Source organism: Dermacentor variabilis, chromosome 9 (assembly GCF_050947875.1).
Source record: "Dermacentor variabilis isolate Ectoservices chromosome 9, ASM5094787v1, whole genome shotgun sequence".
NCBI lineage: Eukaryota > Metazoa > Arthropoda > Arachnida > Ixodida > Ixodidae > Dermacentor > Dermacentor variabilis.
In genome coordinates, this window is record NC_134576.1 from 14,901,660 (window position 1) to 14,973,748 (window position 72,089).

The window sequence follows — 72,089 nt, forward strand, 5'->3', positions numbered from 1 at the left end:
ATTCACCTGCCTGCCCCCACACCTGTTTGTTGTGGTGGTTTCTTAGCTTCCCTAGCCCAGCGTCCCTGTCCTTAATATATTTTGCCATGTGCAAATCAGCATTACGTCTTTTGCACTGTTTTCATTCTTAACAGCATATACAAAATTGCCTAACGGCAACCTCTTAAGTTTATTAACATGGTGAAAGTTGGAGATAAGGGAAAGAAGAAAGAAAAGTGCATGCTTATTATGCATTTCCTAGACAGGCAAGTCGCAATATTTTCGGAATGCTCCCATGCAGCACGGTCAACGATTTGTTCAAGTACCAGAAATGAGAAGCTCTTTGACGACACAAAGGCCTGGTGGGGAGCAACAATGCCTCCAAGTTTCGTGCTCGTGCCATCTTCATCTGTGTGTGGAATATTTAGTGGTGATCTCCCCCTCAGCAGTCATGGTTAACACAATCTGGAATGAGGTAGAGGTAGAGTGGGGCTGCAATGTTCTGTGCATGAGAGCGGGGATTGCCCTCCCTTCGGACCACCACTAGCCCTTGTCATGCTTTCGCATTCAAGCTTTCGCTTTCATCCATGTCTCTCTTTCAGAGCCCACCTCCTGAAACTTTCTGTTCCATTGGAAAGGGGGCAATGGGAAGGAGGCTTCAACTTCCGTCCCCGGGCTATGCCAATACACATTATGTAGTCCGGTGCTGTAGCATTGTACGCAGTGAATTGAATGAAAAAAGGCAAAGAACACACATATGCAGAACAAAGCACATATTGAACAATCAAAGAGTACCCATGCCAACAAACAAGGTTCATGAATTGCTCACAGCATACAAACATGCATCAAGAAAAAAGTAAAAAAAGAATATAGCATTGCTGAGGCCAAGTTCTGAAGTGAACATTGATTGTTCTGGAGGTGTCGAATGAAATTACACAGTTCAAGTTTGCTGGATTGCTCTGTTGCAAACAGCCCTGTATCTGTGTGTACTTTTTTCTCTTCTTTTTTGCACTGAATTGGGATCAAAACAAGAAACTTTCCAGTTGGCTTAGCCTTCACACTGAACCTCAAAATTTAAGGGACCACGGCGTCTAAGAAAAATGCTGCACGTCTCCACAGCCTGGTATTTGCAGCCTGCACTGTAGCCATGCAAATGACACAATCTGCTGGCTACAGTTGCAGACTTTCAGGCAGTTTGGAATTTTCCTAGATCCCGCAGTCTGTAGAAGCTTTTGTTGAGGATAGCTTGGGCATGGCCGAGCAGAATGAAAAGGCCGCATACGGAATGTCTTCTCAGTGTGCCCTACCGCCATAGTTGCGTGCACTGCACTTCACGAACCCTTCTTCCACAAATGCGTGCAAGAAGGAATTGCTTGCAAAACTCCGTCACTCCTCTGTATATTTAACTAAGCTCCGGGACCACCTGCTTAAAAAAAATTTTCTTGTGTCATTGTGGAATGTCCTTGAAATGCAGCAATTGCATAAGCATTAATTTCTTGAATTCAAGATGGAGTGTTGATTGGAGGAATGTTCTGGAAGTGTTTATGTGCACAAAATTACCATAAAAGAATAATATAAGTCTAGTATTGATTCAGCATTTAACCTTAGTGTCCATCTAAGTGAACATAAAAAAGGGTTAGATAAGGTTGAATGGCTAAATCGTTTTTAAATTTTCGTGGCGTATGTTCAAACGTTTAACAAAATATAGGGTATAAGGAACTGGTGGATATACCTGATTAGTATTCTTCAAATTTCATCATGAACAATAATTGCAAATCAAATTTTAGTAAATGAAAATTTTCTGAAAATAGGTACAAGAAAAAAAGTCGCGGCCAGTCTGCTCCCGTGAAGTTCACCGAAGCTGTGTTCGGCCCGCAGTGCGGGGCAGCCGGCGAAACACCGATCCCTGGACGTGCGCCCATGGTGTCGTGTTTTCAAGCTGATACACGACACAAATACATGTTTCAATGCAGTTTACAAAACCTTCATTTGTTACTTTAAAATGACTGCTATAACTGCTTTGTGGTCACTATGATACACATTGGTGTTTTCTGTTCTTATTTGAGAAATGTTTGTGGCCAAAGTCAACTTGATGCATGACCCATTGGTTGACTTGGATTGTTAAAGTAACCAAGGCTGAGGCCTTCCACAAAGCTGGTGAATACCATATTTACTCGCATAATCATTTCACTTTTTTGTCAGAAAAGTGGACACAAAATCACGGGTCCAATCATTCAGCGGGTTAAATTTCCCGCGAAAAGAAAAAAAAGTTTTTTTTTCCTCCCGCATTTGCTGTGGGAAACCAAAACAAAAAATGGCGGCTGGCGGAGCCAGCCAAACGCACTGAACGCGATCTTTTTTATCTTCTCGTGAGTACATTACGTGCATTGAAACAGTTTCTTCCATATCAGTAATGAATAATATCGTTAATATTGGCAAGTTTGTGGCAATTACTTAGCCATGTTCACTTTGAGGGGACAGAAGCAGATGGGTGCGCTTAGCTGCCAGTGACATTGAAACACATGGCCGACATGCTACGGAAACTGCGGCATCTGTCTTCACTACTATCCTAACACGGCACGTTTCCGCTAAGGGTGGGTGAATATCTTGGCTGTGTTACAAGCGTCGGCGAGCGTATGAATAGGGTACACTTTTAGCGTATCAGTGTAAACGTGGCTACTATCGTTGCCGCTCGCGATTTGTTGCGTGCCCACAAGTGCAGATGAGAAGAATCAAAAGGCACCTTTTTCTGTCGTTGTTGACCACAACCATTATAAAGCCTACACAGAATAAAGGCACTTTTTAGTCATGGAAGTGCAGAAAGTGATGAAGGTAATGAAATGAGGCATCTACTTAAGAACGTTTGGTGCGTGCAGAGCGCTTGGTTTGTCTTAGAGTCGTTCGTGTAGCATTTGACAGATGGTAAGCGCGATCATTATTAGCTAGACTTGGCACACGACATATCGCTGTGGCAAGTTCGGGGTGCGATCATCACACGAGAAATAAAAAATTGAATTTTGACGACAAAATTCAGGGGTGCGATCATTACGCGGGTGCGATCATTATGAGAGTAAATATGGTAATATAAGTCTAGCATTGATTCAGCTTTTGTTCCCAGTTTTCAGATGTCTAGGTTAAAGTCTGCAACGACTGCTGGCAGAGGATTGGCGGCAACGCACGTTGATCAACATGGAAGTGCGTGCACCTCGTCAGTCGTGTGGTTTGGCGGCGTTATTTATTTATGTCTGTTTCGTATTGACACAAAAGCTGTGCTGTAGACGTGCACTTCCTCTGCCTTACCGGGCTGCTGGGATTATTGGCCCACCTGGGTTTTCTGTCGACGCAATGGATGTGGAAATACCTCGGGATTCTAGTCATAAACAGCTTCGCTGTAAAATGTTTAGTTCAAAGATTTATAACTATACTGTGGCAATTAGCTAGCCAAGATCTGGCAGCGCTCGGTGATCCAAGTAGCTTGCATCAGTTGAAAACCTCCCGTCAATTTTTGGTGCAGCTGAAAGGGGATATAATTGAAGCTGAAGGCTTAACTTGCACACTTTCTTATTGGGGCTGTCATTGATGCAGAGTAATGCAGAATTTTCAGCCTTGCCCCCCCCCCCCCCTTCGTGTAACATACTGAGAGGCCAAGCTCAGTGTGTGCCTCTGCGAAAGCATACAGGTGTTGCCATCGTGACACCCAGCTCTTTTTAGTTCGGACACGCTATTTCGTCTGTCACTGTCTGTCGTGTCAGTGGACACCTGGCATAGCACACGTCTGCTTTTGGTTTTCACTGACATGTATGTACGAAGGGTGTCCACTGGATTCCGGTTAATTCTTAATGAGATGCAAGCACAAGAACAACATTGTCTGCACAGTGCAGATGTGGACAGGCGTCCTCTAGGAATTTGTCGTAGCACAGCATTGACGCTGGTGTCATGCCACCTGAAACCAGGTTTCCACCAGAACTGCAGCATTGACAACAAAAGTAGCCCTGCCTATATAAACCACAATAGCAGGGAGCTCCTAATATCTAGAAGCTGAGAGGAAATTTCGGAAATTGTGAAGCATTGCAAATTTTAAAAACTGCTTGCTGCATACTTCTCATCAGTTTACTCTCACGAGTGCCGGCCAGCAAGTGTGGTCTTCATCAAACACGTTGCTTGTGTCATCAAATGACTTCACTGTGGGCAAGACTGTGTGGTCCATAAACATTGCACAACTGCCTCTGCTGAAATCAGCTGCTTAACACGCAAAACCTTTGGCTTTGCGTCCAGTGGCAGCTGTGTCTCATTTTGTATCGTGCACTGAAAACCTCTTGCACGAATTTGTACCTGTGTGAGCGTGTGCTGACCAGATAACTAGCACCATCATGTGGCTATCTCGAAAACTGGAACAGTTCTTGCGTCTTGTCAGTGATGCTGTAGCTCGGGCAGAGGCCTTGTTTTAGTCCCTGGTAGTGAACAACTACGATATGCAGCAGTGACAAAGAAGAACTATAGGAACCGAGGAGTAAGATTTACTACTATATCAATTTTTACTACTTGCTACTAGGTCAATCTCTTGCCTCGAAGTGAAAAATAAAATAATTGAAATGCGTTTATTTTCGTAATGGCTTTGCAGTGAATTGACTGCGCTGTCCCGAGTGGCGAGCACACAAAGTGTACACTCACAACGCCCACGAAAATACATGTCACGCGAGTTGCACGCTGGTGCAGTTTTTCTTGCCGATATTGCACGCCTTCTTCAGAAACTCCAAACTGGTGCTGAGCGGCCATGTCGGCAAAGTCTCCACGACTATCTTGAGCCCCGCCGAGCACTGTCCCCGTATGTTGCTACTCGTTGCTCACCAGACAAAAAGCAAACGAGCGTGGTGCGGGGACAACAGAGGAGCACCAACACTGCACTGACTCGGTCCGATCCAGGATGGACAAGCATCGCCTGCCGTGTGTTACACAAGGTACACGTGCAGTGTTTGTGGCATTTTGGTTGATGGAAAACTATCAGATGGCATCAAATCATGAGCTATCAAATTTTCTAATGTAGCCCACTTCTATGATTTTGCTCACGAGCTGTGCTTTGCCAGGACTTCACAGCTCAAAACAAAGGCAGGCAGCCGCTTTCACGATGCATTGTGCACCTTATTGCTGTGCTCTTGTAGACGAACATTGAGGCAGCTGCCGGTTTGTCTTACGTGTGTCTTCTCACAGGACAGTGGTATTAAGTATACTACGGCTGTGACACGGGACACAAAGCGCGTTTTGTGTTTCACAGCACATCCACCACAGCTGGCTGCAATAGCATTCACAAGCTTGCAAAGCCTGGGTAGTGTTTCTGGAGAGGAAAAAAATGTGCTAGCCAATCCTTTTCAGCTGGTGTTGTGTAGATGCGGAAGCACAGCAACCAAGTCATTTTGAACAGACCAGGCTTAGCTTGTTCACCACCACATTTGATCTGCTTCGGAAGCTTTTCTGATACAGCAACTACTAATGCGTTTGGGTAATCTGTGCTTAATAGCAATCGACCTGAGCTTCGAAACTTGGTTGCATAAAGTGCGAGTGTGACCTTCCAAGAGTGCTGACAAGGCTCACATTTATAATGGTCCTTTTCACAAATTGAGTGTACCAATTGGAAGGGGCTTTTCACTTCGCTTAACGTGCTAGCACAAATCTCTGCTCGAAAGGCACAGCTCCAAAAAATGTTAAGGAATTGGTAGAAAGTTCGTGTGAGAAACCAGTTTGAGCTGGTTGCCTCTGAGCACGCTTGAGGAACATGTGCAGCTGTTGGAATTCATGCACAAGCTTTCTGCCAGTCATGCTGACACCAAGTGAGATAACCTACCTAAGCCAGTTGAAACGTGCGTTTGCGTTGTGAACTGTTAACGCGTGGCAAGTGATACGTTCATTATTAGGTGTGGGATAAGATGCATTGCTTGCTTCTGTTCCTTCTCTCTGCTCATGTTTCTGTACTATGCGTCATCAACAAGCTTGTTGGAAATCGGCGCCATGTGTGTCTTTGTCTTGTCCCCGTCTTTTGCACTGCGCTTGTGTTGCAATGAATTGATTACATGCCAAAGGCTCTACCTTTGCCAAAATAAACAAATCACGCACGAGGTTAGTCAGAAGAGTGCACAGAAAAAAGCCAGCAATTACATTTGCATAGGGATGCAGCTTGAGCTATGCGTCTGCTATCATGCACACTGTATTTCTCCAGACAACTACTATATACACTGCTATATAGGACAAAGGGTCATTTCAGCCTGCTTTTTTTTTTTCTTTGAAGTTTCTTGCCTTATATTCCAGTTTATTGAGTACATAAAACTAGGGGTGTGCAAATGCGGAGTAGTAGATATTGAATTGAATGTTGAATAAAATCAAGAAAGAAAAGCTGAATATTGAATATCTGAAAATTTCGTGCAGGAAACACAGTGCTGCCCATGCTCGGGAGGCTGATCACATTGCTTGACTGCAATTTCACCAGTTACAGGGCGCTCCACTCTTATTCATCTAAACGCCAAATTAGTACGCCTGCACTGATAACTCTGTATACGAAGGTCTGGAAAATATTTTTTGTTGATGGAACGGCTGTCTGGTAGCTTTAAGTGCGTTTTCCCTCTGAAGCTGAAGAAATGGCCAAGTTGTCCTAAACACCAATGTGGTTTTCAGTTTAACAATGGGCCATACTGTGCTTAATGGCAATCTTCTATTGATTAGAAAGTTTTGCTGTACAGTTTTCTTCTGAAGAGCGGGAGGGCTTTTCCATCTTTCTGGCAGGAGGCTTTTGTGGTTCATCGTGAGCTCGTTAATAAAGGCCAATTTGCGCGACAGACAAAAGTGTGGAATGTGTCTTGTCACTCTGCACCGCTACGTGTGGCCATCGGTGCCAATGGTAGAGATGTCGCAAATCGGAAGGCCCGTGGCAAGTTTGCACGTGCTGTGTGCCACCCCCTTGCTGTTTCATCTTTGTCCATCTGCCATCCGTGTACATGCATCTACAGTGGGGGATCAGTGTGTTGTTACATGATACTGTAGAGCCCGCCATGCAAGTCCAAAGCTAGCCTTGCGACTAGCTGCTAGAAGCTAAGAAAAAGAGGCCACTGTGTGCCTGCGAACGGCGTTTAGAACTAGGGGCCACCACATGTTATTTTGCAATGATGGCAGCTCTGAATGTGCAATAGTCGTCCCGATCGCTTGCTTTAGTTAGCGAAGCAATTTGTCAGCTTTCTGACGATCATGCGACCACTGGGAATATGACTTAAGATTCGGAAGCCGTCACTTTAGTTGCGGACACCTGATGGCATCAGGCCCAACAGGCTAGACACTGTAGCCAATGGTGTGACCGTGATGAAAATTTGCCATCGGCCTATGTGAGACCGGGCTGCAAACTGTCGTGGAAAGCTTGTCACTAGTATGTTCCCATGGGTGGCTCATCAGTGGTTGGTCACGCGTACGGGTTAGACTGACGGCTGTTGAAGTGGCATTCGGGTCTGTGGTTGACCAGCCAGCAACTACTGCGAGCAAGTGTCCCATGTTCATCTGGGTGCTCGTATGTGGGTAGAAAGATCGGTACCGCGCAAATATGCATGTGTGAGCACTGAACTTGCCTGTGCGATTTGATTAGTGTGCCTAATGCCTAATTTCATAATAATAATCAGTGTGCCTAGTGCCTAATTTGATCATTGTGGTGGCTAATGGACCTGATCTTTGCACATGCTTCCGTGCTTTTCACATGTGCTGCTTTTTGTTCCTCCTGTTTGTGTTTAAATATTCCAATTGGTCCAGTTTGCCTGGTTGAATCTTGTACCACTAGAAAGTGGGCGCCATGGCAACGCTGGGCTTGCCCCCGCATACCACGGCTCGGTCATGTACCGAAAGTAACGATATTCAAAAAATCGAATATTAGATATTAGATTTGCTAATCAAATTACGCGAACATTCACTGTTCAATTTGAAATAGAATAATCGAGTATTCATATACCCCACATAAAACCAATAGACAACGAAGCCAGGAAAAACATTAGAAAAATTAATGTTTTAATTAAAAGTGTAGACAAGGTTGTGCTATGACATATTTCAAGGATGGTTCACATATTGAGAAGTAGCATATGCGTCATCACTCCATGTGACAATACGCAGGCATCTTTTTCCACGTTAGTGCCTCATTTAGAAATTATTTGGAACTTTGTCACTGGTTCTAGTACCTGCTATTTTTATTTAAAGTGGGCCTTCCAGTGTGGCTAGACCTGTTCTATAATTCCATGCGAGCAATATTTTTTGCTTTTGTTGCTGTGTGTTGGTGCCTTTATTTACTATTGTTTCCGTCTGGCTAAGCTGCATGGTGTGTGTTTTTTGCATGCATTGTTAAGCGTTTCTCACATGGCTGTCAAGGCGGCTAGCTTCTGAGGTGTTGTTGAGGTAGCGTTTCACGCCACTTGGCGATCCAGCGGAAGTTATTAAGTTAAACTAGACTTGTGTATTACGCCTCTGGAATGCCAAATTATCAATGTTACCATCACCAGAACCCTGGTAATAAAGAAAAAAAAGCCCTGTACTCTGGAACAGCCTTGCAGCAGGTAAGTTTCATTTGGCTTTAGCACAAGGAGTATCTTGCGAGAGGAAATATTGTCATCCACCTGAACGAAGCCACCAAAGAAACCCATATGGGTTTCCGGACCTTTATGGGTCCCAGACCGGTCCTCAACTGCAAAGCTTTCTTTCTGATGAAGCTGTGTTTATTTCCTTTGTGGCATCGATACATGTTTGAGTATATGACAGTTTTTCCTTTCGTCAACCTTCCTCCACCTTGTGGGGTTCTGCGAAACTGCTTTGCCAATGAGTGCTTTAATATTGCTCAAGTCAAACACTACTAACCATAATGCCAGAAGGTGATTGACATAGTTACGATGTGAAAATCAATCTAGAAAAGTGCCCTGAATAGCTTGAAGCACGGGTTCAACTCAGTGGCTTGTTAGCTGCAGGAAATTGTAGCCGAGCAGAAGGAGATTTCAGTGTACAAATAGGATTTGTTTCCTCTTCCTTGAATTTTGAGTCAAGCATGCTGTGCGATCCCTGGAAAGCTCTGGTCTTAAAGTTCTTTTATGACACAAGGGCTGGTGATTGCATAGAAAAATGATTCATGATGATGACCGTGTTGTTCTAGATGTGACTGTGTATTGATGATAGCTGTGGTGCTGTCCAGAAGGTTGTCCCCACTTGGTTACTGTATTAGAAAAGAGGATGAACGACTGATAGTACAGGCAGTAGAGCGAGCAATGCTGAGGGATGTGGGAAGGGACGTGTTGGCGGGGATGTGCGAGGCACGTAGTCAAACATATTGGCTAGTAATGAACCTCTTTCTGGCTAAGTGAACGTGATGTCAGTAAGACACCAATCCAAACTAACTTACTGTTGTGTGTTCTTTTAAAGTTCACAACTAAATGAAGCACAGCTTCTTTTGCATGCAGCTGCAACTCAGAGGGAGCGGATGTACATATCATTGAAATCTATCTTTCAAATTACCACTATTCAGTTGTGAGCGAATGTGTGTACTGTATTTGCTTGCATAATTTTCGTATTACCACATTGGCCATCAAAATTAGAATTTTTTTTTCTTTTCTCGTAATATTTTAACCCTCGAATTGCTGCCGCGACTATCGTCTGCTTGTTGCAGCCGGTGATGGCACGTTGCAGCCAAGTACGTTGTCACTGTGCGCAACCGTAATTGAACCGCAAGTCGCAAGGTTTTCACTATTTCTTGAAGTTTCTGAGTTCCGTGTAAACAGCTAATGCCACAATTGTTTGTGTTACTTTTCCATAGGTTCCTATGGAAGCTGCGTGGCTGGCTTCAAGCTGAAGGCTGCTGTTGACATTGGCGACGCGACCATAACAACACAGTGGAAGAACACATGAACATGTCTGAGTGAGGTTGCTGCACCTACAATTTTTTGTGGGTCATGGTTTGGCAAATAGCACGGATCATTATGTTAATGTCTGAATGATGCATGCAATAGCTAGAATAATGTTCTAATGATTGTTTGGGACCAAAATATTGTTTAACCCTTTGAGGGTCGAATTATTTTGAAAAAAACTTTCTCAGGTGGTCAAATTACTTTATTGCGGGTCTTGCATGTACAAAATGTATAAGGTTGGGAATAAAGGGTAAAAAATAATTAAGAACAGTATTTTGGTGTTGGCATCACTCAGAACTGCAACATGTTCAATAGTATTTCTGAGCGTGGTACTCCTTGAAACACGGGTCTACGCACAGCGCCTTATCGCAGTCTGCACACCTAAAATGCGTGTCTGTTCTCTTGGAGCGGGGAATTGTGTTTGTGCACACATGACGTGTCTGTGTGCGGCTGCCTTGGGCAGAGGTCTGAGGCACCCTCTCGCGTAAGCGCGTTGCCGCGGCAAGCGAGAATACCTCGTGAGCGGTGGTGATAAACAAGCTAAAGAGCTGTGCCAATCAAGATAGAAATCAACTTTCGCCGCCCCTGCGAGAGCGTGGCGACAAAGAGAAAAACCACGTTTCGCGCGCCTCCGTTGCGACGACGCGGTGGAACTGAAACCGTGAAAGCGCGTTGCCACTGAGAGCGAGAATACCTCGCAAACGGCGCTGATAAGCAAGTTAAGAGCAGCGTCAATCAAGATAGAAATCAACTTCCACCGCCCTGCAAGAGAGTGCCGACAAAGAAAAAAATGACGTTTCGCGCGCCTCCGTTGCGATCACGCGGCGAAACCGAAACCGCCAAAGGGGCGTTGCCGCAGTTTGAGCAATGCGCTGAAGCTAGCAATCAGCTCTATTTATCTCCCCAAGAAGGTAGCACCAATTTCAAACGCATCTTGTAAGTGCTAAGAGGTGGAAGCACCTCCCGGTGAGCACGCATCGTCATTGTGGCCCGAAATTTCAAACGGAGGGTCGGAACCGTACCTGTACGGCAAAAGACCTTGCGGGACAGAAAACTGCCGCTGTGCATGTACGGCAAAAACCTTCAGAGGGCTAAAAGTATGCAGAAACTCCACTGGAGTTGTCTAAGTATGCGTGAGCATACCACAAAATTTCGAGTTTCCCATCCCCAAATTTAGGTTGGCCCACTCAACAATTTCAAGTTGACCCACCTCCCAAATTTCAGGTTGGCCCACTTCCAAATTTCAAGTTGGCCCATCCCTACTATAAACTTCCCCAGGCATTTTCTGTGTAGCCCTAGTGTACCTATGGGTATTATCGCTGATCAATTTTTTTTTTTTTTGCATTCAATTGTTCCTTACTGCTGTAAAGCTACCAAACATCTACATGTACATTTTAATAGTTATTAAATATCTTTGCAAATTGCGCATTTTTGCCCGGATACAAGGCATGACACTGTTCGTGTGATGGGCTACAGTAGCAGACGACGGGACTCCCCCAAGCAGTGCAGCGCTCCTTCTGCCATCCGAGGGAGGAAGCCCCATCTGGGTTTACACGGTCGGCTCGCTCGGCAGACGGGCGGTGCTGTTCAGACTGTTCTTCCTCTGTGCCTAGCAGTACTGGCTGCAAATAGGTGCTTTTGCAATTCCTGCTACTAGTATACGCTCTCTGCTCTTATAGCAAATATAAATGTTGCTGGCTAGTAATACTTTGTGTGAGCTTTCCTGGGTGGGCACGAAAGTGGTTAATTTAGCCGCTTCACTTTTCTTCTTTAGCACCTGGTATCTTGTGTTAGAATATGTTTCCCACATATTTCTTGCACCCTCCCTCACCCCCCCCTCCCCCCGCCTTTGCGGCTTTGCAGCAATTTTCTGTGAAAAAAGTGCGAGACTTATGCAAATAAACACTTGGATTGCTGTTTGCTGGGTAACTTTATGCTGGCCATACTTTTTAAGTGCAAACTCATCTTTAGAAACATGCTTTGCTATGCTAAGAATTTCGTTTATCTGCTGTGCGAAACAAGGACTCCTTTTTTTTGGGGGGGGGGGAACCTTGTGGACATGGTATTTGCCCCCCCCCCTCCCTGCCCCGGGGATCTGTGGTTCTTTATTAACATCCCGCTTCAATGGTTCTGATAGTCGACTGACCATAAGGCCTTCTTTTATGAAACTTGCTGCATTCGCTGCAGTCGCGTGTTGTTCTATAAATATCTTTTTTGCTTTTCTGAATATCGGCCATGCAAAAGTAACACGGTGGATAGGTGGGCGAGGTGGTGCAGCATTGTCGAAAAGTTGGCACGAGGGCTACACACGTTCTGCGCTTTCACTCTGCACGCGTGTGCGCAGTGCGTGTTCCTTTTCCTAATCTGCTGTCTTTCCTGTGCTCTTAAGGTTTTCTAATAATAATGATACGCAAGTAGCTTAATGTTTGCAGTTGAATGAGTGCATTTAGTTCTGTTAGCAACTCTTCCTTATTTCTTTTTTTCTTTTGTTGACATTTGTAGTACAAAACTCCTGCAGATGATCAGTATTGCCAGAAATGGAGGCGATGCAGTGACAAAAAAAGAAATGGGTGAGAAATGTTGAGGCTTTGTCTGTTGCCCAATTCATTCATAATTTGTTTAGCGCATAACGACAGACACAAGAAAGGCGACCCAGGACAAGGCGCTACTCTCAACTGGCATCATTTTATTTCGTCACTCTCTTATAGAACAGCAGAAGCTAGAGGAGCATGCGCAGTGAGTGCCCATGTGCAGGAACCACCAACACCCGATCACCAGGGCACACTCGTACGACAGAATCTTTGAATTCTGTCTATAAAGCTGTCTATAAAGGAGTGACACAATAAAATGATGCCAGTTGAGAGTAGCGCCTTTCTTGGGGGGGGTCGTCTTTCTTGTGTCCGTCGTTTTGCGCTAAACAAAGTATTTATGGATTCGCACCAGCCAGCCTGCCAGCGCATTGTGCTGAACCCAATTCATCCACACAAGCACTTGCTCCTTACTTGTTTACCCACCTTGTATGTGAAATGTTGATGCTTAAAGTGCTCTGAAATGTGAATTTGCTGCTACAAAGTTAAGTTTTAATTCAAGAAAGGTGCTGTAATATATGTCTCTGTGAATGCTGCCGGCATTTATATAATTCAGACACTAATTGAAAGCATCACTTTGTGTAAACGTAGCAAAAAGATCTTAAAAGGGTTCAAGCATCATTTCTCGATCTGTGTGACCAAGGGGGTAAAGTGCAGATGTCTAGATGTGGACACATTTATAGTGGACAAAGTTCTTTCACACTTTATTTAGGGTACCTTCAGTACCAATAAGTATCAGAGCGGGTAGTGGGTTACAAATCATCAGAAAAGTTAGAAGAAACAAAAAGCAAGAAAATTTTAAACCTATAACGATAGTCGGTATATGTAAGCCAAGGCATTTTCGAAAAGGTGATGCTTCTCTAATGTTTATTTGTGTAGGAAGGCAATTATGCTGTTAATTCAAATGACCGTGGTAAGCATGACTAAATATAGTTATTTACAGAAAATTCCTTTGTCTTTTTATTCATAGTACAAGTGAAATAAACATAACCCGGAGGTCAAAAGCGTGGCAGTTTGGGCGAGCTGGTATGTCATAACTGTTTAATTTAAGGCTAGTAGCGCCGCTCAGGACGAGCGAAAAAGGAAAGAGGTAGGGGTAATCAAAGGGAGCGGAAACAGGCGCCCTGAGCGGCGCTACTAGCCTTAAACAGTTATAACCCGGAAGCAATACTATAAACTGACTGAAGAGGTGAGGAGAATGGAATATTGCATTGAAAATGCTGAAACCAAACCATGGGATGCAAGGGAGGATTCGGGTTGATTTCATGGCAGATATACTCTCAGTTCTATCATTTGAATGAACAGTTATTTTCAAACATTTATGGTCCGGCCACTTCTAGCCATTTTCACTATTATCAGTCACTCAGTCAATCTTTAGTTTATTTCTGCTCCTATCAGCAATCATGACTTGGATATTAAGCTGAGGCAGCATACCCTAGCGTAAAACAAATAAGCATTTTGAAATATATTGGAAGTTGACTTGGAAGATTATGCAGGAGCTTGATATTTGATTAGTTGGCAATACATCATGAAAAAGATTAACGCCCACAAACTGAATAATGTGCTCGACTGTCTTGCCCCCACCAATGTTTGTGAAGGACTTAGTTCTGTCTAGAGAAGGACCTAATGCTTGTGATGCACATTTTTGAGAGTTTTTTTCTACCATTTTTTACACTTGGCTTACAATAACTGCAGCGTGCAAAAATGCTAAGCCTACCTCATTTACAGTGCAGTGTGACTGGGACGAAGTCGTCAAACACAAAAACACAGGACAAGCTTGCTGTGTTTTTGTGTTCACGTGACTTTGTCCTAGCCTTGCTGCGCTCTACTAAGCAAGTAATGGGAGCCAACTTGGCTAAATCTCAAGTGTTGGTTATCTGGCACCATTCGCACTGCTGTCCCAGAGTTGCAGAGCATCGGGGGTTTGGGGTTTTTGGGCGATCGTTCAGGTGAGCCTTGGTATGCTCCTAATTAATAGAATAATTGTGCCTGTGTTCGCCATGTCTTTTTGCTTCAGCTCGTTCTATTCCTCTCACCCTGTCATCCAACATCACTTTCCAGGCCTCTCCCGTCGGTCACTCCTGTGCTGCACCAGCTGACCCCAGCTTTGCGGCACCTGTGATGGCCTCATTTCATTGCATCGTGTAGTCTGCTCTGCTACCCTCCTCCTCTTGTTTCTGTGGCTCTAATGGCTAGCGTAGGGCAGCTCTGTTTTGTGCCTGTGAAAGGAAAGCAGCTGAAAGGTGCCCACCAGGAAGACTGCCAAGGATGGGCGTGCAGTACTCGCTGGTTGATTTGTTCAAAGGAAACGTGGCAGACCACACGGGCTGGCTGCGCCTGTTACCTTTTTGAAAAGAATATAAGGTGACCAACACCATCGTTGTCATTCAGGTGTTATTCAGGCGCGATATCGTAGCTGAGAAAAAAATTACATTTGCTGGATAATTAAACTGTTCCATTTTCTTGTTGATTTGTGGGTAAAGGATTCGTAGAAGAAAGTGTTTCTCCTGCATTTTATATCATTATATTCAAGTGATGTGTGCTTATTTTCTTTTTATTTTCTTGTTTTTTGGGCAGATGGACATAATGTGTGTGAATACACAAAGCTTGTTTACTCTGAAAGTGTGAAAATGTGTTTTGTTAGATCTTATGTCACAAGAAAGCTGCAAGGTTGTTTGAACAGTACAAGCCCTGTCAAGCCTTCGTGGCTTTTTTTTCTTTGCCTCCAGCATGTGTATTTTTTCTTTCTGTATTTATGCTGAAAAAAGAAATGTGATGATGCCTGTGCTGCCCTCTTGTGGTAGGTGGTCGAGGTGCGGCATACCAGAAGGGAACGGTCGAGTTTATGATGACAGGATCCTGTACTAGGTCTAATCGGCTGCAGTTCAGTTGTAGAAAAAGTAGCTGTGATCTAAATATAGTGTGGTTGGTCCCTGTTCCAAGTTTGCTTGTGTGCGGAGCCTAAGATAATTGCTAACAAAGTACATAGATATATCCCACAAGAAGTGTGTGTTCAGTAACAAAAATTGTGTAGCATGCCTCGCCCTTTGTGTCCGTAGAAGTTTTATGAACTTTAAAAGTTCACAGGCTGGCAGGTATGCCGAAACAAGTGCGTAAAGATTGAAAGATTGCTTGTATAGTTGGGAAGATGGAACCATAGCTGCACCTGCTGAGTGACAAGGTGCGCTGTGCGGCAGAGTGCTGGCATGTGGCTATCCCGTGTGTTGCGCCTGTCCATGTGAATGCGTTTGCCATCAAACGTGCCAACATAACTCGTTCACCATTTCGGGTGTTTTACAGGTGATGTCCTCATTGATTTCACGAAGCCGTGGCACATGGAAGCACAGAGGAAGATGTGCTTTAACCATGGACTTACGAATGTGGTGTTGTGTTTACGACAGTCGCATCGTTCTTTATTTTTGTGGACTCCTCCGAGAGGAACAGTCTCATATTTCGTGCCTGTCGGTAGTTGCTGGCTTTGAAACGCAAGTGTCTCGGGTGGGAAAGTAAGCGAGCATTCATCTCCGCCTGCCAGTTGTTTCGGTTATTTTGTTGCCCAGATGTCTGTCGTTACTACGAACGAGAGTTGTGCTTTTTCTTCTTGGGACAAGGCTCTGTCAAACCAAGACATCGCCTCCATTGCAAATGGGAGTCGTACTGGATCGGTCACTATCGGGGAAGCCACCTTTGGGGGATTGGCAAAGCCAGCGTGCATCACACAAACGAAACGGTGTGCTGCACGATATGTTTGGCAAAAGTGACCGATCGATAATGTGGCTCGTGTTTGCCAGTTGGATCTTGCCAAAATGTGTGCATGTTGTTTTGATCGAGCTAGCTTCGTTATCTGTGGGTGCAATAATTGCTGGTTGGCAGTAATTTATTCCGATGGTTCAATATTGCGGAGTTGCTGCTTAAGTCCTCCGAGTTTCGATTCTTGATATGCTACCGTGTTCTGTGTTGAAATTTTTAATTTTCTATTTTTCATGCTTGCTCCCAATTTGGGGGGCTTTTATCTGTTTATGAAAGTGGTGATAATCAGCTGCTGAAAACAAGGCATTGTTGTATGCACTTCCATAACTTTAAGTGCAAGCTTTACTTGTGCAGAGCTCGCACGTAGTGAGCTGCCTGCATTAGCTGCCTTGTAGCTGTGCATGTAGGGCTGCAGTAAGATCAAATTGTGACATGGTGCTTTTGATTGTCTCTGTTGCGTAATCAGATGCCCAACCTCGAAATTAATTAGTGCGAGATAAGGTGCTGCGAGTGCCACGGTGAATCGGTCGTGCTTGCCCTCGATGCATGTAGGGGCCGCAGAGGATGTGCCGCCGGACGACTTCCCGTGGCAAAAGGTGTCGGTGAGCCTGCAGGGTGTGGCCGACTTGGGGGAGCCTTTCGCCGGAGAGCCTCCTTGCGCTGTGCCACGTGCGGGCGAGCCCGTCTGCCCGGTCTGCTACCGTGAATTCAAGATGCGCTGCCACATGGTGGTCCACATGCGCAGTGTCCACAACATGAACCCGACCACCATCCTGCACATGCCCTACCGCCGAAATCAGCAGGTACCTGTGCTCTGCTTCCTGCGTGCGGTACCGTCGATCCGGGACAGATGAAACTCCAAGGACGTCGCAAAGTAGATAGTACGAATGATAAAACATTCCTATCTGAAGCTTACCTGAAAGCTTCGCACAACTCTGACAGTTTCCTAAAATTGCGAAAAGCGGGAATTTACCGATTTGCTTCTTCAAGCCCGTGTCGACCGCACAAAAGTGTATGTACTTCTTTGTACACTGATGACGCAAGTCATTCGCAACGTGGAGTCGCCTTTGACACGGTGACTGCAGCATTAATGCCAAAAGCCTGCATTGCCAAGACACGAAACCACAGTGTGCCTCACGTGCGCTTCGGAAATACTTGTTCTGCTTTCTTATTTGCGACGGGGTCAAATCAGCCTGTATGAATATGCATTTCGTTGGTGCTCTGCGATGTGCCGTTAAATGGCCGATCGGCAGGATGGCAATGACGTCCCGTAACCGTTCGTCCTCGTTTCTCGGCCATTCTAAGTCTACCAATTCCTTTTTGCATGTCGCTCGGGGCCCCGATGCCTCTCGGTCCCTCCGACCGCTGCATTAGTTTGCCGACACGTGCCATTAGTTTTGGAAGTGACCTTCGGCTTGCAGAACACTCATCCATTCCCACTCGCGTGTGACTGTGCAAGCACGAGTGAAACTGTGTTCGGTGCAGGCATGCAAATTGCGCAGTGACGAGTCTTGCGCGCCACAACGGTCTTTCCGTGAAGAGGGCTGATGTGGGGCACATGCACTGGTTTTGTTAAAACCCAGGTACGATCTGAAAGCCCGTGCCGAGGGGAAGACGCACCTGGCAGCCACACATCTCTGGTTTGGCATCGCATGCCCAGAGGAGCTCAGTGACCACGCCAACTGTGGTCCACTCATTCCTGTGAAATTCATATCGGACTGGGATGTCCTTTGCGCTCTTGAAGCATAGTGGTGTGCTGCTCTGGCCGATTGTAAACTGTTTGCACGAGCCACGTGCCTTGTAAACGAAACTGAGACACACCCTTTTCATTTTTCTTCAATGGCATGTCAGTACTGCCTTTCAGATTAAATGTCTCGTATGATAACATCTGCCAGACGGGATCGCATCCCCGTTAGGAGAAGCACACTTGCAGGGCAACGGTACTGGATTCATTACATCTACTGTGGTGGTGATGCAGGCATAGTGCAGTGCTATGGGGTGCTTGGGATTTCCAAGGCGATTGTACAGCTGTTTGATACAGACAGCAATTCGGTTTGTCGGGGATCGACTGTATCTGTTTAACTTTGTGGTGACGTCCGTCCCGTGACAATGAAATGAGCCTCCGCCGGCTCAAGCGTTGTAGTGGCAGCGAAGACTCAAAACAGAAGCCCCTTTATTGGGCACGCTTTTGGCCAGAAAGGCAAGCAACTCTCAATTAAGTCGCAGTGATAGGGGTCGTCACTTGTTGAATATTATTTAATGGGTCCACCTGCTATTCAAACATTGCAGAGTGCTTGCATTAATTCGAGAAGCAATGGCATACTCTTTGGGATGCGGGCTCAGTCTTCTTAGACAGGCAGTAGAACTGGCAACAGCAATCGCAGTACATAAGCTAACTCTGCCGTGCACCTTGATGGCAGTGATACTTTTGTGAACACTGGCATTTAGTAAAAGGACAACATGGAGCAGTATTCCTGACCAAAACACATTGCATTGTTTCCAGCAAAGTAGAAATGTTCAATTAAAGTTGCATTCTAAAACTGGTACAGCGCAACATAGAAAGAAACGGGCAGCTGGCCAGATGAAAAAACAGGGCGCTGTTCCTTCATCTGGCCGGCTTGGCCCGTTCCTTCCTTTCTGTGTTGCGCTGCACCAGTTTTAGAATGCAATACCAGCTCACCCAATCCTCAACCCTAATCAATTAAACTTGAGTGCTAAAAGAAATTTCATCACCTCTAACTGTTTCGTTGAAAACAGTGATGTTGAAGCATAAGTGTACTGCCATTGCACTGAGATGGCTCGGAGTGTCTACCGACCTGGAAAAGCAATGGAATTCAGAAGGAGTTTTTCATTCTAGGGAGTAAAGTTGTGGAACATAACTGAATAAACTGCCCAGGGTGCAAATTCATGTCAGTTGGTTTCCTGCAAAGTTCTTAGGCTCCTTGAAGCACTGCAAGTCAGCTTTCCTACGCAATACCAATTTCCATCACTACAATGGCGGAATTGATTCATAAATTTATTTATGACATACTGCCAATCCCAATGGGGAGGGAAAAACAAAACGAGAAAGAAAAACAATTGCAAATAAAGTGTCAATACGCAGTTAGATTTTATAGAATATTGTTTGGGGTTGAGGGAGCAAAAATCATGTAGTAAAAACATTACGGACAGACATACAGCACATAAGGATCACATTCAAGAATTGTGCTGGCACAGAAGAAAAGTAGACAACATTTTAACTGTGGGTGGTACGTAAGTGATTTTCAAGTAATGTTCAGAATTTACTCAAATCGTTACTAGTTATACATTCGGGTAATCTATTCCATTCTCTAATTGCCTCTGGAAAGAAAGAATATCTGAGGCAGCTTGTGTTGAAACGGTATTCTTGTAATGTTAGTAGATGTTTGTGGCGCGATAGTCTAATTTCGCATTTAGATATAAATCTTGAGCTGTCGATCTCCAGCTGCTTATCAAGGAGTAGGAACAGCTTGTGAATTTAGCATGATTACTTAATGTAAGAGTCCAGATCTTTCAGTTAATTCTGAGGGTGAATTGAATAGACTGAATTGAATTTGTTGTAGACAAACCTAACGACTTTTCTTTGTACACCTTCCAACTTGTTAATTAAGTTGTTTGTGGTCGGGAAACAAAGTATGTTTGCATATTCTAGGATAGGTTGAATAAAGGTGCTGTAGGCTAAGAGCTTTGCTTTAGGTGGTGCAGATCGGAGTCACCTTTTAATCTAAGGCGGATGTGCAACGCAGTTCACGGGTGCCTCCCATCTAAACTCACTTGAAGTCACTAATCCAAGGTACTTGTGTTGCTTGGCTGTAGTTGCGGGTCACCAGTAGGAAAAATGTTTTGTATTTTGTTTATTTATTTACATTTATTTACATTACCCCTAAGGGCCCTCACATGAGGGTATTACATAGGGGGGGGGGGGGGGGTACAAACATGAAATATACACAAGAAGTAAAACTACATAAAATAAACATACACACAAGGAACATAAAATATATAGATATGAACAAGGGGTAAATGCACTTAGTCATGAAAACACAAGAACATTTTTACATAATATGTTAATATGTGCATATAGGCATAAGTAATATCTAATCTGCTACCACTAACCGTTTTCTTGCAACAAAGTTTGGAAAGATGGTAGGCTAACTTCAGTAGCTATGCGTGATGGTAGGTTATTCCATTCTATTATTGTGCGAGGAATAAAGGATTTTGCGTAGAGCAACGAGCGGCACATTATGCGTTTTACTTTGTTAGCGTGGTCACGGCACGGGAAAACTGCAGGGGGTGGTGAAAAGAAGTCTTCGTGAAGCGTGGAATGGTGATAAAGTTTATGAAATAAGGTTAGGCGAGCAAACTGGCGTCGACGTGATAGTGATTCCAACTTGGCACATTGTTTTAACGATGTGACGCTGGTGAAGCGTGAATAATCGGAAAAGATGAAGCGAACAGCACGGTTTTGCAAAGATTCAATATTGTTGATTATGTATGCTTGATCGGGATCCCATATGGCAGAAGCGTATTCAACTTTTGGGCGGATCAGCGTGATATAAGCAAGTTTTTTTTAAGTGAGAAGGTGCGTGCTTGAGGTTACGTTTAAGAAGACCGAGTGCTCGGTTAGCTGATGCTAAGACGGTGTTAATATGGTAATGCCAAGTTAAGTCAGACTGAAGATGAAGGCCAAGATACTTGTAAGTTGGCGCAAGTTCTACTCTAGCATTATTGAGAAAGTAGATGGTAGGAAGTCGAGTGGAATGGTTGGTAAATGACATTAGCTTGGTTTTAGATGTATTTAAAGACATTAACCACGAAGAGCACCAAGCGGTCACAGCATCAAGATCAGTTTGTAAGGAAAGTCGGTCAGCGTCATTACTAATATTACGATATATAACACAATCATCTGTGAATAATCGAATTCGAGATGAGACACATTTGGGTAGATCATTAATGAAAATTAAGAAAAGTAGGGGACCGAGGACGCTGCCCTGGGGGACTCCAGATGTTAAAGGAACAGAAGAAGAGTTACAGCCATTAGCACAGGTAAACTGTTGTCTGTTGGAGAGAAAATCTTTAATCCATGCAAGAACGTTTGGGTGAATATTTAAGTGTGTTAATTTGATTAGAAGCCTGTGATGAGGAACGCAATCAAAAGCTTTAGAGAAGTCAAGAAACACTGCGTCAACTTGGAATCCTTCGTTAAATGCGGAAAATATATCGTTAGTAAATCCGGCGAGCTGAGTGTTGCATGAATAAACCCTGCGAAAACCGTGCTGGTACTTGAAGATGATATCATGGTCTTCTAGGTAGTTGATGACTTGTGTGTGTATGACGTGCTCGAGAAGTTTACATATGTTGCTAGTTAATGAGATAGGACGATAGTTAAGTGGGACAGAGCGATCACCTGGTTTAAATATTGGTATTACTTTAGCTATTCGCCAGTCATGAGGAATAATGCCAGATGATAATGATTGGGAAAACATGGCTGATAACACCTGAAAAATGTTTAAAGAAGCGTTTTTAAGTACCTTGTTATTGAAACCAAGATGATCAGAGCTAGTAGTAGTTTTGAGGTTATTCAACAGGGCAAGAATACCCGAATCACTGATGACAATTTCTGGCATGGGAATGTTAGGCAATGGCTCTAATATAGGCGAAGAAGTTATATCTTCATTGGTGAATACTGATGAAAATGCATCGTTTAAAAGCTGCGAACACTCAGTTTCAGTGACTGGTTGTCCGTCAGCATTAATTAGTACTATATCAGGATAGAAACTCGGATTCATAATGCGCCAGAACCTATGAGAATTATTGGTTAACATAGTAGACAGGTCGTGAGTGAAGAAATTACGACGGGTTGTTTTAAGCAGGGACTGATACTCTTTATCACAATTTTTGTACTTGTTCCATGATGACAGGAGACGTGTGGTCATTGCTTGGCGGTACAAACGTTTTTTCTTATTATTAAGACGACGAAGACGATGTGTGAACCAAGGTGAATTTTTATGATGTTGGATGGTGATGATTGGCACATACTTATCAACAAGGTGAGTCAAGGTGGTTTTGAATGCCAGCCAGTTTGATTCGATTGAGCGTGATGAATACTGAGCCAGGAAGCTTTGTTTACATGTTATTCTTGGCAAAATAGATTTTCTTAAATTAAAAGTCATCTGCCATTCTGCATACCACGCTGATACTGCTATTAAGCCATTGTTGAGGACACTATGATCGGAAGGAGAGTTACTTTCTTTATAAATGATGCAGTCATCAGCAAAAAGCTTTACGTTCTGATGGATGAGTGTAAATCGTTAATAAATATGGGAGCCGGGACACTGCCCTGTGGTACTCCTGATGTAACTTCTGTTACTTCGGATTTCTGCTGATTTATTTTTACAAACTGTGTCCGGTTGGTTAAGTACAAGCCTGTAATTGGTCCTTTACATAGTGTTACATGTAATTTTTTTATTAGTCTTTGATGTGATACCCGGTCAAATGCTTTAGAAAAGTCAGTTGAGATAAGGTTTGTGTGCTTTTGTTTGTCGGTGGCCAAAGAGATATCGTGTTTTAATTCAATTAATTGCGTAACTGAGGAAAGACCTTTACGAAACCCGTGTTGAGATAGTGTCAAAATGGCGTTCCTTTTCAAAGCAAGTAGTGATATATTTAAGAATAATGTGCTCCAGTAATTTGGATATTGTGCTTGTTAATGATATTGGGCAATTGTTGGCGACATCAGCTTCACTGCCCGACTTGTAAATTGGTGTCATCTGTGCCATCTTCCACTCACAGGGCAAGGTACGTGAAGTTGATGACATGTTACAGATTATAGGCAGATATTTGGCTACCCATTCGGCGTAGTGGGCGAGAAAATCATTAGGTAGGTTATCTGGCCCTGGTTGCTTTTTGATGTTTATCTTTAGCAAAAGGTTAAAAATACCTGCTTCGTCGATCTGAAGAGGTTCTATGTAGTTGGCACTATGAATCTCAACATGCGGTGGGATGTCGTCTGTAGTGAAAACTGAGTTAAAGTAATTGTTAAATAAGTTAGCTCTGTCTCTGCTTTCTCTGCAGGGCGTTGTACTGTCTTTGCAATTTTCAGGATTTAAGTGGTTCCAAAATTTTTGTGGTGCATCACTTAGAAAATTAGGTAATGTCAAGGAAATTTTTAGCGGCGATTATTTTAGACCTCATTGAACTGATAGCTTCCACAAGGTTACATTTAGTTATAAGGTTTGTTGTTCGTTTAGAAGGTTTTGTGAGGCACTTTAAAAAATACCTTTTTATACCTTCCCACATGCATAGTAGACACGTAGGGCTATCTAATGATGTAATGCATATAGATTTAGGCCGACCACCAAGGCACCTTGTTTTACCTTGCATATGGAGCTTTTTGCAAACAAATGGAACTTTACAGTTTTCTTCGACGCGAACTGCTAAACCTTTGATAGTTTAAATATTTCTCAGCTGTACTATGTTGACTAGGCTACCAGTATATATTTTATATGTGACTTCCAGGTTTTTTACGTTCCGAGAAAAACTTACTTTGCAATTTTACACGCTTTTGTTAGTGCCAGAACCAATTGAAGTATTGAAATATTTATAAAATTGGGAATTTTTGCAGTCACATTGCATCTTTTAGTTGCCATAAACGCAATTTGAAGGAGTGGATAATGCAATGTGTCTTAGAGAAAAAATGTTGCTTGATGCCGTCTAGCTCAGCTTTGCAGGAAAAACAAATTGTCTTCAAAATTCTACAAAATTTTTGGCAAGGAAAAATAAACATGGAGGATGAGTTTTGAACTCTAACAAACATGTGGAAATTTTTGCAGCTGTATCTGTGATGGTCGAAAAAACGCTGGTTGATTTGGCGTGGAATGACCCTCAATGTGATGAAGTGTAGCTCCATCACACCCGCCGTGGTTGCTCAGTGGCTATGGTGTTGGGCTGCTGAGCACGAGGTCGCGGGATCGAATCCCGGCCACAGCGGCCGCATTTCGATGGGGGCGAAATGCGAAAACGCCCGTGTACTTAGATTTAGGTGCACGTTAAAGAACCCCAGGTGGTCAAAATTTCCGGAGTCCTCCACTACGGCGTGCCTCATAATCAGAAAGTGGTTTTGGCACGTAAAACCCCAAATATTAGAATTATTATTAGCTCCATCACAGCCCCCTTCTACAGTTTATGTGGCGCAAGGCTCTCAACCTGAGCTGCAGAAGCGATGCAGGGATTGTTAAATCGCTCAGCGCCATTGATTGTGGCTTTAGTCTAAATAGAGTTCAAATGAGCTCGCTTGCATTTTGAACTAGGCATGTGATGGTAACTCAACGGCCTCCCAAGAAGCATTTATCTGCTGAATAACGCAGGAGCGTGAGGGCCAGTCTTTTTTACGTCAGTGTTGTTTTGCGCCAATTTAAATGCCTGCCATTCGAGGCAACGTGTTTGCGAACGCACACTTGCAGAGGAAGCACGCCATAAGTGTGCTTATGTTGCGTTGGGCAGATTGACACACACTAGTATTTCACAGGCGCATGCGCGCAACATTGGGCACAACAAACACTGCACGGCACTGTTTCCAAGTCGACTGTTGGAGGCCAAAGGGGCCAACGCAAACTGGCAAGCACTTCGCATTACAGGATGATAATTTTTTAATTTTTATAATATTTTTAAAAATTGCCTCTTAAAGATACCGTAATTCTAGTCCTTGAGCTGGACCCTTCACAGAGGCGGAGATTACTTGCACGAAAAATCGGAACACATATTTAACTAATTGTAAAAAATGAAATAACTGCCTAATTTATTACACGTTACGGCACATATCGCCATCCGTGAATTGTAGCCAGTGAGATTGCCAGGCGTATCCCCTTGGACTTCCAGTTGGAGGCATGCGTCATCACTCACCATAAATGTGCACTGTTGATCTACTTGCTTTTTATCAAAAGCGCTCTTTTATGCATTGGAGCGCAAAAGTAACTGGAACGCCCATTTATTTCATCTCTCACTTTAGAAAATATCTCGAAACTGGTGCAATTCTAGAAATTCATTTAAAGTGGATGCATTTTGCAAACTGACAGACTACAATTCGTTAATTGCAATATGTGCAGCAAGGTAATCAGTTAAGAAGTTAATTTGTGAATTTTTGATAATTACTTGAAGATGTGTTTTGATTTCGCGTGCTAATAATATCCACGTGTTCGAATAATTCAGCTCGGCGGCAAGAATGATGCTAGCTGCCACAGGTGAATTCTACAAATTCCATGAAACATGAAGATGATCATCCTGTACACGAACATCACGTACGGCACGGACCTATGATATCATGCTCGAGTGTGCCAACATTCAGGATGAAAATAAACATTAATTACGTTCCAACCATAAACAAGTGAAATAATTACCTCGAAATGGTAGAATCAGGGCTGGAGGACACGGTGCTGTTCGATCCGCACAGGTGAATCCAGAACACCACAAATTACAGCAATAAAAACCGTTGACACGCACTTGCCTGTACTTGTAACGACATCCAGAGAATAAACTGTCCAAAAATAATTACTTCATGCGTAAGATCATGCAGGTTCCTCGTAAAAACTTGTTGATCAATCACTAACGCACACCCGAGACTCTCACGTTGTCTCACTGCCTTGCCGTGACAGTTGCCGCCATGTGCTGTACGAAACTGGGGCCACTGTGGCGTCGTCATATTTTATATATTCGGCCTGCATCTGTAATGCTGCTGTTTGCTGTGAATAAAAATCAGAGCTTTTCTGCAAACTACTGATATTGTAATACCAGCCTAATATTATTAGTCTCAAAAGAGCATATCAAGACAAGATACAAGACTAAAGCTACTAAGCATTCAACAAAAATGATGGCGATTGTAGCGGTGTCGTGCAGGAAGGAAAAGATAGGAGCAGCGGTTATTGCAGCCTGATAGCTGCTGAAGGTGCCACATGTTAGGGCTCTTTTTTGCTAGGGAAGGAATTGCTATGCTGTAAACACTAGCCGTTTGCGCAACGGCTCATCATGACCGATCGGGCAAGCTCCTCGCTAGACGACGTCGGCAGTGTAGCAAGATGATAACACAGTGTCGATGAGGAGCGCATTGCTTTTGTCTACTACAAGTAAGGTTCAATAAAAGTGGCGGTTTTTCCTGGCGATATGGGTTTTTTTTTTTTGGCAACTCGATCACACAGGGCACTTTCAATTATTGCAATCGATCCCGATCGGGGCCTGATCGCAATCAGAGGCACCCTGAGGGATGAGAATTTCCATGCAGTTCATGTAATTAATTACGATTGCTGTCGCAACACCAACGAAGAAAAATAAAATTTTTTTGCTGCTGCAAGAGTAAAAGCTCTTCGTTCCGATACAAACACCACCTAGGACTAAATATGGGCATGTTGCAGATATAAAAAATGTCTTAGTGCAAGTGGCAAGCTCTTGCTCTTATATGCCTACGACTTTGCAGTGGGTAGATTCTACTTCTAGCTGGAAAATGCTCTATCCAGTTGTTTCCAGCTGGAGCTGGAAAACTTCCAGCTGGAAGCGCTGTTTCCAGCTGAAAAATACTGTATCCAGTTGTTTCCAGCTGTAGCTTGAAAACTTCCAGCTGGAAGACCAGCTGAGGTGGATTCCACTTCCAGCTGGAAAGTGCTATTTCCAGCTATTTTCAGCTGGCTCTGAAAAATTTCCAGCTGGAAGGGCTAATTCCAGTTGAAAACCTGGCTGGGAAGACCATTTCCAGCTGGAAATTCAGAGCCCATTTTCATGTGGGATATTTACTCGCACAGCTGTCATTCGTTCTTGGAAAGCTTGTTTGAAACTAGGCTCTGAAGATGTGGAGAGGCTATTCGTGCCATTCTTTTATGGACATTGTGTCATCTTGTGTTTAAGGGGCCCCTGCAACGGTTCGGACAGATTTTGTAGGCGCGTAGGGTTTAGCTTAGGTAGAACATTCGCACCACAATTTAAGTGAAGCGTTACGTATTGAGGGAGCTGCAAGCGGTTAGAAGTTACCCCCCACCCTAGCCATGCTTTTCCTCCTCAACTCGTTCGCCAAGCGATCGAGGCTAAGCTCCGCCTTCACTGGTTCTGCGTCACAATGCGACGTCACGTCGTCCGCTTTCAGTGGTTTTGGAGCCCGCCCGCACGAAACCTCTCCGCTAGCCACTTGGCTGTTGATCACCAGCGATAGCTATCCAAGCAGCGTGCATTGCAGTCGTTCTGTTGGTGGTCATTTGCGTCATGGACCCAGAGCTTGAGGAGCTGTTGCGCCTGATGAGCGAGGAGATGGGTTTTGACCCATATAGTGACACACCTTTTTGCAATCCGCTCCACGCTGATGACAGCAGCAACAATTCGCCACCACCAGACTCGCCAAATTCCCCTGACGGCCCCGACGATGACAACGATCACCGGTAACTGTAAATACGGAAATTGACTTTATCTATTTGATACGTGTCTGTCTTCTTGGAGCTGTCTAGCTTGTAACAGGAGAAACAAAAAAACATTTCAAGTTGTACAGTATGCTCTTTTTAGTAAAATTCTGGTGCTGATCGGATACCGATAGTCCGATGCGCTGCAGCCACTCCGCTCCTCTGCTGCCTTGCAGAGGGACACAATGTCGCCACTTCACATATTTTCAGTCGCTACATCTGCAGCCCATAACGCAACAATGGTGACTCATCGTGCTCGCGAAAAGACAGACCAACACTGACGGCGGAGCTCTCGTCAAAGACGGAGCACGTTGTAACACAAGCAGACGACACTCGCTGTGTGCCGGAAGTGCTCAAGTATACTGAAAAATTGTTGTGCATTCTCTTTATGTTACTTTCTTTTTATAAAAACAAATTAACTAACATTCCAACTATTATGAACATCAATTGTTTACCACAAAGTTGGAAAAATGATCGATCACGCGCCCTGGGCAGCCAATAGGATAGCTCGCCCCACTGACATCACTTGGGTGATTTACATCATTATGGGTAGGGGCAAGTTAAAATTCTGCCGATCAGTGTGCTGCGATCGGCAGCGACTTGCATTTTTAAAACCTTATAATAAGTTGCATGTTTTATGCACAGCACTTAGATGCATCAATTAATGATCAGAAGGACCTACTCTAATGACTCAGCACGTTTGTAGAAAATCGTGAAAATGCTTTCAGGGTCCCTTTAAAACTGATCTTTTTTCCCTGATAATTAGGGTTCCTTGCTCTAGTCAGCACAGGTGTGGTACCTAATTATACCAGAGTAAATACTGTGAATATGTGTCTGCATTTGATTGTTTGATATTTGTTATTTACTATTTGTACATCTATTCACGCTCAAAAGTGTTGAATTTGCTGTCTGTCAAGAAAAAGGATGGAGGCATATTGCTGCGGTTTTCTGGAAACACATCAATCGCACTTTGCCCTTCCTGTGTCCGTAGGATGTTTTTTGTATCAACTGGGCTGTATGTACAGCATAACCTCGTTCATGCATTTTGGCAAAAAACAAGAGAATAAACGTATCACCTGAAGTCACTAAAAAATTTGGCGCTTGGTTGTAGTTGACATGCACGTAATGTGAAGCGTTGAGCAAATCGTAGCACACTGACATGAGGCTGAGCTGCCCAAGAGTCGCATTGTAATTTTTGTCGGTTTGGTCAGCAGTAGCTTCGGGCAGGCACAAGAAGAAGTAGGTTATTTACGTGCTACATTGATGATTTCTCGACGTCCTCCACAGTTTTGCATTGCCGCCTTATCGAATAGGTAAGTTAATATATATCCGCTAAGTAAACTTAAATATTAACTGTTTGTGCACAATGACAAAAAAGAAAGAACAAAAATTGGAGGACATCTAAGCTTCGCCTTTGAGCGGAATGCGATAGCATTCACAGATCCCCGACTGCTTCTCATGCCTCCCGGCAACTGCAGCTTATGTAACTGTAATGCTTACCAGGAAATGCTGGCGACAAACGCTATGCACGAAGGCGAGCTTTCTGGTGGAAATGTGACCCCTTGCGTGGGCCGCGGATGCGTGGGGATTAGCGCCCTCTGGATGGTATTACAAGGAAACCGGGCTCTGTAGCCTCCAAGATTTGTGCGCATTGGTGTGCGCAACTGGCAGACGCTGTGGCCGGTCTTTGTGTGGTAGAAACATTGGAAAAGGGGTTTGTTTGAGCTTCTGCGTAACAGAATTGTGGTTTCGCATATATTCAAATTACTATCGAATGCTATCATGTCTGTGGGTTGTGTGTAAGTCATACTTTGATTTTTGTGATGTACTTTGAGGAATTGAATCAGTAATTTCTTGTGCCACATGGAGGGTCTTGATTATGCGGGGTTTGGCTTGTGTCATTCGGTACGATTTCTTTCCAAAATGACGCTGGACGCCGACGTCAGATTTTCTGCAAGACGGGACCCTTAATGCTATCGTGTTGAAGCTACTAGCATCAACAAAAGTAGATCAACATACAGCGGATTCTGCTTGCGTAAAGCCTTCGATTATTTTATTTTGTTCGCTGTATTTAACTGGTGCATCCGGCATGTAACTAAATAGTGCTTTCTTAGAAAGCCTCTCCTTTGTAGCTTGATGCTACAGTCGAGCGAATTATAACTTTTTCCCTTTTGTGAACTTTCCTCCACCTTGCGGACTTCCATAGAACTGATTTGCCATATCTTAATAGTGTTCTGCAAAGTGAAATAAAGGAGCACCTTTTCTTGCATGTATTTAACTCGCATTGAGCTTGACAAGCTGCTTCAGAATGCGTATCTGCAGTTATAAAGTGGACAGTTTGTGCTTCAGTGTGCCAGATGTTCTGCTTCCAGAGCTGCTCCAAAATTCACTTGGCCAGTTCTATCTTGGCTGCAGGAAAGTTTAGCACATTTTGCACATTTAGCGAGCTGGCGCAGTGTGATGGCCTAATTAAAATATATGGAGAAACGCAAAGCTTTCATTGTGGCGACTAGTTCTGTAGTGGGATGTGATGGCAGAAGATTCAGTGCGCACTCTCGTAGGATAAAGTGAAGGTGCACTCGACGTGTGGTGGTCGACAGATCTGTCCCGTTTACCGTTCACCAAGGTGCTGCAGAAAGGTCACACAAAGCGCAAGACCTCCACGGTGCAGAAGCGGCACCAGCCCAAGGCTTCAGTGGCACCTGCCGGCACCGTCTCGAAGGCGCCGACACCGAAGGCAGAACAGAAGCCCCAGCCAGGCGACGCAGCACAGCAGCCACCATCCAGCTCCCGTTTCACGTGAGTGTGGTGTGCAAGAGTAACGCGGCAACGGTAGCACGGGCACCGTGAAGTTGAATAGAAAAATGCTACTACTTCGCAAAACAAGTAGAGCCGCCGACCGACGATGCTTGCACGGAAGGGTCCATAAGAAATTTGTCGATTATTGGCCAACCAGAAAAAATAAATTTCAACTGTAAAAAAAAAAAAAGTTCCTCGATTTTATTTTCATACGTTCCGTACAATATCAGTGACAGCTTCACGTCACCGGCACTTGGGGAAGCCCACGAAACTTTGGCGCCCGCTCTGCCACTGCAACCGATGGTGTCACCTGCAGTGGGACAGGATCGGCGGGCCCGTCTCCACACGGTCTGGCCACTGCAGCATCAAAACCTGTCGGCACCACATGAAAAAAGTTTAGCTTTAAACGTGGCTTTGAAAATCAGCTTCCTTATTTCTTTGTGGATTTTGATGAAAATTCGCACAAATATTTAGAACGCCTCCCTGATGCTTCCATAAAAGTTTCAGAGCGATATCTTGCGAACATTTTATTGAATTTTATTGAGCAGAATTTTTTTCCCTCAAACTTTCTGGAGATCCTGGAGACCTTAAAAAATGTGATAGAAGGCTTGTTAAGTATCGACTGCATAGCTAAATGTGTGCTGGAGGTCGTGACATTGCTTTATTTTTTTTTCTTTTGCAACAAAATTTTTTGGATTGCCATTGCTTATGATACCTTTGCGTTAAGCCCACTTTCAGGGCAGACAAATTGCCATATCGTAAACTTGCAAAGGGTCAAAATAAGAAAGTGAGAATGTCACGACCTGCGCTGTAGTCCAAGTAAGATGACAAAAACAAAGAAAACGCAGTCAAAGTATGTTAAACACTTAACAAAAAAATCAGCTCCTAAAACTGAGCAGAAAGGCAAAAAAAAAGAAGACAGTTTTGACGAAACAGCTCTCAAAGTTTCACCTTCTCTTCAGTTCTTTAAAAGGCACCAAATTTGTAGTTTTTCAGGTGTTTTGGAATGTAGGGATTCTGGTACATGTGGCCTCTAGTCTGGTGTGCCTTCACATCCCCCCTCCCCCACCTTTTTTTGTATGGCATTCTTTGCTGCTACTCTACAAAGAGCATGGTGCCTGGGTTTCAAACCGAGGTGCAGAACTCTGTGTGGCCATGAATATAGTTCCTGTGTTATGCCTGCAGGCTGCCTGATTGATAGCTGTCTCCAGTACAATCAGTGAAGCATTTTTTCTTTTGGTAGATTTGGCCATGTTACTGAATGGAGGCTCTGAGTGTCAGCAGCCCTCCAAGTCATCTTCACCTGACAATGGCTGTGGAACTTAGGATCAGATAGCCAGTGATAGATAAGTAGCTGCTAGATGCTTTGCAGAATTTTACTTTTGTATGATGCCTCAATCACTTCTGCAGCCAGGTGTCTGTGCCAGCCCAAGGGGCCTAGTGAAGAGAGCTCATGATGAGGTTCTCTTTATGAAGGGGTGGTAGGATATATATTAAGAGCTATCGTGACGATATGATAATAGAGTGAACGCGCAATAATGCTTGGCTATGGGTCCGAGGTGCTGACGCGTGAAATACCTAGCCGCGCAAGCCGAGGTGCCAATGCGCGAAATGCCTAAACCACGGAGTAAGACTTATAGGAGGTGAAACTCCCATCAGCGCAAGCGAGCGCGGGCGACCAGATAAAGTCACAATTGTTGTATGCGCCGACGGGGCCATATACGGTGGCGGCGCCATGCGGCGCGTCGTGGAAGCCGCGGCGAAAAAAAAAAATGCAGCGCCCGGGCACCGGCGCGCTCTCAACGGCGGTAATTTCTTTCCAGGCCGCCAGCGCGATAACGGCTCCGCGGGCTTGTGACCTTTTCTGGACGCTGCAAACAGCAGAGTTTCCTCTCCCAAATGTTTCTTGCTCCGTGGCCTAAACCCAGGCTCGACGAATCGACACTCGATGTACTTAGTCGCGCAGTTGGAGGCGCCGCTGCACAAAATGCTTAGCCGCGGGTCTGAGACGTCCACAAGCGTAGGGATCGGCCATGCGACTGCAATGTCGACATCGAGATTGCGGCGAGTGGAGACTTCCAGGTTCGCGAGGTGCAAAGAGCGAAGCAGACGACGCGAGCGCCAAACCAATGGCGAACCACGCTGGAGTCAAGTGGCGGCCATGGCCAATCGCAGACTCCGGCACGACCTTAAATCATTTGCTTTTTGTGTGCTTGTTTCTGTATGGAGGAGACAGCTTAAATTGCAAATTTGAAGACGGAGAAATGCGCTTTCCAACGAGACCAAGATGGCGGCGCTCAGTTGCGCCGTATGAGATATTGTGGCTTGAAAAACACTGTTCTTTCTTGATTTCCACAAAATTTGTTGCCACCTTGGCTGATAAAACAAATTTTTAGAGCCCTTCTATGTGGTTTATAGGGATTATGTTTCAGAATCGGATAGAAAAAGAGTTATAGAAACTTAAAATGTGATTTTCAAAAAAAATGATTCTTTGGCCATTTTTCGTGATGTGGAAGCCACGTCCCCCCTTAAGTTGCACGAATTCGAGGGTGGCAACGCATCGTTCTCATCTGCTATGTTTTTTGTACGTTTGCTACATTGCGTGCGTGTCGTGTCCCAGAAATTAAGCAAGGTCCCATATGGCGACGGAAATTTCAATATCGTTTCTAGTATTGTTCTATGAATCAAATATTTGCCATTTTCGTGATTCAAAGTTCCCCAAGTGACAAGTGTTTCCGTGCTGATGGCAAAATTAATTAGAATGTTTCTCTCACAAAACAAATGAAGCAAAAATATAATTTTTTGTTGCTGCAAGAGTGAAAGCTCTTTGTTCGTATACAAACACTACTTATGGCTAAATTGGGCATGTCGCAGATATAAAAAATTTCTTAGTGCAAGTGTAAAGTACCACTAAGATATATGCTTTCCACTTTCCGGATGCTGGATTCCACTTGCGGCTATTTCCAGCTGGCTCTGTAAGATTGCCAGCTGGAGTGGCTTAGTCCGGTTGAAAACCTGGCTGGAAAGACAATCCCTAGCTGTATATTCACACCCCATTTTCATGGGGGATCCTACAGTCAAATTTCCAATCTCCTGGAGATAAAAAATATATACCGCATTTTCCTGTCTGCAAGTCGCACCTTTGTATAAGTTGCACCCCCGTTAAAATGACAGTTTGTCAAAAAAAAAAAAAAAAAACATATCGAAGTTCTGCTGGGGTATAAGATGCACTCATTCATTCGGTAAGGGGTTTAAGAAAAACAGTCGCAGTTATGCCTGAAAGGCAAAGCATCGATTACAATAGCAAATTAGTGGGCAACTATAGGAAGTTAGGATGGTAGTTTTATGGGCCATATAAACACACAACATTCCCTTGCTAACTGAATTAGGAAGCACGGCGTCAGCATGCACAAGCAAACATGAACGCATCGCACATGCTGGCAGCCTGGCAGCAGCAGCGAGCGAAGTGACCTTCGTGCTGTCTACTGCGTGAACGCAACAGCGGCCAGAACACAGCGTGCACCCAGGTGTGAGCTGTCTGCAGATCCCTTTCAACATGCGGCGCACGTGAGTCGAAGCCTTTCGCGCTGCCTCCCTGCTTTCCTCCCTCTTGCACACGAGATTGAGCCACGATCGTCAATTCCCCTTGCATCCAGTCATGAAATACGCAGCTGTTGCCAGAGCACGATCCTGTCCCACGAAGTGTAGTTGCTGTGCATGTCAGAAGGTGACTCGAGGTGGAGCGTCATTTGATGCCTGCTCAATACAAAGGGTGTGGCCATAGCATCCAATATGACTTTGACTGTACATAAGGTCACACTGTCCTATACACCGACAAAAAAATGAAGCAAAACCGCAACTTAAACACTGAAAAATATGGTAGTCATATCTCGTTCACCTGTTTGACACACTCCAACCAACAGGTTTAAATTTTTTAAAGGGAGTTCTTGAATTCGTTTGTTATACTAATCGCACTGATATGAACTTCAGTATTATTTTTCTTTATTCCACACATCTTATGTGAAGGGCCTTGCAAGACATGACCCAAGGAAAAGTGGCAAAAGAAGATGGAATAACAGCCGATTTAATCAAAAATGGAGGAGATGTCATGCTTGAAAAGCTTGCGGCCCTTTATACGAAATGTCTCCCGACATCAAGTGTTTCAGAGAACTGGAAGAATGACAACATAATGCGAATCCACAAAAACGGAGACGTTAAAGAATTGAAAAATTATAGGCCCATTAACTTACTTTCAGTACTGTATTTGTTTGTATGTTTATTTATTTATTTATTTATTTCACTACTCTCAGAGGCCAGAGAGGAGGGGCATACAAGATCGGCGGCAGTTTTCTTAAATTTGTTGACGTCGGTGATGGCAGCCATGAAGGCAGGGAGGTGGTTCCAGTCATTTCCAGTTCGAGGAATAAATGAACTTATATAAAGGCTAGTTCGGCATTGCGGTATTCCTACCTTGAAGTTGTGGTCAGTGCGTGAAGATATATAAGATGGAGAGAGGAGTAACTTATCTTTGAGAATAGGGTTGGTATAGGGTAACTCTGTGAAAAAGACATAAGCGAAAATATTTACGGCGCAAAGAAAGAACGGGAAGACCAAGTGCAGACTTCATTGCAGATACGGTTGCTGTTCGGGAATAATTTGAAACAATAAAACGGGCGGTGCGGTTTTGAACGGACTCTAAAGCGTTAATTAAGGTTATCTGATTAGGATCCCAAATGGAGCAAGCATATTCTAGTTTAGGTCTGATTAACGTCCTATATAGATGAAGCTTAACGGTGCTGTTAGCAGCTATGAAATGGCGCCGTAAGAATCCCAGCGTTGGGTTAGGCTGGTTAGATATGTAGTTGATGTGCATTTTCCAGGACAGATTGCGTGTTAAGTGAATACCCAGGTATTTGTACGATGAGACAGATGATAACAGAGTGTTATTAAGAAGATAGCGAGGGGTGTATTCAGGAGGACGGCTGGAGATACGAAGGTGTTTGCACTTAGTAGTGTTAAGTGTCATGAGCCATTCGCTGCACGATGATGAAATTGAGTTCAAGTCCGATTGCGAGCATGCTTCATCAGAGGGATTAGTAATTGAACGATAAAGGACACAGTCATCTGCGAAAAGATTTATACGGGAGATAACGTTATCAGGAAGATCATTATTGTAGATTAAAAACAGTAGAGGACTTAACACGAACCTTCAGGTACTCCAGAAGTTACAGAAACAAGAGGCGAGTCATAATCATTAACTGAGGCATATTGACTACGGTTGGAAAGAAAACATTTAATCCAGCCTAATACCTGATGGTTAATGTTAAGAGCACTGAGTTTAATTAATAATAGATAATGAGAAACAGTTTCAAACGCTTTAACAAAGTCTAAAAAAACGCAATCCACAATAACGTTAGCATCCATAGCGCGAAATAAATCATTTGTGAAACATAGGAGCTGTGTCTCACACGAAAAAAATTCTCTGATGAAGCCGTGTTGACATGAATTGAAAAAGTTGTTAGATTCAAGGAAGGTAATAAGATGGGAATAGATAATGTGCTCGAGAAGTTTACAGGGAACGCTGGTTAATGAAATAGGTTGATAGTGAATTATTGAAGCTTTACCACCTGATTTATGCAATGGAACCACCTTCCCCACCTTCCAATCAGGAGGGATGGTACAACTCTGTAAAAACTGTTCAAAGATTTCACAAAGAATCAATGATGAGCAGATAGATGTACTTTTCAAGGGCTTCGTTGTAATGCCGTCGACACCTGAACAAGATGAAGTGTTCTGTTTTTCAATTAAACATCTCAAACCAACCGAATCAACGAGTATTGGATCCATGGGTAAAATGTCAGATGTACAAGGATGAGGGAAAACATTCGGCCAGGTAGAAGAAAAACACGAAGCAAAAAAATCATTTGACACTTTGCAGCAATCGCTCTGGTGTATTGGAGTGTTGTGATCATCGCAAAGATCTATTGTATTCGACTTATTCCCGCTGACCACATTCCAAAATTTCCTCGGATTATCTCTAAGAAGGAGCGGGAGCGTGTGCTGGTAGAAATTTTGTTTTGCTTCATACGAAGTTTGTTTATAATCTGTGTTAGCAGTGGCGCAAGCGTGCCAGCGTTCGGCCGTTTGAGTTGCCTTGGCCCGCTGGAATAGTCGTTGTTTCTTGTTCAGTAGGCGCCGCAAACGCTCGTTAAACCACTGAACATGAGAGTTGGATATAATGCGTTTTTGAGGGATGAATTCATTAATTAGAAAATTGACTTTATCTTTGAATAAGGTCCAATTTTCATCAATGTTGCGCGTGTGGACACTTGGAATGAAGTCAGTGACAAAACCACTTAGTTCGCGGTTTATAGATTCAAAGTCAGCGTTTTTATAGTCTCGGATAACTTTTGGCGTTTTGGTAGCGGGAACAGATATGTGCAGTTCAAAATAAAGCAGGCAATGATCACTCAAACCAGGTAAATATCTTAAACATGAAACAAGCTGTGGTGTAGTAGTGAGAAGGAGGTCAAGAATGTTAGCAGATTGCTGAGTAGATCATGTAGGCTGAAGGACAAGTTGCTTAAAATTAAAATCCATGCAGGGGTTGATGAAGAGAGAGCACTCAGATGAACAGTCAGATGAGGGAGGAGAGTCAAGCCAGTTAATTGCTGGAAAATTGAAATCACCAAGAAGGAAGAGTGGACATGAGGGGAACCGGACAATTAACTTGTTTAATACGTCATGTAAATCTGGATTAAATGTTAAGGGCGAACTGGGCGGGCGATAGCACACAGAAAAAATAAAATCACGATATCCGAGAGTGACATGCATACACACAATTTCCAAACGAGTAGCAATATCCATAACACAACAACTCAAACCGTCACGTACGGCGATCAACACTCCGCCACCAGTACGCGAAATACGATCACAGCGAAAAAATTTGAAAACTCTTTCACATTCAAAGATTTCATAGTCTGCAATATCACTCGAGAGCCAAGTTTCAGTCAAGATAACAACGTCAGCTGAACATGAGTCGAAGGCTGAAGACAGGTCATCACGTTTATTACGCACACTGCGCACATTGGAAAAAAGGAAGGAAATTGGTTTAGCCACTGGGCGAGCAGATAACTACAGCGATGAACTACTAGCGGCGAACAAGGCATTCCCGATAGTATTCGTGGAAGCCGAAACAGATGTGCCTCTATTCTCGCTGGAAAGACTTTCGGCAATATCTACTTCACTAACACGATCGGTGGGTGAACAATAGACGTAGCACTTTTTCTTGAATATAATATTCACGAAGATAATTAGCAACAGAATAAGGGTAACACTTCACTCAACCGAGGGAACAGGCTGGCTTTAGGAAGGGATTCTCTACAATGGATCACATCCACATTATCTAGCAGGTAATCGAGAAATCTGCAGAGTATAATCAACCTCTCTGTATGGCTTTCACAGATTAGGAAAAGGCATGTGATTCAGTAGAGATACCAGCAGTCGTAGAGGCATTGCGTAGTCAAGGAGTACAGACCACTTACGTAAATACCCTGGAAAATATCTACAGAGGTTCTACAGAGAAAAGTAGTAAGATACCTATAAAGAAAGGGGTCAGACAAGGAGACACAATCTCTCCAATGCTATTCACTGCATGCTTGGGAGAAGTATTCAAGCTATTAAACTGGGTAGGCTTAGGAGCGAGACTCAATGGCGAATATTTCAGCAACCCTCGGTTTGCAGATGACATTGTTCTGTTCAGCAACACTGCAGACTAGTTACAGCAAATGATTGAGGACCTGAACAGGGAGTATAGGAGTGGGGCTGAAGATTAACCCTTTCGCTGTCGGACCTTTCTGTCCGTGACGCACCCCCAGTGTCGGCTTGGTTTCAGGGAATGAGCATAACAGGGAATGAACACAGCAATTTATTTTTGATTATGATTGGAATACAAATAACATAGTCAATGCAATATGCACATTTCAGTGCTCTGCAGATGTTAGTAATCATCAGCCTGACTATAACATCCGTTCAACATCCGAATCTGACGATGCGGAACTCATCTCTTCCTCGCGTGAGACGCTGTCCAAGTCCAAGTCCGAGCTCGGCTCGCATTCTGAATTTGAAGAGCCACCGCTCCAAAGAGCAGACGAAGGTCCCGCGCGCGCAGGGAGGATGTGCTTTCATTCGCCCACACAACAGAGAGAAATGGGAGGTTGTGTGATCAAGAAGACAGAGGGGGATGAAAAAAGGCTAAGACAAAGTTCGAAGGGCTTTACGTTTACTGCTGCAAGTCGGAAGCGAGGGTAGGGCGAGAGAGCGAAAGCAGCAATCGAGTCCCCTCTTTTCGGAGAGGCACGTGCGCCTGAACTTGACGCGCTTAGCAGACACAAGACAAATAAAAACCTTCAAACCAGCAGAACCACCCTTGAACCCATAACCACACGCGCGCGACGCATGATCCAGCGAACGCGGAGCCACCGCGCCACTCAGCAAAGAGAAAGTGGGGAGTGGCAGTCACACCGCACTCTTCAATACATGGATTAACACAGGTCGGGGCGAAAATACGAACTTGTAGAAAGAGTCAACAGATGGTGTGGCCAGTTTAGAGCGCCAGCTTTGCGCTCAGACGCGAAATTTTGAATGCACGGTAGAGAACATACTGGTACGTCAGTGACACTGTGGGGGGGAAGCGCGATGACGTACCGGTATGTCCGTGACAGCGAAAGGGTTAATATGGCTGAAGACTAAGGTAATGATGAATAGCCGGGTAAGGGAACAAGAGCTCAGGATTGCCAGCCAGCCTCTAGAGTCTTTGAAGGAGTACGTTTACCTAGGTCAATTACTCAAAGGGGACTCTGATCATGAGACGGAAATTCGCAGAATAATAAAAATGGGTTGGAGCGCATACGGCAGACATTGTCTTCTCCTGACTGGAAGCTTACCGTTATCTCCAAAAGGAAAAGTATACAATCATTGCATTTTACCGGTACCAATATATCTCCTTCAGTCATGAATTACAGTTGACTGTCAATAAATGTGTGAAATTTACATAATTTTATGCCAAGGTGCTGGAGACTCCATAGGGAGTCAAGGTGGGATGATAATGACTCTGTTCATCTTTTACAGACCCATCATAACTACATAGAAATGAAATGTTCATTTATTTTACACTACCTTTCTTCAGTACCAGGCAGGCTAGAGCACTTTAGCTCAGGCCGACCTCTCTGCCTTCTTTCAATTAAATTATCTCCTCTCTCTCTCTCTCTTCTTCAGTACTGTATTTACTCGCGTAATGATCGCACTTTTTTGTAAAACAAAAAAAATTCGACGCAAATTCAGGGCTGCGATCATTGCGCGGGTTAAATTTCCCCCGAAAAGAAACATTTTCTTTTTGCATCCCACATTTGCTGCAGGATGATAAGCAGGCGACTGCCGCTGTCAGTACGGGACACCAAAACAGAAATGGTGGCTGGCGGAGCAAACCAAACGCGCTGAAGTCGATTATTTTTCTTCTTGTGAGTACATTACGCGCATTGAAACAGTTTCTTCCGTATCAATAATGAATAATATAGTTAACATCGGCAAGTTTGCGACAATAACTTAGCCACGTCCACTTTGAGGGGACAGAAACAGAGATGGGCGCACTTAGCTGCCAGTGACATTGAAACACATGGCCGACATGCTACGGAAACTGCGGCATCTGTCTTCACTACTATCCTAACACGGCACGTTTCCGCTAAGGGTGGGCAAATATCTTGGCTGTGTTGCAACCGTCGGCATATGAACAGGGCACACTTCTAACGTGTCAGTGTAAACGTGGCCACTACCGTTGCCGCTCGCAATTTGTTACGTGCCCACGATTCAGACGAGAAGAATCGACAGGTGGCCTTTATGTTGTTTTTGGCCAAAATCATTATAAAGCCTACAAATAATAAAGCCAAGGCAAGTTTGGTTGTAGCATTTTTTTTTTTTAATGGAAGTGCGGAAAGTGATGAAAGGAATGAAATGGGGCATCTTAAGAATGTTGGGTGTGTGCAGATCGCTTAGTTTGTCTTCAAGAGTCGTTCGCGTAGCATTCGACAGGTGGTAAGCGCGGTCATCATTGGCTAGACTTGGCACACGACATATCGCTGCGGTAAGTTCAGGGTGTGATCATTACACGGGAAAGAAAAAAAATTGAATTTTGACGATAAAATTCAGGAGTGCGATCATTATGCGAGTAAATGCGGTATATATATTGAAATACCCGCTCGAATTATAAGTACGGGTTCACTATTGGGTGTAAGTATTACAACAATTGAAAATAAATCTTGCACAATTACTATTGAAATGCCTCGCATCAAATGTCCTATCAAACAGAGTAGTGCCCTCACCAAAGCGGTCGTCTAAAACAGTCGTAAAGCAATACATTTCACTGAGAAGTAAAATGGGTGCACTATAGGGAAGCAGAAGGTTCAATTTACTCAAACCTTAATGTTCTTTGTTCATTTCTTGCAACCACTACACAATAATAGTAAAAATAAGTTGCGTCCACAAATGTGTACGCCGTGACTCAAGGGAGTATAGGGCAGAGACTTGGAGACTAACAAAGAAGCTTGAGAACAAGTTGAGGGACTGTGCAAGGAGGAACGGAATGAAAAATGTTACGCGTAGTGTTAAGAGACAGGGCAAGGGTGGTGTTTATCAGTGCAAACGGGTCTAGCCGATATTCAAGTAGATATTAAGAGTAAAACATGGAGGTGGGCAGGCATTGTAATGCATAGGATGAATAACTAGTGGGCCATTAGGGTTAAAGAATGGGTGCGAAGATAAGGGAAACGTAGTCAAGGACAACAGAAGAGTAGGTGGAGCGATGAAGTTAAGAAATCAGCAGGTGCAAGTTGGAATTAATTGGCACAGGACAGGGGTAATTGGAAATCGCAGGCCTTCTTCCTGCAGTGGACAGAAAAATTGGCTGCTACGATCGCGTGTGTGCGCGCCTGCGTGCGCGTGCTCTGAGTTTTCATTTGTGCCCTTAATAGAACCAGAGTCCCCAATACATTTTTCTATTGAGGATGTTGAAAACTCGGAATGAACACAAGTTGCTATCAGGCATCAATCGTCACTTATGGTGCATACATAGACGAGGGACAAAAAAGAATGCTGAAGACAAGCGCTGACTTCCAACTGATTTTTATTTTGAGAAACAAACGTATATATACTGAGACACCGAGACAAAAGCGCCACCTACAAAGCGTCAACCCGACATGAGTATGTATTCAAAATTCATGACCTAAGATGAACGAGAGCGCATGCGTGACCTCAGAAAAACCAGAAGAAAACGGGTTAACCGAGGGGCCCGATTTTTATTAGTCATATCATAAGAAGCCAACAAACACTGACACCAAGGACAACATAGGGGAAATTACTTGTGCTGAATAAATGAAATAAAGAAACGATACATTAGTGGAAATTAAAGTGGATGAAAAAACAACTTGCCGCAGGTGGGAACCGAACCCACAACCTTCGCATTTCGCGTGCGATGCTCTACCAATTGAGCTACAGCGGCGCTGTTTCCCCATCCACTTTCTTGGGTATTTATGTGTATTTTGGTATTTATGTATGGTATTTATTCTTCTTGTTCATTACATAACGAGGGTCTCGAATCCGGCTACATTGACGCCTTCAGGTAGCATATGTGGGTTTATTGACCAGTTGCCTTCACCCAAAAAAAAAAGATCACGTTCTCGTGACGCCTGCGGCAAGAAGGACGTTCCACGTCCGCCGCCAAGGTCTGTGAGTGGTGGCGCTGGCTAACACTCCCAGGGTTCTACTAGGACACATAAATACCCAAGAAAGTGGATGGGGAAACAGTGCCGCTGTAGCTCAATTGGTAGAGCATCGCACGCGAAATGCGAAGGTTGTGGGTTCGGTTCCCACCTGCGGCAAGTTGTTTTTTCATCCACTTTAATTTCCACTAATGTATCGTTTCTTTATTTCATTTATTCAGCACAAGTAATTTCCCCTATGTTGTCCTTGGTGTCAGTGTTTGTTGGCTTCTTATGATATGACTCAGAAAAACCAGTTCTTTGTTTGTTAACGCAATTGATGGCTTGCTGAGTCACCATCGGCAATCGCTGCTGCTTCAATGATAAGTCGGGTGCATTCATTAGAATGCCTAGCTAAGATAGTGGTTTCTTCAAAAGCGGGATACGATTGATACCATGGAATACCAACTAGCCCGTACCCAAACCTTGCTTCTGCTATCAGGCGTTCTCCTTTCTCCCTCCCCACCTCTTTCTAATTGCAGAGAGATTAATTGAGTAGTTCCTGGTTCTGAAACCGAACAACTGGATTGGTTGCACCTACTTAAGTTGGCAGAGTATTTCCTGGTTCAGGCTGTTATCTCCACTTCTCAACAGAACCACAAGACACGCACTGTTTGCCTTTGCTGGCATTACCCCAGACTTGAGTACCTGGCGTTTCTCATGCTTTCTAGTTTCCTGCTGTGCTGTTTAGCAATTCGAAGGGGCGATGTAAAAAAAAAAAAAAAAAAGGCTTCCGAACAATGAAAGGGACTATACACTGTTGGGAAAATGGCTCTATTTCCACCTTCCCACCTGTATCGGCAGACTTGGAGCCTTGTCAAGCTTGCCATGCTTGATTGCATAGTGTAAATAAATCGTACGTAGCCACAGCTTTCCCACAGGCAGTGGCACGACGCACTGGATGCTTGGTGTGCACGTGACCAGTTGGTTTGCCCATGCAGCGGTGGCATTGGGGCGTCGTTCCCGTGCAAGTGGTGCGGCCGGTCGTTCGACTCCCTGCGGGGCTTGCTGAAGCACGAGCAGGTGCACCAGTGGAAGCGGACGGCTGCCAACCAGCCGCTCTTCAAGTGCTCCAGGTGCGGCAGCATCTACAAGTACCTGGGCGGGCTGGTGCGCCACAGGCTCGCCTGCGCCAAGGGAGCAGGCACCAGGCAGCCGCCAAGGGAGAAGGCAGCCGCCAGAGGAGGAGAAGGCGGCGACGGCACCAAGACGTTCGGGTACGTTCGCTGCCGGTGCACTGCGTACGATACTGCTTCAATGCAAAAGTGGGGGAAAAGCAGGCTGGTGAACAAGCAATTGGCAACTACGGCATGGACTACGTTGCTAGACTAGCTTCAGTTTTAAAACTCGGCGCCGTTGCGCGGAACCGCCACCTGCCCACGCCTTCGTGGCACTGCAGTCGCGCCCAGCTTCACCTCCTCACTAACCGGCTACGCAGGCGGGCAGGACTAAGCACGCGGTGCAGCGTTGGTGTATTCTGTGGTTCGTTGTTGACGGCGAATTTCAGCAAGCATGTCGTTCGTGGAACTGTAGCCTTCGCCGAGTTTCTTAAGAATATCAGCAGACGATGCCGACGTGCTGCGTACCTGGCTGCAGAGGCCGCTATCGGAACGATGTCGACAGTTCGGCGCACCACTTTTTCTGTGCTCCTAGTAATGCGACGCTTCACTTGGCGTGAAACAGAGCAATTCCTCGTGCTGACCGGGAACTCTGCGAAATCCACGGCACGCGCTCGTGCCACTGCTGCCGTGTTCGTCGTCGTCTCCCACAGCTGGCTGCGTTGCCATTCATTTTTCCACTGTAGAATTTCACTTCACTTCTGTCGTCGTAATGGGGAGGCCGTGTTTACGGGGGTATGAGTCATTGCTTAAGGGAGTATGAGCCACCCATTGTCTTACGTAACTGACCGATTTAATTTTGAAGAAATTTAATTTCGTAGAATCACAAGCGGCAAATCACGGGCGAAGGCTGCTAATCACGCCGCCGACCAAACTCGAGACATCAAACGCAAGCAACAACTGTGGACTGCGGGCATACCGTCTGTGACATTGTTCTCTCCGTCGCAGCCGATTGCGTGTGTAACCTCATAATTGAGAAATACTTTAATGAACCCTCGGGATTGACCCAGTGATAAACACAGGGGCCGCACATTTTAGCTTCGCTGATTAACCTTCACAGAATGAAAAACCCGACTTCTTTCTTTTTGTGTGTGTGTGTGTGGCTTGTATGTACAAAGACCGACCTCATCTTTCTTTTTGTAACGCTTCTTTGGCATGGTGAGAAGCTTCGGTGGGGATGAAGATCATCCTGCAATCTTGCACTTCGGCCAGATCTTCAGGCTCCTGAGCTAAACTGCGCGAAACGTTAAGACAGGAAGAAACACACAACATTTAGAAACGCAGCTTCTGCGCTTCGCTGTATGCGTTTCTTCCTTTCGTGCAGTTTGCCCCTTTTTTCAGTATGAACCAACTGGCCCGACAAATCTTATTGCTTTAAGTGGATACCACTTTCTCATGGTATCACCAATTCGGACAGGGGAGAATGCCAGTGAGCGTGAAACACGCGCAAACTGCCTGTCCGCACGAGCTCAAGGCCGCGGCGAGGCGTCTGCAGTGGAGCTCGAGGGAACGGCGCTGCCATCTGGCGGCTGTCACAGAAGTGGCGACAGCGGCTGCAAGTGTGCGGGCGGAGAGTTTTACAAATGAAGCTAGTCTAGTAACGTTGGGCGTGGATACTGGGAACACTCAAGGAAAGATGTTGGTAAAATTCATGGAAACGAATAAGCTGCGAATAATGAACACCTTCTTCAGGAAGCGTTGGAACAAAAAGTGGACCTGGAAAAGCCGTAATGGTGAAACAAGAAATGAAACAGATATCATAGTTTTTGCTGATCCCAGCATAGTGCAAGATGTACAAGTGTTATGTAGGGTAAAGTGCAGTGTTCGTAGTTTGGTGAGGGTTTGGTTACAACTGAGGCATTTACCTCAATTGTAAGAGAGAAAGAGTAAAACTGGTCAAGGAGAACCTGGCCAACCTAGATGCATAAGGGTAAAAGCAGACCAATTCAGGTTGGTACTTCTTAACAAATATGCAGCTCTAGAACAGAGAGATGAAGATGACACAGAGGTAATGAATGAAACCGTAATGAGGCTGGCTTCAGAGGTAGCAATTGAAGTGGGAGGTAAGGCACCAAGGCAACCAGTAGGTAAGCTCTCCCAAGTAACAAAGGACCTAAGAAAGGAACGACAAAGCATGAGTGTCCAGCCCAAGAGATCAGATATAATTCGCCAACTGTCAAAACTGATCAACAAGGCGAAAATAAGTGATATTCGAAACTATTACATGAGAAAGACTGAGGAAGCTGTGAAAAATGGATGCAGCATGAAATCAGTGAGAAGGAAACTTGGCATCAGACAAACCAAGGTGTATGCACTAAAAGATAACTAGGGTAATATCATCAGCAATCTCGAATGTAGAGTAAAAGCACCGGGAAGAATTTTATACTGACCTGTACAGTACCCAGAGGAGCCACGATACCTCCATTCAAAGCAGTAATGAACAGGCTGCAGAGGCTCCTACTATAACTAGCGATGAGGTCAGAAGGGCCTTGCAAGACGTGAAACGGGAAAAAGCGGCAGGAGAAGATGGAGTAACCGTCGATTTAATCAAAGATGGAGGAGACATAATGCTTGGAAAACTGGCGGCTCTTTATACGAAGTGTCTATCGACTGCAAGGGTCCCAGAAAACTGGAAGAATGCAAACATTATAGTAATCCACAAAAAGGAAGACGTTAAAGAACTGAAAAATTATAGGCCCATTAGCTTACTCCCAGTATTTTATAAAATATTTACCAAAATAATACCCAATAGGTAAGCGCAACACTGGACCTTAGTCAGCCAAGGGAACAGGCTGGCTTCAGAAAGGGATACTCAACAATGGATCACACCCATGTCATTAATCAGGTTATCGAGAAATCCTCAGAGTACAATAAGCCTCTCCATATGGCTTTCATGGATTACGAAAGAGCATTTGATTCAGTAGAGATACCAGCAGTCATGGAGGCATTACATAAAGAAGGTGTACAGGCCCTTACGTATAGCTTCGAAAATATCTGCAGAGGTTCTACAGCTACCTTAATCTCCACAAGAAAAGTAATAAGATACCTATAAAGAAAGGGGTCAGACAAGGAGAGACAATCTCTCCAATGCTATTCACTGCGTACTTGGGAGCAGTATTCAAGCTATTAAACTGGGTAGGCTTAGGATTGAGACTCAATGGCGAATATTTCAGCAACCTTCGATTTGCAGATTACATTGTCCTGTTCAGCAATGCTGGGGATAAGTTGCAACAAATGATTGAGCACGTTAACAAAGAGAGTGTAAGAGTGGGATTGAAGATTAATATGCAGAAGACAAAGATAATGATGAATAACTGGGCAAGGGAACAAGAGTTCGGGATTTCCAGTCAGCCTCTAGAGTCTGTGAAGAAGTACGTTTGCCTAGGTCAATTGCACACAGGGGACTCTGATCATGAGAAGGAAATTCCCAGAATAATAAAAATGGGTTGGAGCGCATGCAGCAGACATTGCCTTCTCCTGACTGCAAGCTTACCATTATCACTAAAAAGGAAAAAAAATGTGCAAGGTGTGCAATCAATGCATTGTACCGGTGCTAACATATGGGGCAGAAACTTGGAGTCTGACAAAGAAGCTCAAAAACATGTTAAGGACCACGCAAAGAGTGATGAAATTAAGAATGTTAGGCATAATGTTAAGAGACAGGAAGAGAGTGGTGTGGATCACAAAGCAAACTGGGATAGCCAATATTCTAATTGACATTATAGCTGGGCAGGTCACGTAATGCGCAGATTAGATAACTGTTGGACCATTAGGGTTACAGAATGGGTGCCAAGAGAAGGTAAGCGCAATCAAGGACAGCAGAAGACTAGGTGGAGTGATGAAATGAAGGAATTTGCAGGCGCTAGTTGGAATCGGTTGGCGCAGGACAGGAGCAATTGGAGATCGCAGGGTGAGTGAGGCCTTCTTCTTGCAGTGGACATAAAATAGGCTGATCATGATGGTTACTTTACTGTAAAACGACATTAATTCGGATTTTTCGGGACTAAAAGCTGTCCGAATTAACTGCCTGTCGAATGATCGAGGGTGTCCAGAAAACAATTCGCAAATGCTTACTACGCGAACACGCCTTCATTTACTGAATGAATCGGCACATCGTGTTTCTATTTTGCGCAAAAGCAGTGCAGAAGCTGCAGTTCTCGTCGGCTCGACTCGTCGGCTCTCACAGTGGTGATCGAGAAGTGGCATCGCCGTGGAGTTCCCACCCTGGCTTGCCACGATGTCATAGATTGTGATGGTGGCTGCTCCTGCATAGTCTTCGTTTTTATCGCTGAATGTGGACTTCATGGTATGCTAAGAGTCGAAAGTCTGAACTTACAAATTTAAAGAATTCTTGCCAGCCCAAATATGAAAAAGTATTTTGAAGTCTGTGACATCATCCTGGTGCTCATGTTCTGGCACAAAATTTAATATGATGAACTGTGACCTTCATTTGCTGTTTTAATAATCTGCTACTGCAAAATTGAAGAGAATGGAGTTTCGGAAGAATAGGGCTTGCTTGATTTTCCGTTTAATGTTCCTTAGCTTTGTGCAGTCCACTGCGTCCATCGGGATGTGCTGTGGTGAATCACTTATTTTCTCCTCAATCTGATGAGGAAACGATTGTGTAAACCAAAGCGAATTCTCTCAACTGTATACTTCCTTTTTCTTTGTGTGCTTTCGGGGAAACTTTGCATCTGCTCCAACCATGGCAGTAGGGGCTCCACAAGCAGACTCTTGCCTGTCCCTGTGGCTGCTTCAAAAACTCTGAAGGGCGTCCCCACCACTGTACGTGCCAAACTAGCGGCAACAGAGCCATGTCACGCGTGTTTGGTGCATCAAGGCTGTTGCACCACAAAGGGGGCATCCAGATGGGGACCTACGTTCTGTCTGCAGTGCTTCTGCAGTTCGAGAAATCCATGTACTGCAGGGAGGACCACATGTTGTCGCACTTAGTGTTGAAAAGCCATGTGATGGACATCTAAGGGACAGTCTCAAAACATGTCTTCGGATTGGAGTGCAAAGAATGTGTGTGTGTCAGGTTGACGGAAATGAGCATGCTTGTATCCTATGAAAGAAAAATTGTATTTTTAATTTAGAAAGTAAAGTGGTGCGACAATGTCCTGTGGCATCGCTCGATGGTGAAACGCTGCAAACAACTGGCGTACAGTCGCGGGCAGGAGGAGTTGGGGACCAAAGGTTCCGTGTTTTTTTTTTTCTTTTTGCGGCCTGGCTATTGCAGCTGTAATTTGGAGCACATACCTGTGTTTGCGCAATGTATTAAACCTTTTCAGACTCCAAAGCTGCATTTAATACATTTTAATTCTTTTCGGATGCCGTGGTCTCCAAATGTTTATTTGTGACTGTACCTTCACATAACCAAAAAGTTCCACAGGGAGAGTTGTTTTGCTTGTAATCAATATTGTACGGCCTAAAATTGTATTATATGCTCTTCTGCTAAAATTTCCTTGCATGCGAGAGTAATTTATTTCTTTTCCAACTAGCAGATGTAGAAAAGTGGTGCCACCTAGTGCAAATTAATGGAGTTTCGGTGAACTGAGCTATTATTAGACAGCAAATTATTAGACGACGACACAAAGGTTCGTAGTTTTATCGGTGGAATAAAGTGCAGTGAACATTCGCTTACTCGCTTTTAAGTCGAGCACGAATATAGGTCAACCCGTATATATTGTGCTCTCCGAGAAATAAAAAATGATTGGAAACTAGGTTGTCCAATATCTTTTGAGAAACAGAAAAATTGGAACGTGACAATAAGCTCTACTTGGCAACTCCTAGTTGCTGCCACGAGCCACGTCCTTGCCAGAAATGTCGGGAAAGTTGTCCCTGTCGGATGCTTTGCAGGCTTGCTTGGCATCCCAAACGACGTCCTCCTCGGTGCCATCGAGTGCGTTTGAAATGCAGCATTTCTTGAAGCCAGTCCTGGTAATTTCTGATGGCAGGTCCACCTCTCCTTGACCCACATTGCGACTTGGTCGAGGGGATCCTTCCTGCGGCACCCTGTCGCTGTGTTGTCTCTCGCTCTCTGTGGCACTTGGCAAGATGGTCCTCGAGAGGCCCATTGTCGGCGACGTCCAATGGTTGCAGTTGACACGTCATACCACGGGGTATGACGATCAGGCTTGTGTCTGCCTTCTGTAGGGTCTCCTTGACGGTCGGGCGAACGTGGCCTCCAAACGAGACCAGCACGTTTGGAAGGTCCAAGCCGTCTCGAACGATTATTTGACCATGGCCTCGTTGGTGAATCCTTTTGTGCGGTTGACTGCCTCCTCAGGGAAGTGCTCGTTCCTGGAGTGGCTTTCCGGTGAGACACAAGGTTCGGCGGCAGCTCCCTCCCGTGTGCAGTGCAGCGCGGTGCAACAGGGAATCGTGTGCACTCGCCTGTCGTGGACAGGCGCACATCCTCTGCTGTGACTGTTGTGCAACTGGGCATGTCGAGGTAGGCCTGTGTTTGGTCAGCGTTTCCAATCTGGCCAAAAAGGCACGGTGAAACCTCGTTCAACTGTAGTTTGCTGGAGCTTGGAAAAAGCACATGCTAAAGGGTAGTACTGCTTAACCATCCTGAGATCGCCCAGTTAGCTGTCAAAAACAGAACGTGGAGAGAGTGCAGTATTTGCACTTGCAGTATTTATTCACCTCGTGCGACAAAAGTGTTATTTTTGTTTTATGCCGCGGCTGCCTAGCAATGATGACAGCAGCCTCAGCCTTACTGAAGCTGCGAGCCAGCTTTTCAGCCAGCCCCCTATCTCGGCAAACACTCGCTTGGCAGCAAACACTCGCTTCCTCGTTGGCGTTGCATACAATGGAATCTCTATAAACGAAAATCTCTTAAACAAACCTGCTGCTTAAACGGGACACCATCCTCATGATTGGCTGGTTTTGTATTCATACAACCCTTCAGCTTTGTCTCGCAGTAAATGGAACTCCTTATAAACGGAACCAATTTCCCTGGTCCCTTCGGGTTCCATTTAAAGAGAGTCCACTGCATTCTCTGTGCACGGGTGCCACTGCGCTGCAGAAGTCGCAGGGCACCTTTTTCATTGCGGGCTGCTATTCTCATCACGTCGATTGCATTCGTGACGCTCGCGTAATGCGCAGCACTGTTGGGCCCCAATTGCCTGTGCTGTCGCTTTCCGTGTTGTCCTCTTCACTGTCATTAGGCGACACTTTGGCAACAACAGAGGCAACACTGGCGAGAAGTCGGAACCCCGCAGCCGACATTGCGGTCGCAGCAGCACTGCAGAGCAACTTCTTCGCATTCCAAATGCCACACACCGTAGCCAATAGCAGATGCCCGTCACGTGCCAGCGCCGACTTCGTGTCACGTTCGATAGCACGAACAATGTCCAATTTTTCTTGTATGCTGAACACCTGGCATTTTTTATGCGAGCTTTGGCACGATGCGAGTCCTAGCTTGCACAACACCACAACATTTTCTGGCACGGCACCAAAATGATGTTGATGCGGCTTCACGCGCAAACGCACAGGGCACTTGGAGGCCGTTCTTCCCATCTCTGAGGCTTGTTGTTCTGCCAGGCTGCCCCAACGGGGACAGTGCACCGCCGTAATTGCGTGACGAAAAGTAGAAACATTACGTGTTAACCGATGTGTACACAATAAGCTGGTACGGTTTATGGAGATACAAAACACATTGTTTTCAATGGCCACTAAGTCGGGGATTTGACATTGCTACATTTAAGCCTAAACTACTGTTCAAGCGGTACGGTTTAATGAGGTTTTACTGTATCATGTTCACTCGAATCTAATGGACACTTTTTTTTCCCGATAGAATGGGTCCAAACATTGCGTGCGCATTAGAATTAGCACGACCCTAAATCTGCGGTACCGTATCGCCATCGGCATTTCTATATGGCCACCTCGTACGTGCCAACGTTTATAGATATCCTTCCTTTAGTTTTACAACTTCTCTCCAGCCCTGCACGACCTGTTCCTAGGGAGGGAACTGCGGTCTCGCTTTTGGGCCAAACGAGCGGTGCTGCTCTGCTGACTGGTGTGCACACTGGTTTGTTTACCCTGCATCCTGTGTGGGAGCATGATTCTCACTGTCCATGCCTCGTTACTGTCCGTGTGCACGTGGCCGGCTGTCGAGGTCTTTTGCATCTCGTACAAGTTCGGCGCTTATGGTGATGCAAGTACCTGTGACGTACGGGTCATCGAGTGTTGATATCGTGCGCACGCTTTGGTCTGTAGGCCCACTTTTTTTCACCACTCCTGTTGCCACATTTACGTCGTGTTATAGAACTTCACGACAACATGTCGGCATGTTTCATGTCTGTTTCCACCAGCGGGTACAAGAAAGGCCCTACAGTTGACACGTACAATTGAATTTCGTTAATTTGAACAATCCTAATGCAAACTTCGAGTTTATTCGAACTGACGCTGTGGTCCCATTAAAGTTGGGTGTATTTCAGTGGGCGAAAACGCCCGGTACTTTAAGCGCTTGAGCATTTCTGGCGGTTAATTCGAGCAGTCGCGCTCCGACAATGCTCTCAGCAGCATGCCAAATCGCATGGCACCGCCCCTGACCAGCATTGCCCTGACCCCACGATAGAGGAAAAGCTTCGGAGAGACCCCTCAATGCTGCGAAAAAAAAAAAAAGAAGAATGTTGTGGAAATTCCGTTTTCTCTCTCAATTGGCAAGGTCGCCATTCGTGGGTCGAGCCATAATGTCCCAGCCACTTTAGCGACAAGCCACGTGGGAGGGATCGGTCCTGGGCCAATTTTTTACAGCTCGCCACAGCAGCAAGCAAACCACAAGCGGAGGAGACCAATGAGGGCGGCCCCTACAGTGACGTAGATCGGTAAACTGGTGTCGTGCAGAACTGCCTCACCACTTCATTCGTACTCTTGTCTGGTTCAGCCATACCGCTTGTTTCGCACTATCGTGTGCTCGCGTCGGCTCTCGCTCGCGCTTGTATTGTTGGCTTGGCTTGGTCTCCTTTGCACCTGTTTTACAATGACGAGTCTAAATCGAAATGTCCCGATGCAAAGTTTGTTGGAGACAGTGTTGGAGACAGTGCGCCATATCTGATTCTGTACAAGACAGACCCTGAATACAAACAAGGTCGCGAAGGTGACACCCAGTATCTCGTCCTCCTTGTGTTTTACACCAATATGATTATGATCAGTGGCAACGAGTTCATCTTGCCAAGACATAACTCACGTTAAGCAAAAAGGATGAAGAACAGATCGGCACCGTGTTTACGTAGACGTACGAAAAAGGAAGCAAGCACGCAGAGCAGAGCCCCGGTGCTTTCCCCCTCGATTCTCCTTGGCTCTCGTGGATGGGGGACCTCGGCATTCGATGGAGGCGCACGATCTTGGGCCAGTTGTACACCCCCAGGGGTGTAGACAGTTTTGAAGAATGGTGATACAGCATCGAGAATGCCGAAGGTAATGTTGGTGAGGAGTTGGTTTCTTAAAGGGACGCTAAAGGAAAGCATTAAGTCAGGCTAGATTGACAGAGTATTCGCCTAGGAGACGATCATCGTTTCCGGCATGCTAGTATATAATTTTTTGCCTAGGAAATTGCCGCCGAAGGTCCCGCCGCTGCTTCTCAATTTGAACCACCCAAGCCAAAGCAGAGGACTTGACGTCCACTCCACGACCGCCCTCTATACCATTGTCATGTCTTTTGTACTCTTTATTTTTGTAGACTCTTTAACACAGCGACCTGACTGCCGCTGTGTTAACAAGCGCCATAGAGAACATGAGCGATCCACACCAACAGGCACAGGTTCCCATTTGGCTCAACATTATAAAATATGCAAGTGCAAAGCCATGTTTCGTGATGCTACAATTTTGAAAAAAAGCCGTGATACCACCGCGTGAGAGTTATCGGAAGCATTCTTCATACAGTCATTGGGGTTACAGTGCATTAGTGTGCCTTCTTTAAACTTGTACAGTGCTGAATATGGTTTTTTAGATTCTGTCACATCAGTGCGCTCTTGTGATCGGGTGTTGGTGGTTCCTGCACATGGTGCTCACTGCGCATGTTCCTCTAGATTCTGCTGTCTATAAAGAAGTGACGCAATAAAATGATGCCAGTTGAGAGCGCCTTGTCCCGTCATCTTTCTTGTGTCCGTTGTTTTGCGCTAAACAAAGTAATTATGGATTCGCACCAACTAGTCTGCCAACGCATTGTGCTGAGTTACCCCTTACTTCGGACGTATGTCGGCAGTTTTAAAAGAGGGAGAGAGAGAGCGCCGACGACTGCACTCTGACCTTCTCGAAATTCAAAGGCGGCGAATCCGAGATATTTTCCATTTTGTGAAGCGCGTGCACTGTTCACGCGAACAAAATACCGGTAAAATGACCGTGCAAATAAACTGCAATAAAATGATATACTTGGGGAGGACCACTGAGTGAAATGGCTAAACTGCAATAAAATGATATACTTGGGAGACAACCACTGACTATTGTGCACTCCTGACGAGCAATTTGTTTTAATAAAGGTGACATCGTTTCTGCCCTGAGTACTCCTTAACCCGTGTGCCAATGGCAAAGATGGGATGCATTTTGTTTTTAACTTTAACTTTGGAATACTGTTGAAGTATGAGCTATAGCTATAGGTGGGTAGCTGGCACAAAAGGGATACTGATGTGACGCATAAAACATTTGAAGCACACTCGGATCGCACGGTTATCTTTTTGCAGTATTTTACTATAAGCAAGTGCACCAAGAAGATTTGGCACATGTAGCAGCTTTCAAATTTCAACAATAAAAAACGGAACTCCAGTGCTTAGATGTAGCTAGCCGAGTTACGAATAGGGCAGCAGTTTGGCGTAAGTAGGCGCTCTTCCCTTTAACTGAATGAATATCGTGCTTTGAACAGAAAGTTAGTGCTTGTAAGCGTGCATGTAAGTTGGCAAAATGCTGCATTCGTTGAGATTTGTAAATGGATGTACGTGAAAAGTATGCGAGCTTGGATCTTTCTAACTGCACTCGAGCCATTCTGCTTGTGGATAGCGATGGTGTAACACTTCTGGTCCATCGCCGATGGTGTAACAATTGATGACAGCTGTGTGTAGCCATGCAGCTGCGAAGGCCCAATTTCAACCGCCTTATGTCACAGCAAGATGTGTTTATATGCGTCGCATGGTTCAAATCTCCAAGAAACTGCTTTCATTTTACTTCGAAGGAGGTCGCTTTCAGGGCTAGCTGCTGTTATTCATACTTCAATGAGACACAGCTTGTGTATCTACCCTCCTGGTTGGGTTCTTTGTATAATAAACAGTGGCAGTGCAAGACTGCTCCTTTAATCAACGAGCCAGCCCATGCAAATGCCGAGCGCATCGACAAACAACCATAACTGCACTGGGATGCAGCAGACGACGCACGCTTGGCACAAAGGTAGACTGCAACGCTGCGTGCTGGCGGGAATGGCAGCGATGGGCGAGGCGAGGAGTTCGGAAGCTTGTAGGAAGTATATATACATATATAAGAAGTATGACTCGGCAGGTATATATAAATGCTTCTATGCACTTCTTGCCTAGATGTCGTAGCTTCCTCTATGTCCTGCAGTATGTGTGCTTAGGTTAGTCCACCGTATGGCCCCCATATCTGCCGTCTGCCTTCCTGTTTTCTGCGTTTGCTCTATGGCATGGAAGTGCCGACTGCGAAGACACACCGAGTTCATCACGATGCCGCAATTAAAAGGCAAGTGATCACATGTGTGGAGATGGACGGAAATGGGGCTGCATCGCAGGCGTTCCAACTTCCCAAAACTTGCGTGCGAGACTGACACAAATAGGAGAGTCATTCTACGAGCCGCGTGGCGCCTATGTTGAACGCAATCTGCGATGGGGCAGAACCTAGGCGCTGTGTTCTTGTCACTCACTTAGTTTGTGTTGAAGCGAGAGGCAGCACAAAGGCCAATTCACTTGCACCTGCTACCGCACTTCCTCACTCCAGCGTTTTGATCGCAAGTTTCTGCAGTCGAGTGAGATCTGCTCATGTTTGCTTGTGCGCGCGTGAAATCATACACACTAATTTAGTAAGTGAATATTTGCAAGTTTATACAGCTGATAAAACTACTATCCTTACTTCGTATAGCTGTCTACTAATTTGCTATCAGAATCGATGCTTCGCCTTTTGGGTGAAACTGCAGCTTTTTTTATTCATCACAACTTTAGTGTATTGGGAGTAAATCTGTTTTTCCATATAAGAATAAGTTGTATTTCTGTATGAAAGAATGAGGTGCGCGGTGCTGTAAAGGGCTTTCTTTCTTTAGGTCATGGCAAAGGGGTGCGTGCTACTATAGAGAGCATTTGCTTTTTTGGTCATGGAAGACGGGTACACATTACAATCTAGGGAGCGTTACGGTTGAGAATACGTACGGTAATCCTTCCGATGCCGGAGCTTGACAACATAGCACTGGGACTCCACCAGCTGTTCTTCGTATTCTGCTGGAAAACGGCGACAGAAAATTGTTCTACGACTAAGGGGGAGTCCATTGCGCCCCTTAAGCTTTTGGAACGAGCCCCGACCCGCTTTAGACGTTGAGCTGCCGGCCCCATCTCGTCGCGCCAACTGCGGTGCTTTCGTCCGAGTGTCTCGCAGGACACCCAAAGGCCCTTTGCACGCGAAGCCTCAGTTCTTTCTCGAGAGCGTTGTGCCTCCCATTTGCTGGGCCGCGAAAAGCACGACGCCGCCCGTTGCATACAAAAAGTTGGTCCCGCTGCTTTCTCCGACCCCTGGTCAGCTTTTCATTCACGTCGAACTTGCACCAAGTGGCGCAGTTGTAGGAGTTCTCGACAAAAAGTGCCGCTCAACGCTTGAAGTCGGCGGTGTCGCTCAACTGCGTGACAGCACATGCAAACTGTCACGCAGAAATGATCGCAAAATGGCGACGCAGAGGGAAACAACCATAAACAAGCGTGTTTTTCTAGCCAGGAACCTTGTTGTGACTTATATATTGTGCTAGCGCTTTTCTGCCACAAATTTCCTATTTTCATTATTTGTGCTTTGTGCAACTGCGGCTATGACGTATAGTATTGACATGTGTGCCAGGGCGTTTTGGTTTGCAGCCTTGGTCCTCGTGGCTCTGGCAGCGACCCTGTTACACAGTGGAGCTCCATTAGCTCAGTACTTCTGCTAGCTTTTATCACGAAATACAGGTCGGGATTCTTTGGTCATGGATATAGGTCAATAGCTAATTATGGGAAACATTTCAGAAAAAAAAAATGTCAACCTATATTCGAATAAACGCGGTAAATAATGAGCATGGTGTAACACTTCCACGGGTAAACATAAACAGATCTGGCTTGACGACTGCGAACACTTGCTGCCACGCTGCTGGTGCAATGACGGGCCGAAAGGAGCAGGCACTTCTTTAACACAGCTATAGCACTTGTGATTATGTGACCTCCAGCACTACAGAAAGAAGGTGCACATGTGGTGACCTCAGCCACGTCACGCTGGAGGTGGATGCCAAGATGTCTGTATGATGGGGTATTGCAAATCATGGTATTAGTGCTGAAACACACAGTGTGTGCATTTATGGCTAAGATGAATTAACTTGCATTTAGAGGTGTTAACAGACCAGTTTTGCACCAGATATAGCTTGGGTCAAGGTAATTTTGCTGAGTAGAACGGTTGTCAAAGCATTTAATAGTGCAGTAGATGATGCAGTCATCAGTGGACAACCTAATTGAGGTTGATATGTTAGAGGGTAAGTCGTTGATGTATGTGAAGAGTGATGAACCGAGGACACTGCCGTGGGTGACACGGGATGTGATGTCGCAAAGGTTAGGGAGAAAGTTGTTCTCCACCTTGACAATGCAGAAACTGGAAGCTAAAAAGCCAAGATAGTGTTAATGAATCTAAAGAAAGGGCAGACGACTTGGAAATAAAATGGCAATAAGGTACAGTATCGAAAGCTTTAGAGGAGGCTGTCAGTTTGGTCATTAGCATTCATGTTAAAGTGAAGGTCAGTTGTGAATTCCTATAACTGCGTGTCTGTCATGTGAGTAGCCTTTCCCGAAACCATGCTGATTAGAGAGAAAAAGTTATTGGATTCAAGGTGACAATAGATATTGCAGTAGAACTCGGTGTTGCCGGTTGTGACGCTACCCTCTTGCCTAGGCAACCTGCAGAGGCAACCATGTAAAGGGGCAGGAAGTACAAAGAGTCCTCGGCAATCACAGATGCGCTGCCAAGTTTGGTGGAAGTTGTCCACCATTTCCTCCTCTTGTTTGTGGGGCAGATAGGTGGTGTTAAAATCGCACTGCCTATATGACAGATCCCTTTGAGTAACAAATTTCAAAGTCATCTTAAAACTTTTTGTGCACAAACAAACAGGGAGGAAGAATAGGAGCAACACAAGGACGAGCGCCGACTCGCAGTTATGGACCTACTCGTACTTATGCTTAAATTTCAAAGGCTGTACTTTTGCTGGCAACGTGTGAGAAGCAGTAAAAAGATACGCCATGGCTGCCTTCTTTTCAACAATGTGGTGGTCATGACTTATTCCCAGCTCTTGCAGTTGCTTTCGGCGCCTGCCACTAGCTAGAGCATATCCGCTGAGATTGGTGTCTGTTTCTCGGAGGGAGCCTTTTGTGGGCTGGTTTTTGACACCGTGGTTGGGTGCCATTGCACTCTCTGAGATTCTCTCGGACCTGCCGCGATGGCTTAGCGGTTATGGTGTTGCACTGCTGCGTACGAGGTCGCGGGATCAAATCTCGGCCACGGCTGCCGTATTGCGATGGGGGTGAAATGCAAAAACACCCATGGCCCCGTGCATTGGGGGCACATTGAAGAACTCCAGGTGGTCAGAATTAATCTGGAGTCCCCCACCAGGGCATGCCTCAATCAATTGTGGTTTTGGCACAGTGCCAAGGGTGGAGGCACGCTGGGCTTGTGAGTGAAAAAAAGGGCAGCCAGAGAAGGGGGAGCAGTTGCTGGGCACCAGCTGAAGCCTGCCTTTTCCTGGGAGTGATGTCGGAGCCTCCTGCTAGACCTTGCATGGCCACAAAGTGCAGGCGTTGACAGCATTATTCAGAAGTTTCTGTTTCCACTGTTGAGCGCTATTGTAGGTGTGTGCAAAGTAGTTTGGCTAGTGACGCTTTGGTCTTATTTTCGCAGTTCACCTTTTGATATCCAGGGTCCGGCACAAGAACTTTTTGAGATATGTGGTGAAACCGCAGCGAGAAAAGATTTCTACTTAACCAATCTTTCAAGATATCAGTTCAAGTTAACGAGGGCAGAGTGCACAGGCAAAACTGTTAGGATTAGGAAAACTGTTAGGATTAGCCGATCAATTCGAATTTAGAGATTTTGAATAATCGGGACATTGCTGTGTATTGACACGTGTACTTGTTTATCTCTATCCGGTGACCGTGTTTCACTGTCTAAGAAATGTTATCGCTCGGCGCAGGACGTGTCTATGTATCCGAAGTTTCTCCAGTGGTTATCAATGGTTCTAGCTGCTGTCTGTTGCCGCCGAACCTTGTGTAATCTGATGGCATGTATGTGCGATGCGAATGGTGAAGTACCTTCTGGAAGCCGCGCACGCCCCAGCACTATGAGGTTATCACTCTGCACAAGATGGTGCATTCTGTATCTGAAATTTTATTCATGCCGTCTCTGATTTTGTAGTGAGAAAGTATTCTTTTATCACATTGTGAGTGCAATTTGAGTAGCGTACATTCTTGAATATATGTCAGCATTATTGATTACTCTGAAACGTTTGGTGAGACTTGTATAAAGAGCAGCCGGACTTGAGCCCAGAGTTTTACATTAAACAACTGTGCTCGCCTCTGGTGTTGGGATTTGAGTGTAGCTTGTCTTCCTTGGACCAAGTTCTCTCCCATTGTAGAGTTGAATTCTTAAGTCACATTTTAGTTTCTTTTTTTTCACCGCCACTACAATGCAACTGTGTTCGCGTTGTCTGGTGTGCAGGTGTAACAAGTGCGGGGCTGTCTTCAGCAACCAGGTCAGCCTTGCCAGGCACAAGGGATCGCACACGAGAAAAGCCAGGGCTGCATCCGGAAGTCGAGCACCGTGCCAGTGCAACTTGCCAAGCTGCAAGGTGTGCGGGTGGCACCAGAAGGCCGGTGGGAGTGTCGCCGCCGACCACAGCGCAGCCTACACTTGCCACTTGTGTTCGCAGGCGTTCCGCACCAAGGAGAAACTGAGCACTCACCTGATCACCAAGCACTTCAGGATGTCCGTTTAACTGGGCCGCCCGACGGTGCTGTAGACCTGAGCAGTACAAAACCAGAGGTGCAGAAATTCGTGGAACTTGCAATGGCAAACCGACTCATTTAACAGGATGACAGAGGGTGCACGCAAGATGTTTTTTGGTCGACTACATTGACAGTTCATTTCAAGATAATGTGACAGCACTACTTGAAAACCATGGTTTCATGTTTGTGCTTGGCGATTGGCAATTGCGATGAGGAAAACAAAGTTTACACACTGAAAGCATGCAGCAAAAAGCCAGGAGTGCATTCGCAGTTATGTTAGGAATGTCTCGCAGAGTGCTGCTAAACAAGGTGGGTCACAGTGAATTGCTTGACCTGGTTTGCGCATTCAGGTATGTGCAGTTGTGTACTACATGGAGGCGGCAAGAGTGGGTGCACACAGGACGTGTTCAGCCGCTCCTTTCTCAAGCGAAAAAAGAAATTCTCGACTGCCAAGCGTGCAGGTGTTGTTCCATTCTGCCAAGAAGCAGTATTTCTCAGTGATTACCAAGTGAAACGCAAGTATTACTAGAATTGAGAGAGTCCAATTTACGTGAAGTAGGCAGGTCGGCCATGCTTGAACAACGCGTACGTACATCACTAGCTTACTCTCAGTTTTTGAAACAAATGTGCTGCTACAAAGGCACTATATTTTCATACCTGCCAGTGTGCAGGTATGCCTGTTTGCATTTCCATAGCACACATGTTCTAGTTTCCATTCTCCATTGTTCATATCGCACAGAGCCTTTATGGTGGTGTGTTTAATGCAAATAAATATAATAGTGTTGCATCTGTTTTTGTCTCGTTCCACAGTGGTACAGTCGACTTTCATAATTCAACCCTGATGGGACTGACGAAATTGATCAAATTATCCTGGCGGGTTGAATGAACAAGATGCAGAAAAAAACAGAACACAGAGCTTGTTCATTTGGCAGTGTTCATCTAATTCCAATTCCCTGAATCAAATGTGAGCGCACTTCCTCTGTTTACAAAAAAAAAAAAGCTAACGTAGAGATAGCATTAAAGCTCCTAAACAAAGTAGAAATTAACGCCAGACAATTTTTTAGCAAGAAGTATGCGCTAGGGTCTAATATGTGTTGCATGGTGGCTGCCGGTGTTCTAAATTCATCTTTGCTGCAATGCAGCCATCCTATGCGGCAAAGCAAACAAATGCTCTGACTGTGATTTACTTACTTTAAGAAATTTTTTTTTGTTGTTACCGGAGTGGGGACATTGTGAGCTACTGTCCATGCTCCAGAGCCTTCCCAGCACAGGCCGGAAGCAAGCATTTTCGCTGGTAGCTGGTTCAATACCTTCACTGTTCCCTTGAGCCCATCGCAGGCCTTGACAGACACTGCCAGTAAAGGGGTCGCTATCACGAAGGGCTTGGCAATGTGTGTGCCGACTGGTCAAGTTCGAATGACCCGACGAAGGCCAATTTTAGGATCGAAATAATGAAAGTGTGGGCTTGCAGAAATGCATTGTTGCCGGCTGGGACTTTCAGCCAGGATCAAATAAACCGTAGTGAGATTAACGAAACTCTACTGTAATTTAGAAGGGTGGTGGTTTTGGCTAGTTGGTTTCACACTGCGTGTGGCACATCTTTGATGCATCTGTTGAGGACATAAATGCCAAATTATACAGGACATATGAGCAAGGTTGTGCCGTTCTATATTTGAATCTAAAGATTGCACATACAGAATGTGCACACGTTGGCTGTAGCTTTGTGCTGTTGACTGGCCAGGTGCCCGTCTAATAAAGTGTGGAATTTTATTTAACATAAGTTATACAATTGCAAAGTAAACAGTATTGGCACCCAAGAAATTTCTTTGTTTGTTTATTGACAAAACAACGCTCAAGAGCGGTTTGTCTTGGTGCCAAGGCAAAAGGCGACACTAAAAGCCACCTGACCAGGCCTTTGACGCCAGACAGCAAGCGCAGCACACATGAGCGCAACATGCTTCACTGCAACACTGCAAAATGTCAAACACGTACAATAAAAATGCATGTACAGAGTATCAAACACGATAAAGCAAGATAAAGAAGAATAACAGAATTAGTCATCAACACATTCATCATCAACAAGACACATAACTATTAAGGCCAATGGACTACAATTGGATTTCAAGAGAACAACAGAAATGTACAACAAAATTACAACTGTTGGAGGAAATACATTTTAGTTAGTTTTTCTGAAGACAAGCAAGGAGGAAGAACTCTCCATTGTATCTAAAAACGATGGATAACAATTCAGAAGGTTCGGAATTTGCCATTTTAATAATTCAACACCGTATCTAGTTCTCATTTTAATCTTTACGAAGTTTTTATTTCTGATATAATATGGTATCTCCGTATTTGTATATATATGAAAAAACAGCTCACGATTTGCTTTTATTTCGAGAAATATCAATTCCAACAAACTCTGTTTATATAACATTTCTATGTGAAGTATCCGGTTCTCGGAAAAGTATGGGGATGTATGATCACGACTAGATGGGTTTTGAATGAATTGTATACTTTTCTTATGCATTATGTATAGTCGTTCCAAAATAGACTTTGATGTAACCCCCCGAACTAGTAGACTATATTGTATACGGGAATGTACAGTACTAAAATAAAGTTGCCGTTTTAATCTTGTTGGGCAACAACGTCCGAAATCTATTTAGCATTCCAATTAATTTAGCAATCATACCTTTTATAAAATTTGAGTGACTTGTCCATCGAAGATTTTCATAAAATATTACCCCTAAAAACTTGTATTCTGAAGCCTACTCTAATGGACATGAATTTAAACGTTATAGAGCTATCAAGGTGAACTGGTTTATTAACAGAAGAGAAGACAATGTATTTGGTTTTCCTAACATTCAATAAGAGTTTATTTGCATCTAACCAGCAGGACAAATTTTGAAGCCATAAATTAACGGTACGAGTGAGAGACGAAAGGTTTTTAGGTGTGAAAAAAACATTTGTATCATCTGCATAAAGGACAATGTCTGTGGTCAGGGGGATGTTGACAATATCGTTTATATAGAGCAAGAATATTGTTGGTCCTAATATAGATCCTTGCGGAACTCCATAACTTATGAATTCCGTATCCGACTGTACATTCTTAATTACAACGAACTGAGTACGGTTAGTCAGGTAACTACGCTGTAACTTAAGTGGAAGTCCTTTTATTCCATAATAAGGTAACTTTGCAAACAGTATAGGATGTTTAATAGAATCGAAGGCTTTGTTAAAATCTAGGAAAATGCCTATTGTATACAGTTGTTTTTCTATATTAGCTACAATTTTTTCTCTGATGTTTAGTAATGCTGACTCAGTCGATTTACCTTGTTGAAATCCGTACTGATATTCGGATATTAGGTTGGGCTTACATAAATGCTGAGAAATTCTAGAATTTATAACTTTCTCTGCTAGTTTGGAAAATAGCGGAAGTATTGATATTGGTCTGTTGTTAGAAATACAGTCAAGAGGACCACCTTTATGCAGAACTGAAACCCTAGCAACTTTCATTTTATCCGGAAGTATTCCTGTCAACAAAATAGTATTCATTAAGTGGCAAACTACGTCTGATAGCAAATCTGAGACCGCTTTAATTGGGGCTGCTTTAATGCCATCGAAACCACACGAAACATTACTTTTAAGACTTAATTATAGCAGCAATTTCAACTTCGGTAACCGGGTAAAGAAATAAAGTTTGTGGCAAATTGTGTTCTATATATGTTTGAAAATCCTCACAGGTGGTCCCTTCCGACGCTCCAAAAGTCAAAAAGTGATGGTTAAACTCATTATTCAGAGCTTTAATTACCAGTTAATCTCTGCCCACCTATTTTCATTTCTTGAGGGACGTCAGTTCGCATTTTCCGTGGTATGTCTTTGATAGTGCGCCAGGTTTTCTGAGGTTCATAATATATTGCGGCAAATTTACTAGCATTGTAAGAAATTCGGGACTTCTTAATATCTGAGGTCAGCTTACTTCTCAGGGTGTCTACCAACCGGGAATTCTCAGGGAATTCGAATAGTCTGGAAATATCAGGGAAAACTCGGGGAATTTATGCTTTTATGAGGGAAAATTAGCTGCAACTTGATTGAAAGGGACCGAAAGTCGTGTTAATGCTGGCTCCAGTAACAGAGGAATTGCAACGAATCGTCATTGGCGCGGTGTCATCGGCACGGGGTATTACCAGAGTAGTTAACGACCGATTTTTCGAACATGCCCGATAATTCGCACGGCTTTGTGGCACCACGACATACTCCATGTAGTCAATGTATATTGCCCTGACTGCCGATCTGAAATGGCATTAATCAAAGCCACCACCGCCGCCATTTTGATTATCTCGTCGCCTCGAACTGGCACTCTCGCACGCAGATCCGCTGGCAGCCGTAGCCACCACCGCGGCAACGTTAGGCCTAGCTGGTTCTTCGTTATTAAGCTATTAAGCTTGCCGTGCGGTGCGGTGTTTTCCATTGAAAGAATTCGCCGCTGTCAGCAGTGGCACTGGCTCCGCCTTTGTAATCCTCGCAATTGGCTTCGAAGCTCGCAGAGCACAGGGCATTGCGCAATGCCAGTCTTCGAAAGTTAGATAACAAGCGTGGGAAGGGGCAATTGTCAGAGGACTGTATGCATTAATTATACACGCGTGCACCCCCGTCTCCTGTCACAGTACGAGCACCGATATGCCTAATAAGTGTACTGCAGGCCTTAAGAGATTTTTCGGACTTGCCTGTGGCAATTTTAGCCCTTAATGGCAGTTAAAGACATGCATTCATTTTTTTCGGACTGCCCGATTTTTCGAATGTTCTTGCAGCCTCCAGGGAGTCCGAAATTTCGGACGTTGACTGTGCAACTGACCAAGAGGATGCTTCAAAGGATCCATGGGGTGAACGCGTGGCAGAAGGAAGATGAGAACAGAAAGGGCACTGAGGAATTAACGGGAAAGGAAGGGTGCCGCCGCCTCTCTGAAGGAGCTTGAGCTCAAAAGTGTTGGCTGACGCCGAGATCCAAGTGCCCCTCATTAAAGCTCTTTAAAGCAGTGAAACCCAACACTGGGATGTTGTATATGGGCTGAGAGTATGTCAGGACAGTTGAGATTGACTTTCCAGCTGCTGAGAGAGAATCTTAGTTGTGACAAAGTTCAGGCCTCATACCGATGAGCTTGCTATTGGATGATATACATAGCTCATATTCAAGAATATTTACTTATGTATGCATCTCCTTTTCATTCGTATTTGAAAATGTTCGACTCAATTTGGAATGGGCTTTACCATTTCTTTCGCTGTTCCCTCTGTTTTCTTTTTAAATAAAATAGATATTGCTCCTTACTATCCAAACTGGATTGTCGTTTTTTTTTTGTTTTTTTTTTGAACATGCTTACTAGAGAGTGACAGCATCGAGCAACATGGTGTCAGCCTATCTTGACATAAAACGAAGTTCTGGCTCATTCAGGGAATTTTGCAATGGTGCTCAGGGAAAACCTGGAAAACTCAGGCAATTTGGAAATGTCAACTTGGTAGACACCCTGATTTCTGATCTTTTTAAATTCTGCAAGCATTGCCAAGTCTCCGTGTTTTATAAATTTAGGAAGAGTTTGTTTTTTTCTTTTATTTGATGCAATAGCTCTTGGGTTATCCAAGGTTTTCTTGCTTTCTCACATTTGTTGATTATCTTGATCGGAAACGCACAATCATATGCCCCAATAATCTTATCAAGAAATCCATCATGGAGGTCGTTAGGATTAGTCTCTTGCATTAATCTATCCCTGTCTATCAACGATACAAGTTGTCGAAAATTATCAATACAGCTCGATCTTATAGGCCTAACAGTAATGCGTGTAGCTATGGGTGTCACCCTATGCACCGAGCGTTTCGGAGCAAAGCAATAAAGAGACATATGGTCACTGATAGCAGTAGTAAGTACACCACCATTAATATCGCTTTTATCAAGATACGTGAGACATAAGTTAATCAGTCTCAGAAGTGGCCATTATGCGTGTGGGAACATCAATAACATTCGAAAAACCATTTAACGATATAATATCGACAAATTCTGTAACTAAATCCGTTTGGTTTAAAATGTTTATATTGAAATCCCCTAAAATAATTACAGCCGATGTGAAAGATGAAAACTACTCCAACATTAGTTCAAAAAAGCGGTAAAATTCTTCTAAGGATCCAGAGGGCGGGCGGTAGATAACTCCAATACGTTAGCTGTGATGAAAAGGGACTCAAAATCTGGATTAACAGAGTATTCGGGTATAACATTATATGAAAATTCATTTTTGATATAAAGGGCCACGCCACCACCCCTCCTGTTTTTTCTACACAGTGCCTCGCAATTGTAGCCATCAAGCTGTACGACAACCCACTCACAAGTAAACCACGTTTCACTAAACGCCAGCACATCGAAATTGCGGTGCACAGAAGACAAAAAAGAATGCAGTTCTTCCTCTTTATTCCTTAAGCTCTGCGCATTTAAATGATAAGAAAACTTGATTGTTGCACAGATACAACATTGCAGAAAGATGCAATATCATGATAACGGCAGGAATCCTTTGCAACGGGCATTGGAAATCACTATCGCGTTTAAGAACGGAGGCTTAACCGCCCATACCATTTTTTCGAGGTCATGTTCGTTACGGATACAAATGACGCCATCGCCCTCGTCCTTACGGACAAGCACATCTTTACTTATCTTGTGAAAGCCTGTATTGATGTTTATATTATTTACTCCTGTTGAAACACTTACTTTGTGTCCCCCCTTACCCAATGCCCTTAAATGGGCCTGTAAGGTATTTTAAATAAATAAATAAACATGCCCATTCTTTTGCCACACAAAATGGTAGCATTTTTCTTCCGCCTTCTTTCGCGCAAGCCACAGCAGATGTTTGTTGAAAGCAGTCATGTTTTCAAAGGACAGAGCGCCTCTGTAACCACGCTTCCTTAAGGGTGGTTGAACGAAACCGAACAATTAAAACAGATTCTTTGCCGGGCCGTGCTGGCAGTCTGTGAAGGGCGCCAACGTCGGAGCTCGTTATCTCGGGCAGTTCCAGTGTTCGGGCCAGGTCGTTAATCTTTTCGATCATGTTTTCATTCTCAGTTTTTACAATACCGTGGATTTCAAGGTTCAGGCGTCGGCTGTACTGCTCCAAGTTATTCAGTTGATGGTTCATTTGCTCAACTACTGGCGAAGTACCCGATTCAATGCGTTCTACCCTCTTCTTCAGGGAAGTAACCTCCTCTTGTTTGTTAAGTTTGTCCATTATTTGGTCGTACTTTTCAGAGATAAGAGCGAGTGACGATTCAATGCCGGTCACTTTCGTGACCAGTTCAGGAAGGGTGTCTACTTTTGCGACAAGCGGAAGGAGCACGGAAAACTTATCGTTAAGCTCAGTTAGTGTGCGCTCAATGTTGGAGGCGTTTGATTCACCGGGGACACATGCGGTTCTACTACTAGCCATTACACAGGTCGCACAGTTCCAAGTAGCTTTCAAAGAGTCCTTTTGTTTGCTGAATTTAGAGACGCTAAGGCCAGAGCAATCTCCAAGGTGGCAAGGGTAATCACACGAAGCACACATTATGAACAAATCACCCTCAGACACTTGGCCATGACACTTTAGGCACTCTATCTAGCTTTCCTTAGACATCGCAGAGAAAACGGCAGCGGCAGCAGCAACGGTAGCAAAAGAAATAACTTGTGGTACAGAACGGCCGAAAAGCCACCAACCTGCAAAGTAGTTGGGCAAAAATTAGGCAACGTTGAAGCGTGCGCCCGTTGCCGCTGCTGCGTGCGAAAATGGGGACATTGTTAAAGGGTCCCCCTACCAGTTGTTATTAAAGGGCCCCTGAAACGGTTCGGACAAATTTTGTAGACGCGTAGGGTACAGCTTAAGTAGAACATTCGCACCACAATTTAAGTGAAGCGTTACGTATTAATGGAGCTACAAGCGATTAGAAGTTACCCTCCTCCCTAGCCATGCTTTTCCTCCTCAACTCGTTCGCCGAGCGAGCGGGGCTAAGCTCCGCCTTCACTGGTTCAGCGTCACGATGCGACTTCACATCGTCCACTTCCGGTTGTTTTGGAGCCCGCCCCCGCCCGCGCGAGACCGCTCCGCTAGCCGCTTGGCCGTCGACCCCAAGCGAGAGCTATCGAAGCAGCGTGCGTTGCGAGCATTCTGTCGTAGCGCCGAACGTGTCTTGTATTCCGGTAACCACAGGCAAGCTGGTCATTTCGGCAAATGACTGTAGGCATAAACACTGGCGTAGCAACAGGGGGGGCCGGGGGGCCGTGGGCCCCGGGTGCATGGGGCCAGTAGAGGGGGGGGGGGTGTCATATACGTCTGAAGACACCCGAAAATTGTCGATATCCCCGCCTTCCTCGACTACACCCGGGGGGGGGGGGGTGTGACAGAAGAGCTAAGAGCCCCGGGTGCCAGACGACCTAGCTACGCCACTGGGCATAAACTCAAGCTGATGAAGGAACTTTAGCGTAGACGTACGTGAGCGGCCTGATCGGTCTGCACGGTCCATACACTTGTTGGTGCAGAGCTTAACCAGCCAAACAAAGCGCTAATATTGCTCTAACCAAGTGTAAAACATTTTAAACATTTATAAAAACAACGTGTTAATGATTACACTCCTGCGAAAAATACACACCAGCAGCAAAGAAGAATACACTTCGTTGCCGCTACTCTGTATGGTTGAGCTCTGTGCCACCAGGTGGCTGCACCGTGCAGACCATTCGCATTTGCCCTTCTGCTCATCTCATGGCTCATCCCGTTACGGCAAAGTCAAGCGGCCAGACTCTGTCCCCTTGCGCTTGCGTTTTCCCTAATACCGGACTCGCGAAACGCTATTGCGTTAGTAATCTTCCGGTGTAAAGTGACGGCCACAAACGCGCAAATCCTGGCGCCGATCGGATAGCGGTAGTCCGATGCGCAGCAGCCAATTCACTCGTATGATGCCTTACAGAGGGACACGATGTCGCAGCTTGGCATATTGCCAGCCGCTACGTTTGCAGTCCATAAGGCAACAAAGTCGAATCATAGTGCTCGCGAAAAGACTGAGACCGACTCTGACCGCGGAGCTCTCTTCAAAATGGAGTACGTTGTAACACAAGCAGACGACACACGCTGTGTGCCGGAAGTGCTTAAGTGTACTGAAAGATTATTCTTGTGCATTCTCTTTATGTTACTTTCTTTTCATAAAAACAAATTAACTAACATTCCAACTATTACGAAGATCATTTGTTTATCATAAAATTGGAAAAATTATCGATCACGCGCCCTTGTCAGCCAATCGGATAGCTCGCCCCACTGACGTCTTATGGGTGATTTCGGTCATATGGGTAGGGGCGGCTTAAAATTCCGCCGAGCAGTGTGCTGCGATCGGCAGCGATGTGCACTTTGAAAACCTTATAATAAATTACACGCTTTACGCGGAGCACTTAGATGCGCCAATTAATGATCAGAAGGACCTACTCTAACGACTCAGTACGTTTGTAGAAAATCGTCAAAAGCGTTTCAGGGTCCCTTTAAGGAAGGACACTTCTAGGGCAGCCACTATAGTATACTGTGTAGTCACATTAAACAAAAGTAGCTGAAATAACTAAAACAAATACAGTAGTAGGGAAACATTTTACACGACTTTTCACACAATTTCCTATTTATATCGTCAAAAACTGCAGAGGAAAAGAAGCGGATGTGTGCATGCATGCTCAGTGCAACACAATGTCAATAAGTGATTGTTTTTTGAAGGGCCCCTCGCCAGGCCCCACAGCAAATTTTGGTCATTCACTGGAAGTTGTTACGTCTCCTCTGGTGAGCGTTCTGCCGTAAAAAATTTTCAGATCGGCTCATTAATAGCGGCGACAGAAATATTTCAGTGCCGCGAACCCATAATTTCGAGAGGCTCTCTCAACTCGCCCGGTCCAGCCGACGCAAGCGAAATTCCTTTCCTGCGTTCTCCCACACCGGACCTCGAGGATCACATGACGCATACGTCACGGGCCCCGCCTTCATTTTCTTTTCTCCTTTCTTTTTTTTTGCGGGGGGGGGGGCACTGTGCATCTTCGCTGACAGCTTCGTGCGCGAGCTGTTCTGAATCTCTGGTTTCGTGCACCACACGATTTTGTGCGCTGTGCACAAGGACACACGACTGCGCTGTATATTTCAATGCTACACGAATACTGAGGCAGAACAAGCATGTCGCAGAGCATTGTGCTGTAATGGTGAGTATTGTGCTGGAATACGGTAGAAAATGTCATAGTTTCGATCGGTACATGCGCATGTGACTGCACAATCATGAGAACAAGCAGACAAAGCGGAAGTACACCTCTCTTGCTTTGCTGCCAAGTAAAACAAACATGCAGATATTCCATTTGTGCATTTTATTGTTTCTCTAAACGTCAATTCGTCAATACAAGCAACACATCGCACAGATAACAGATCGTGCCTTGAATAACTGTCGAAGTCGCGTGTCGCCACAAGCGACGTCGCACTGAGGACACGTGTACGTCACTATCCGGCTTGCAGCGCGGTCGCCGCGAGGGAAAGGAAAAACGGCATTCAGGTTGAAATTTCAGGCCTTTCCGCGGCGCGTAACGTTGTAATTCTGTGCAAACACGATCGTTGGAGCGCATTGTATGCTCTGCGATTGTCAGCTCAAAATGGCCAGACCTGTTGAGGGGCTCTTTAACATACAATGCAATGCGCTCGTACAGTCGTGCTGCCTAGCTAGCGCAACGCAGTAAAGAAGTGGCAAACAGTGTAAGCAGCAAATGGCATTCAGAACAGTACCAAAATGCCTTTAGACTACATCCCGTACTGCAGACGAACTTAATCGCTTACCTGTGTTTGTCTCCCTTTGTCAAAGATTCGCTTTGAAGGCCCTTTTGGAATACTGGACACTGAAGCCGCCGTCTCGGCACATCTGCTGCTGCAGTATCCATATTTATTTTCTAACAGATCCGAGGATTTGCTGCGACGCAGGAGACTTGGGTTTAGTGAGGGAATAATAAAAGCCCTAACTCGTTCCAAGGCAAGGGAGCTCGCGGCCAAGGCGGTGTACGAATGTCCAGTAGTAGAGAAAACAGGTTTGGCGTAGGATTCGTCAACCAGCAGTAAACAGGACAGCTCTATAGGGGATATTGCGGAACATACACTAGCTAATTAAGGGGTCAGGAGATCACCGGAGCCTGAAATCTCTCGAGAGGCAGAATGGAGAGGGAACTTATTGAATGTAAGCCCTGCCACATTGATTGCTGAACAGGAATAAGATTCCACCCTGCGTAACCTAAGGCCAGACGCAAAAGAAGGTGTGGCCAAACAGAACATGAAGTTCCTCAAGAGGGCAGGCGTCCTCTACAGAAAGTATGCCAGACGAAAGGGAGTGCAATTCGACCAAGTCGTGGTGCCGCATCCTTATCGTGAGCAGCTCCCGCACCTGGTTCACGGGGGCTTTTGCACGGCACCTGGACATTCGGAAAACAAAGAACTGCTTACTGCAGGAATTTTACTGACCCGGCTGCTTTCGGGAACTGGAAGCATTCGTAAGAAGCTGTGACACATGTCAACGCCTAGGCAATTTAGCCCGGAGATCATGCTAAAGCGCCAGTGAAACCTGTTCCCAATATCACGGAGCCGTTTCGCAGGCTCATAATAGGCACAGTGGGACCACTTCCTGCAACGCAGTCTGGCTATGGGCATATTCTCACTGTACTATGCCCCACAACGAAATTCCCAGAAACGGTGCCCCTCAAAGAACTAAGCTCGGTGTCGATCGTCAACGAGCTTGTGTCTGTCTTCGCTCGAGTAGGCTTTTCCACAGAAATTCAGTCAGCTCAAGGATCCGTCTACGAGTGCAACTGACCTCTATGTTTCTGGAAACGTGTGGTATTAAGATTATCCACAGCTCAGTGTACGACCCGCAGTCAAATGCGGTAGAGAAAGTCCACCCAGTCATGAAATGGCTTCTGCGAGCCCTTTGTTATGAGCACGAAGCCGACTGTGGGGTTTGCTTGCCTGTAGCAGTGTTCGCGCTTCGAACTGCACCGCACGAGTCAACAGATTCTTCATCTTCAGAGCTCGTTTGCGGTTGCTGCCTTCGGTCCCCTCTTCGCATTGTTCGAGAAGCCTGGGAAGGCCGGGCGGACGACCCTTAGGTTGTTGCACACGTGCTAGAGCTGTTGGACCGTCTGCACGCTTCTCAGGAATTAGCAGGGCAGGAAATGCGCAGGGCCCAAAGCAATGCTAGGCATTACTATGACAGGACGGCTCGAACACGACGCTTTGATGTTGGGGAAAATGTAATGATTCTGAAACCCTAATTGAAAAGCAAACTACAGGTTTAATGGAAAGGACCAGTTGACATAATTCAGAAATTATCTGAAAGAAACTACGTAATCACGCTACCGGGAAAACGAAGTTAGGACACCACAAGTATACCATAGCAATCTACTTAAAGGGACCCTGAAA

At 44.9% G+C, this 72,089-nt stretch overlaps 1 protein-coding gene across 2 annotated transcripts; it reads left to right on the plus strand.

Annotated features, from left to right (window-relative positions):
- The first annotated feature begins 4,722 nt into the window (after positions 1-4,722).
- LOC142558622 (uncharacterized) lies at positions 4,723-60,408 on the plus strand. 2 transcript variants are annotated; one of them, XM_075670798.1, is made up of 6 exons: positions 4,739-4,937; positions 16,775-17,025; positions 30,296-30,468; positions 43,220-43,495; positions 59,333-59,462; positions 59,544-60,408. In XM_075670798.1, the coding sequence occupies exons 1-6, from the start codon at positions 4,904-4,906 to the stop codon at positions 59,607-59,609; spliced, it is 930 nt and encodes a 309-aa protein (XP_075526913.1). In that variant the 5' UTR covers positions 4,739-4,903; the 3' UTR covers positions 59,610-60,408. The 2 variants fall into 2 exon arrangements, with proteins under 2 accessions (XP_075526912.1, XP_075526913.1); XM_075670797.1 differs by having other exon boundaries at positions 4,723-4,937; positions 59,333-60,408.
- Positions 60,409-72,089: the final 11,681 nt, after the last annotated feature.

Excerpts from the sequence above, each read along its gene's own strand:
- LOC142558622 (XM_075670797.1), top strand. The coding sequence starts at position 4,904 with ATGGACAAGCATCGCCTGCCGTGTGTTACACAAG. Across the intron at positions 4,938-16,774 it reads CCTGCCGTGTGTTACACAAG|GGGCCGCAGAGGATGTGCCG; the intron begins GTACACGTGCAG and ends CGATGCATGTAG. Across the intron at positions 43,496-59,332 it reads GACGGCACCAAGACGTTCGG|GTGTAACAAGTGCGGGGCTG; the intron begins GTACGTTCGCTG and ends TCTGGTGTGCAG.